Source organism: Conger conger, chromosome 3 (genome assembly GCF_963514075.1).
Source record: "Conger conger chromosome 3, fConCon1.1, whole genome shotgun sequence".
Taxonomy (NCBI): Eukaryota; Metazoa; Chordata; class Actinopteri; order Anguilliformes; family Congridae; genus Conger; species Conger conger.
Genome location: NC_083762.1, coordinates 66,958,310 through 67,030,398, shown reverse-complemented (window position 1 = coordinate 67,030,398; position 72,089 = coordinate 66,958,310). Strand labels below are relative to the sequence as shown.

The 72,089-nt window shown below is 42.8% G+C and overlaps 3 protein-coding genes across 6 annotated transcripts; 2 read left to right on the top strand and 1 right to left on the bottom strand.

Annotated features, from left to right (window-relative positions):
* Positions 1 to 470: 470 nt before the first annotated feature.
* Positions 471 to 2,066, top strand: LOC133125133 (G-protein coupled receptor 183-A-like). The gene is made up of 2 exons (XM_061236870.1): positions 471 to 1,070; positions 1,158 to 2,066. Exons 1-2 carry the CDS (start codon positions 654 to 656, stop codon positions 1,608 to 1,610), a joined length of 870 nt encoding a protein of 289 aa, XP_061092854.1. The 5' UTR covers positions 471 to 653; the 3' UTR covers positions 1,611 to 2,066.
* A 12,262-nt stretch (positions 2,067 to 14,328) lies between these two features.
* LOC133125086 (proline-rich protein 7-like) lies at positions 14,329 to 21,106 on the top strand. The gene is made up of 3 exons (XM_061236803.1): positions 14,329 to 14,543; positions 16,543 to 17,103; positions 19,571 to 21,106. The coding sequence occupies exons 2-3, from the start codon at positions 16,872 to 16,874 to the stop codon at positions 20,008 to 20,010; spliced, it is 672 nt and encodes a 223-aa protein (XP_061092787.1). The 5' UTR covers positions 14,329 to 14,543; positions 16,543 to 16,871; the 3' UTR covers positions 20,011 to 21,106.
* Positions 21,107 to 23,122: 2,016 nt separating this feature from the next.
* On the bottom strand, positions 23,123 to 62,786 carry LOC133124304 (drebrin-like). Of its 4 annotated transcripts, none has more exons than XM_061235390.1 (15): positions 62,480 to 62,783; positions 34,402 to 34,457; positions 33,286 to 33,398; positions 32,770 to 32,844; positions 32,414 to 32,560; positions 32,188 to 32,265; positions 31,478 to 31,629; positions 30,996 to 31,050; positions 30,639 to 30,689; positions 29,783 to 29,897; positions 29,276 to 29,395; positions 27,218 to 27,337; positions 26,303 to 26,667; positions 25,490 to 25,595; positions 23,123 to 24,959 (listed from the first exon to the last, which is right to left on the bottom strand). In XM_061235390.1, exons 1-15 carry the CDS (start codon positions 62,560 to 62,562, stop codon positions 24,892 to 24,894), a joined length of 1,704 nt encoding a protein of 567 aa, XP_061091374.1. In that variant the 5' UTR covers positions 62,563 to 62,783; the 3' UTR covers positions 23,123 to 24,891. The 4 variants fall into 4 exon arrangements, with proteins under 4 accessions (XP_061091374.1, XP_061091373.1, XP_061091376.1 ...); XM_061235389.1 differs by having other exon boundaries at positions 30,621 to 30,689; positions 62,480 to 62,782; XM_061235392.1 differs by lacking the exon at positions 29,276 to 29,395 and having other exon boundaries at positions 62,480 to 62,786.
* Positions 62,787 to 72,089: the final 9,303 nt, after the last annotated feature.

The window sequence follows — 72,089 nt, the reverse complement described above, 5'->3', positions numbered from 1 at the left end:
CAGTCAGCTTGTTTATCAGACTTCTGTTTGATAGCAGAGCAATCAATGTTTTACCAAGCATAACACATATTGAATCAGGCTGTCGATTCAACATCTTATGTTGAGTAAACTTGTCGTAACTGTCTATAACAGTGCTGTTTCTCGGAAGTCTATAAAGCCAGTTCTTTAAATGCACATAACAGAATTTCTTTAAAATAATTAAAAGTAATTTCATCTTCTATCTTGTATCTAATTGTTTGGGTTTAAACTGTAATTTAATTTAATAATGAACAATTTTTGTTGTAAAAATAAAAATACAAAAATTAATTGAAAATCAGTAAGGACAGGTATTTTCAATAAACTACTCTTTATTCACTCGTTATTTCAGTCGGCTACCAACCCGCAGGTGGTGCTGTTGCCCCCTCCACACTGCCATCTTTATATGAAGCAAATGAAAGATGCTCTATGCAGCGCTGGTCAGGCTTCAGGAAGGAAGTATGGTTAACACCGGTTGTTAAGCGATACAGAGTTCAAACAAGATAAAGCAGGTTATCTTCACGCTTGGGCCATACTGTCACTCAACTTTTGAGTTGTGTTTAGGCTACATATAGACAGATTGTACATTGGTTAACAAACTCTTAATTTGCAGTTTCCTGTGTTAAGTGACTCTCAAGATGGGAAATTCATCTGTAGCCGAATGCAGCGTAAACAACCAGACACTGCCGGCCACGAACTCCACGTGTGACCACAGCAGCTTTGGGCTCATTTTTCTGCCAGTCAGTTACAGCATCTTGTTCCTGCTCACCATCGCTGGCAATGTGCGCCTGCTGTACCACTACCTCAGAAGGAATACATCTTCCTCCATGCTCTTTACAGGCAACCTGGCAATCCTGGACCTGTTGATGGCGCTGACTTTACCCCTGACAGTAGACTACCGGTTGCAGGGTAGCGACTGGCGTTTCGGGGACACCCTGTGCAGAGCCAGCATAGCTCTGTTCTATGGAAACCTGTACGGAGGGAGCCTCTTCATGCTCTGCATATCCGTGGACCGTCTTCTCGCCGTGCGCTACCCTCAAATCTATGAGACATGGGTAGGTCTGCCTTTCTGCCGGCTCATCTGCTTGTGTGTGTGGCTTATCATCGCCACTTCGGTCCTGGTGAGCTCATTGTCTCTGCAGGTGCTGAATTGCCAGCCGGATGGCCGCAAAACCTGTGGAGATCATTTTACGGACAAACAGTGGGATGAGCTGCCGCGACACCTGTTGCTGGCGACCGTGTTTGGTTTCCTCCTGCCCTACTCTGCCATCCTGACCTGCTACGCCCTCATAGGGCGGCATCTGGCCACGGCCGAAGCAGGGCGGCAGAGATGGAAATTAAAGACCCGGAGAGCCATCATCACCATTGTGGCCATAATGACCGTCTGCTTCCTACCCTTCCACACCGTTCAGATGGTCACAGTTGTGCGTCGCCTGAACATGGACCCAGCGAAGGTGCGAGATTCTAAAATTTGTTTCTGCCAGCGCTCCTTGGTCTTGATGGCATCTCTGAACAGTGCTTTTGACCCTTTTGTCTACTACTTCATCTCATACAGTCTCAATATTAAACAGCTTTGCCGGTGGAGATGCAATTGACTCTGTGTTCATTTGAAGTGCTTCAATTTTACCATCAAAGCTTTTATGCATATACAGTATGATATGCTAAATATGCTTTATGCTAAAATTAATTCGCTTTGAGATGTAAGAGTATGCCCCAGCTAACACAAGGACTGGAAGGAAAATGTTAGTCAGAAACAAATGCTTGAGTATTACAGTTACAGAAGATATGCATGGACTTGATACCATCTTCCTTAAGGTTTAGAAACAACATAACTACTCCAATTACTCAGATAAGAAATCAGTCATTTCAGGAGAGCTCTGAAGCCTGCTATTGTAACTCTTGTATAGAAGTCTGGAGAATGACAGGAAGTGTGCAACTTTAAACCTGTTAGTATACTTCCTGCCATCTCAAAGGCTGTTAAAGGCTAGTAGCACATCTTGATTCCGAAACTATACTGCACCACATACCAGTTTAGTTTTCAAAGAAAACATTCAATTAAAGTTTAGATGACTATGGTTGTTTGTTGTGAAACACACCTCTTGAAGGATGGTATCTTCTGGAAATGTACCTGCGATAATTCCTTTATTATGTGGATTTGTTCCCATCAACACATGTCATGTCCCCATGCTGATCATGTTCATTAAATTTGCTTTGTCCTTGTTCTTGGAAATTAGGTGACCTCTAAAGGACTCATTTATGTTGTGGTTATAACAGTGCCATTACATAATTTAGACCGTGTCAAAAAGTTAAAACATTTGGATTAGTATGTCATTAGTATGTCATTAGAACTTATGACAGTGAAACTCAATGAGAAGCTTTTGCGGGCATCCATAAATGTTGTTGTCATATGAACTGCTTGACTGTGTCATGACATTATTTAGACATATAAAATAAAGTGATATAATTTTAATGTGTCAATGATATGTCATTTGGAGTTACAAAATTGTGTGGCAGCAGTGCAATACATAGGATCATGCAGATACAGGTCAGGAGCTTCAGTTACATCAACATCAACCATCAGAATGAGGAGAACATGTGATCTCAGTGATTTTGGCATGATTGTTGGTGCTAAACGGGCTGGTTTGAGTATTTCTGTCACAGCTGATCTCCTGGGATTTTCATGCAAACAGTCTCTTGACTTTGCAGAGAAAAACTAAAAAAAGAGAGTTGGTGCAAAAAAAACAAAAAAATATCCAGTGAGCAGCAGTTCTGCAGACAGAAATGCCTTGTTAATGAAAGAGGGCCAGACTGGTCAAAGCTGACAGGAAGGTGACAGTAATGCCAACAACCACACATTAAAACTGTCGTACACAGAAGAGCATCTCGGAACACACAACGCTTCAGACCTCTCAGTTGATAGGCTACAGCAGCTTAATAAGTCTAAAAAATACGTCTAAAGTGCTCACTGAGTGTATATTTGGTGCAAAGACAACACAGCTCATCACCAAAAGACCATCATACCTACTGTGGAGCATGCTGGTAGTGGCATCATGCTTTGAGGCTGCTTTTCTTCAGCTGGGACAGGGGCTCTAACCTGATACACTTATCATTGCATAGGGGTTCTAATCAGAACCTGATACACTTTAACATTGCATAGGGGTTCTAACAAGGTAGGTTCCAACCGGCCCCTTCAAAAATGATTGGAGTACCGCAGGGCTCCATTCTGCAACCTTTGTTATTCAGTCTATACAATTATACAATTATCTCCCACCTGTATGCAATGGCGTGGAGATCCTGCTGTGTGCTGAGTTTTGTTCAATTCTGCTCTGCGCTGATGAGAATTCCAAAACACATATGCTTTTCCATTTAAAGCCATAAAGGAATGGAATAAGCTTCAGACCGATCTACAAATATTTACAGATTTTCATATCTTCTCCCGAGAAGTAGAATAAATTTTAATTTTAAGTAATCAATCTACATCAACTGATACCTTGAATTCCTGTTCACATGATTTCACATACTGTACAGACTGTCTGGGTGTGTGTGTGTGTGTGTGTGTGTATATGTGCCTATATGTGTGCACTTTTGTTTGTGTGCACTGTTTACGGCTCAGGTGAGGCTTGGATGAGGGAAGGTTGTGTTGTTCAGGCTTGGTAATGTGGTGTAAATGTGATCCTGTGATTGTATTATATTGTATTTGTATTTGTACCTTAACCTTTATCTTGTCATTTTTCATATCTACCTGCCCTGGGACTGCAGATGGAAATTTGCTAGTAGCTAAAATCTGGTGCAAAGCATCTCCTCTCATTAATTGAGATGAGTGTTTTTTGTACATGGTCCCTGACAAATAAATGATAGACTATTGCAACTATGACAGATTTAATGTTCATTTTGAGTATGTATTCATCCACCAGAATGAATAAAGTAATAATTGATTTGTATTGTATTCCATCCCAAATAACTTGTACTGTATATAGGGAAGGCGGCACGGATGGTGTAGTGGGTAGCACTGCCGCCTCACAGCAAGGAGGTCCTGGGTTCAAATCCCTGTGCATGTTCTCCCTGTGTTCGCGTGGGTTCCCTCGGGGTACACCGGTTTTCTCCCACAGTCCAAAGACATGCAGGTTAGGCTGATTGGAGAGTCTAAATTGCCCATGGGTATGAGTGTGTAAGCCGGTTAAGATAATGGATGGATGGATGTATATAGGAAACGCACGCACACGCACACGCATGCACACACCTACTCCGAATAAATTCACTTTAACCACACACGGACACAAAGGTCACAGAGCATGTTGTTGAAGGTCCTTTTAATTGCATGTTTTCTGAGTACAGAAGCTAGAGCCAATGTCAGGGATCCCTTAAGTTGAAAAAAATAATTATATTGCACCCATGAACACAATGTTTGGCAAGCTGTTTGGCACGCACATTTAACCTCATGCCACCACCACAAACACACTCACACACATAAAAAAAACAGCAGCTCTGCAGTCGTTCTCATTCCACATCCTGTTCAATTCTTCAGTACGATCTAATTTCTGAGGAATTAAAAATGTCAGCACTATTGTATTGTCTTGGTCATTGGTCATTTGCTGGTTTCTTACTTCGAATGAACCAAACCAAAACCACTGAAAGAAAGGATATCCGGAGTCCTAGTTGCAGTACAAACGATAGCAAAAACATCAACAGAACTGTCACTTCTGATGATAATACTCTCAGTTGCAGAGGTACAGACTTGAGCCACTTGATAAAACTTTCAGATCACTGTTACACTCAGTTGAAACACCTGGTTAAATAAGGGCTAAAATACTATTTAATTGACCGCTAGAAACAACAAAACCACTGTTACTAGGTACACCAGAAAGAATGCCTCTGTTTGAATTTGTCCCACTTCTCCACTCCTCAGATATGCTATGTCATTTGCAATATAGAGGCAGTAAGGTTGGCAGGTCTGGAGATATTAACGCTACCAGTTCTATGAGAAATTAGTTTATTTTTGATTGCTACAGTAAGAGCTGAGTATTGAGGTGCAATCATACTTAAAAGCTGGACATTGAGGAATAATAAAATACTGGCAATTTTCCTTTCAGAGGCACTGTGACTCCTACACAGGCTTATTTAAACAGCAGGAAACTGGCTTACGGTGAATGACACTATGTGTGACCTAAGAAAAGAAACGGGTGGGCTGCACAATCTTTCAGCTAATTCTCTTCTTGACATTTTTTGCTGACATTTTATGTTGTTGGAATGACCTTTCCCACTGCAACAGAGTGAAAATCTGATTTCACTATTATTCAGTTAAAGAACCAATCCACATATACATCATACAGTACTGGGGAAGTGTGGCAGCGGTATCATGTAATTCTTCCGTTGCACAGCAGGTGGCGAAGTGGCACAGAACTCTAGTGCCAGAAAAGCGGCAGTCTTTGAGAGCCATTTGTACAAGCCCTTATGTCTCGGTGCACATACTACATCCATATGCATATACACATTCTTAAATATAGATATATTCATGTATGCAGTATCCATGTACAATAATGCATGCTTTATATACAGTATGTATAAACAGGTATATGGGGGAACCATGCATAAAATATGCATCCCTAAAAGTACCACCCAATATGGATACCCACAAATTAAAGATGACAGCCTGCATTTTAACTTAATTTTCTTTGTTTCATTTCAAATCCAATTGACAGGGAATTGGGTCACTGCCAAAATACTTACAGACTGCACTGTAGGTTTAAGGATTTATTACAGATAAGCATGCAGATGAGATATGAATATAGAGTGTGAAAATGATCAGTGTAAAAATCTGACGGGAAGTGTCACATGAAAGGTGCAGGATAGCGCAATGAGGGTGATGTCTGGCGGGTTATTTCTGCTAGGCACCAAAGCTGCCTTTCTGTTGAGCAGTGAATCATTTACGGTTGTGCTAACCTCGCTGACAAAATCTACCTGAAGTCAATGTACCTGCTTGAAAAAGTCTTCATCAGATTAAAATATCAAAGTTCATGCTTTTTCAAATAAGTGAATGTCAACAGCATACATACTAACCATTGACCCTTGACTTTGCACTTATGAAAATCAGCCAACTGATAATCTTATTACATTAGAAACTTAAAAATGTAATAGTAATAGAGTTTGCTTGTATATGTATACATCTGAGCATAGCAAACATTCTGCCTGCACCCATAATGACAACAACAGCAATGATAACAATTGTCATGAATTAACATAATATAAATTAAAATAGCAGGGACTTTGTCACAGACATCTTTTTAGGAATGCCTTGTATTAAAACTGTTTTGTTGTTGTTGTTGTTGTTGTTTGTGTTTTGTCATTTTTTTCAATAAAATCTCTTGATCTGCTTATCTTGAATATTATATTTTATGTAGCACTTTGAGATTTTTCAGTCAATGAAAGGCGTGTAATAAATTTGATATATTATTATTAGATCTGTGATTACCTCAGATTAACTGTGGGGGAAGTAATAAATAGCTAAAGTAATAAACAGCTGTAATGTCCTCATATGAACTGCATCATAGAAAGTAATATTGAAATTAGTAACGTCATTTGAAATCTAGCAGGGAAAATAGAAAGTCATAGAGACCAATGAGGTCCTGAACTTTAGCAGGTAGGCTACCATGGAGACCAGCGATATCCTCAGATAAACTTATGCTTGGACAGACAGTAGTATCTCCAGTCTAATTTGATATTGTAAATCATTGCCTTTCTTTATGTAAATCAGAATTCTTATTTAAGGTAAATGTTGAATTGAATTATTTCATACAAATATGTTCACACATTTAGAGATAAAAAATAAATAATCAGAAAAAAAATCTTTTTTTTTCATTCATTTGTTTTTTTCATTGTGCATAATTACACACCGGTATGTTTAAGAATCCTTTGATAGATTCTAACAGGGAAATATAAAGAAAGTATTTCCAGTTCCCGGGTTCATGACCCAGAAGGAGAGGAGCAGATCCATTTGTGGCCTAAAACAGACAGACTCCTGAAATCAGCCACTGACACCCATCATTTATGGATTGCAGTCTTCATCCAGAAAATGCTAACCAAGGAAGATAAAGAATTCCACAGGCACAGTGACAAAACATACAGAAAAACAATGTTTACAGGAAGACTACATTTAAAAGTGGGAATTACCCAATTTGAACTCACTGTTGGTTGTAATTAATCACATTCATTCATTCATTCATTCATTATCCGAACCCGCTTATCCTGAACAGGGTCGCAGGAGGGCTGGAGCCTATCCCAGCATACATTTGGCGAAAGGCAGGAATACACCCTGGACAGGTCACCAGTCCATCGCAGGGCACACACACCATTCACTCACACACTCATACCTACGGGCAATTTAGACACTCCAATCAGCCTAACCTGCATGTCTTTGGACTGTGGGAGGAAACCGGAGTACCCGGAGGAAACCCACGCAGACACGGGGAGAACATGCAAACTCTGCACAGAGAGGCCCCGGGCGAAGGGGATTCGAACCCAGGACCTCCTTGCTGTGAGGCGGCAGTGCTACCCACTGCACCATCCGTGCCGCCCCTAATCACATTCATTGATTGTTAAAAATAAATTACATTGCAATTGTAAATGATATGATGCAGTTCTAAACTCTTAGTAGCCAACAGTGTTGCATCAGAAAGACATTGCTTTTTTAAATTTTTTAATTTTAGATTTTTTTAAACAACATTGCTCTGATCAGAGCAGCAGTAGAAATGGACTCTTAGAAGAAATAGAGCCTCGGCATAATTTTTATGTATTACTTGCACTGTGTTGGGTTATACTGTATTGCAACAACCAAACAGATTGCAGTTTTAAATGCTCAATTCAGAGCAAAAACAAGAAAAATTATCATAAAATCAGTCAAATACGGTAGCAACATACATTCAAACATACATATGCAGCATCTGGCATACACTGCAACCTATTTGCTAATACAAATGCAGTAAATATTGAAATGCAGGCTTTAGTTGAAGCTTTTAGGCTGGGTTATGCAAATAAGTAGCCATCATCAAGAGTTTTGCCATGGTGAAATGCAAATGGTAACATCCTGCAAGGTGTAGGGTGGATTTAAGCCAGCCAGGGTTCCCTGTGGTATCCTTATCATTTGCCAGGTGCTCACAAAACACATATTGATTTCACTTATGTGTGAAAACACTCACCAAGCTTCAGACTTCAGATAGCACATCACTGCATGGGTGTGTTTTCTTAGAGTGTTCGTGCCAAAATAGGCATCATTTGGAATGTGGTTAACAGCCACAGCTAGAGAGAGAAACAAAGATAGTGAGAGAAAAAAGGAAAAAGAAAAAGGAGAGAGAGAGCGTTCAGTCTTCTCTCTCTTTTCAGACCCTCGCCGCCACTTTTACACCTCGCTCTGCACAAGCCGCCTCTGTTGCCTGGCAACACAGCTAAAAAGGATTTAGAAGTAAACAGAAAACTGACAGTGAGAATTTCAGAGTTCAGTAACATTAGTAGAAACAAATGAGGTACACCCCCACCTCTTCTCTGCGAATGCAGTTGGAGATTGTCATAAAATTCCAAGCTTGAAGGTGACAAGCAGCGCATTTGTTTTCTGTGATCAACAATTTTTTATTGTAGTTCACAGTGAAACAAAGACATAAACACAACCAAAGAAAAATAAATCTAGAGAAAGCTGTCAAACAAAGCTAAAATTGATATGAGATGGATAATACACAAACATAAGGCAGAAACATTCTTGTGTGCTTTGAGAAGTTCATTGAGTGCCAGCATGGTTCCCTTTGTGTCTGAAGGTCTGCAGCATGTTTAATGGAAGGCACTAAATACTGACATTCACTGGGCATTAGCTCAGAGGCAGCAGGCAAAGGCCATTCCTGTCCCCTTACCTCAGTCTGTGCCACCTGGCAACCTAGCATAACGTCTAATGGAATTCACTACACCTGGCAACCCAACACAAGCTCGAATAGAATTTGCTGTATCACTGCCAGCCTAACACAAAAATCTACCAGATTCTGCAAAACTTGCACAATAGTCTCACAGCTATCATGGAACCTTAAAACCCATTGCAGGGTCTCACAGAAACCACCACACCTGGCAATCTAATAGTAAGTAAACAATGCATGCATTTAGATACAACTGCTGACAGATACAGTCGTGACTTGCTGAGACTGGAGAATCGTTCCTATGTGTTTTGAGAAACTCACTGTATGCAAAAGGCTTCCTCAACGGTCAGCAGCATGTAACCGCAGGTGCTGAGGATACCGCCATTAGCTCTCAGACAACATATCAGAGCAACGGCAGTCTCGTGTCCTCATGCCGTGCCCCTGTTAAACACCAGAAGATTGCTTTCAATTAGCTCACGTCTCTCTCAGTCCTCTCAGCCTGTTTGGTTCTGCCTGAGTGGTCTACATTAGTATTTCAGTCAGACAACTCGCAATGAATTAAGTAATATTTATTGAGGTTTAATGTAAATGCAAACTTTGGTGTCTGCTCTGCCTCTTATCACTCCCTGTTGTAAAGCCTGCTGATGTGTTCTGAATGATCCCCCCTCATGGGGATCGTGAGAAGCAAAGCTCACCGCTGTATGCTGGGGTGGTGGTGGGAGCAAAACAATTATGGAAGGCATGAATTAGGAATAGCAGGATAACTTCAGTTAAAGAAGCTAGTGAAAGTGGCAATAGCATGCAATATGGACAAAGGCATTCCAAAACAAGCAGTGCAGCAGAAAGAGCCAGGCAGCACAATGGCTTTAGCATGAAGAATGAACCAGGCAGCAGGGCAGCTTTGCATGATTGCTTCACGGCAGATGCAAGCAAGCAACAGCTAGCAAGCAGCATAGCATGCCAGAGCATGCCGAATGAGTGAGGGCCTGAACACCTGTAAGGGCCTAAACAGGTACGGTTGGTGCTTATGTAGCCCCTGCCATGAGACGTAAGCACTTGGGCACTTCTGGAGTTGTCCGCCCGAACTAGCTCCACAGGCTTCGCATCATATGCTATCAAATGCAAACTGTGGGCATTTAACTGATGGATTCTTGATCCATGTAAGGCTAACCATGGTTACTATGTACTTGTGCTGCATTTTGTGTTTGTGCTGGTCTTATTATTCATATTCTTATTCTTATTATTCCCCCATACTGGCTGTCTAATTATTTTCCTCACACATTTCCCTCATTATTCATGCAGAATAGCTGCAGTCATAATCCATAGCATTTTTCTTTGAAAGACTGTGACTAAACAGGCATGAAATGAGAAAACACAGTCTTTGACAGATATATGCAAATCAAAAACATACATATGTGTATATTAGGTAATGAATTAGTGTGGTTGCACTGGGTTAGCTTCTCCAATGTGTTTCCACACAATGCATCAGTCTCTTTGGTCTACTGGCACTTGGATTCAGAAGTAAAACTAAGATACTCACAGTAGCAAGCAGAGTCTAACAGCAATTATCACCCCTGCCAATGTAATGTAGGTTGTCACAGCAAACTCCAGGTCTGGCACCTTAATGCAAGGATTTGCAGTAATTTGCATACCTGGCAACGTAATGTAGGATTTCACAGTGATAATATTCCATGGCAACCTAATGTAGGGTCTCACAGCAATGTCCAATAACCACTAAAAGGCCAGAGTAAAACCAAACAGAATATATTGGAAAGAGAGAAGTCTATATCTGTAATGGATTTAGAGCATCATATTATTTGTTCCACAGAAATAAAAAGTAGTGAAAATAAAGAGGAGTATGACATTAACCCTTGTGTAGTCTTAACATTCTGTATATTCCCCTTGTCCTAAGGGTAAAAAATGACCCGCCTTCACTAAACCCCTAAAAAAGCTTTGTTGAACTTTAAATCCCAAATCTATTTTGGATGAAGAAACAACCTGTCACTCATCACAAACTTTGTCATCAAATTTCTAGTTGAAAAAAGATAATTTAGGGGGTTTTCTCTGCTGTTAAACATAGTGGCGGGTCATTTATAACCCTTAAGACAAAACAAGGGTTAACTGAGTGTTATTGGTGTCCATGTTCTGAGCATACCCCACGGGAAAAAGCAAGTCTATACATGTCAGCAGGACCCCACAAACAGACATTCAGTGGTGACAGTTTTCTCGCCTTTTCAGGGATCAAAACAAGCAATGATGCACACATTTATTTTAAGAACATTGCTGATGGAATCCATTATTTAATTTGGCTGTTATATTTAGTAGAGGAATGAGGAATACATACACTATATGTATTTGTATGTCACAGTGAAGTTTCAGCTAAAACAGCCAGCCCAGGAAGATGTATGAGGAAGGTACAATACATTTTCTTTGCATACTCTCCTGACATTTAGATTTTGTCGATTATCATATATCATATCATGCATTACTGTCATATTAATTTACAACATTGCTAACAAATCAGCCTAGAGTGTTACAGATTCATAGACGTAAAATGTTGTTGGTCAATAAAAAATGCAGTATTACTAAAATATTCATACACAATATTTGTACATCAATGTAAAATATTACTGTCACAGTAATGCAAAGTATTACCTCTTTGAGAGACTAGCGTAGTTTTACTGGCACAGTAAATGGGGTTGTAGATAGATTAATGCCCAGTTCCTGATTTATGCACAGAGCAGTTTCTCTGATACATTACTACAGACATAAAGATGAGGCTACAATATATGATAAACGCTCATGAATAAATTCTCAAATGCTGATGATGACTTGCTCGGAAAACACATTCATGACTAAAGTAAAAAAAAACAAAAAAAACATTTGCTCTGGATTACATGGATTAGTACTACTCTGTTTGTTTTCGGTTTCCCTCCGGGTCTAGTAAAAGTGCAGATGAAGGAGATGAAAGGTTTGATGAATCACCGCGGAAACCGCTACCTTTGCCATGAGGCTCTGGAGAACCGAACGACTGAGGAGGGAGATTCTGTCTTTGCGGTCGTCATGGAGACGGACCAGGTGGCTCTTTCCACGTACTGTATGCTGAAGCACAGACAACACGGTTGCATTGCGTTTAGGCGTTTAGCGGATGCCTTTATCCAGAGTGACTTACATAATTGCATACAGAAAAGTTTAGACAAGGCGCTGAGCCAATGTCAAATCTTTAGTGTCACAACCAATAGCAGCAGTCAGTACCTGATCCTGCAACACAAAGCTAAGTGCCAAAGTACATGCAGGGACAATATTGTAATTATAATAATGATAAGGTTACCAGGCAAAAATATATGAACGCAGGTAGGGAATAGAGTAGCATTGCTTGTTGGGTTTCTGTGTCACATAATGTATGAGTCAACGTGACTGTTGTAACTTGCTATCATTTTCATTCCATTTGGTTCTAATAATTGAGCTTGCATATTTTTGCAGGTGATTATGCATAGGTGTATGGAGAGTACATGATATTTATTATCATACATTTCATATTCCATTGTGTTTAGGCATTAAAGGGGTAGGAGTGTTAATCTTAACACTTAAGTGTTCATCTTCCTACACATTTTCGCACAAGTGAATAGGTTTAAGTTTAAGTGCTGGTGGAGGGAATTTATGATGTCTTTTTATATTTTGTCGTTCATCTGTTTTTACCTACTGTTTCTGTTTTGTTACTATTTTACATGTTCGAAATAAAGATATCAAATCAAATCATATCAAGTCAAATCAATAAGTAAACTTGCCTTTTTTTAACATTAGAAATGTTTCTGTTGAGACCTGCTACTCAGCAGGGAGGCAATGAGAGAACTGATTGGCTGATTCAATCTTTGTTGCCACTGATTGCTAATCAAGCACAGATTGGTCACTGATAGAGGACTGATCACAAACAATTACATATTTCACCCAGGTCTGGAAGATATACAGTATGTAGCAAAATAACATGCAAGGGCGTTTTCAGATATAGTTACCTTTAAACAAACCAAACTCTTTGAAGTAAACCAAAAAGTAACCCAGCTGCAAATAAGCATATTCCATTTTGTGTTGATATTGTAGACTCAGCTCTCTTTTCGCATCCAGTTAAGCACTGATGAGGTTTCCATTATTCTCATGTTTGCCCACTACAGATTCTGTATTCTGAAAGAGAGGGTACAACTATCCCTGCCACTTCTGTCTTCCTACGCTCAGAAATGAACCACTTTGGGTATGTCACAAATGAAGTCTTCTAAAGAAATGCCTCGTCTGAACTACTAAAAAAACAAGGTTCGGCTTTTTCCCACAGGGCCATATTCTGCTCTGACCCTCAATATTGGATTTTCAGTGTATGTTTGTTGTGGGGATTTTGTTTGAGGATGATTGCATTCATTTGTCATACACAATCAGGAACCAGAGACAGGCTGCTTGAATCCCTGTAAAGCTGGCCTGATATCTAAGTGTTTGTTTTCATCTATATCAACACGAAATCCAGGCCAGCTCTTATTTGCCTCCGGGAGATTTCTCTGTACTCTGCAGAGAGCTGCAGGCAGCCCAGCTTGTGTTAAATGACCATGCCGACCTGTGGCACACCTGCCAGGCTGACCAACACAGGCTCCTCTGATTGGCTTGTGCTGGGCAAACTTAGGTGGTGCCTGCCATACCCACACTTTTTCCTTCCGTTCTCAGCAAAACCTAACAGATCTCAGCAAAATGGGCTTGTGTCACATTATACAATTTGACAGTATTGTTTTGCATCAGGTGTGTGGTATATTCTTCTTATTATTCATTTATTTATTTATTTATTTATTTATTTATTTATTTCCAATCTGTGAGTTATGAAAAAAAGTTTAATATTCAGTTCCAGCTGGTTTGTTGAATAAAAATAATTGCTGTGATCACAAGCACATTTGATCACAAAAAAATATATCATTATTATTAGTATGTGTTGTTGCTGTTGCCTATTTGTATTTATTTATTAATGTATTTATTTACTTATTTATATGCTGAGGCTCGGGTATGCTGAGGACATTGTCTCTCGAATACCGATTGTGCTATATTGGCGGGCATATTACCATTACCCATGTAACCCGTTAGCGCGGATGTGTGGCACGATTACACACCCTTCTCAAAACGGGACGCTACCATAGTGTATAACATGTAGCCTCCGCTATGAAACTGGCCATTATCCCTAAACCGGGGTGTGTCCGTTTTCACTCTATACAATCGTCATTGTACGCGCATATACTCAACTCATCTCCACTGTTTAAAAAAAGCAGTCTTATACGATGAAGAACATCACATGCCAGTCGATAAGTGCACGATTCTGTACCGTGAACAGATAAAAAGGGAGGCGCCAGATCAAGGTAAGAACATTGTAACCCCTGTTGGAAACAGACGCGCGTCGAGGCGGGACCTGCCCACATTGCTATACTGGCTCGAGTAGGAGGCGAGTTGATAGGACTGACAGAAGGAGCCCACGCTAAGTGAAGTTGTGTGGTGGAGGTGAACACGAGAAACATGTGGGTTTAGTTTATTCGCAGATTCTGCTGATGTAACTATCCAACGGAATTGTCACTGGAGAGCACCAGGAACTGCTGCCAGCGTATTGGACCCAAGCAGGTAAAACGGACAACGGAAGCTGACATTTAAATATTTGACGTGGTAGCCTACTTGTTATCACATCAAAACCATCTATGAGAAGGGTGCATGTTTTCAATTCCTGCACATTTGCAAATACATACGCTGATACAGCTCCATGCAAAATACTTTTTTTAAAGCAGTGTTTTGTACCATGGCTAATTATTATTTGTATTTATTTATTTATTTATTTATTTATTATAAATAGTGCTTTAAACCTATAGTGATGTGGTATAATCTTGTATGTTAAAAGAAACATGTATATGTGCGTTTTCAATATAAAACCAGACGTGAGAATTGTTGCACGACCGCGGTCGTATGAATCTCAGTAACATATTCCAGCCAACAGGAAACACAAGCCACAAAAATGCTATTCGTCACAGCTATCGATCGCATTAAACCGACGTCGATGTGATTGTTCCTCCCTGAATTATCTGTGAGTGATTAGGGGAGCTGTGCGAAGATAATGCTCAGTGTCATTTCCCTATCCATAACCTATATGGTGTTTATGATTATCATGCCCGGTCGGTATCAAGGTGAGCGACATTTATGTGTGCATGTGTGCAAACTGCTTTGTAATAAACGGTCGTCCTTCTCTGAAACGCGTCAGTGGTCATGTTTACTTGTTAATATCGCCACTTTGACCCCAAAGTCCCTGGTCGTCACCACTTTCAAGTGTGTGTGTGTGCTTGTGTGTAAGGTAAGCTTGTATGACGACATTTGTTTGTTTTATGTTAAAATCTCAATGGCAAATATTCTTTAAGCGAGAGCTTTATAATATGCAACTGGTTGACGTATTGCATTTCAATTGTTCCAGTGACCGATTTCTACAAAGTTGGTTAGACTGCGTTTTACGTCAGGCGTTGTTAGGGTCGAATCTGGGGAAGGGTGCTGGCTGTTTCTACTGTTGCTTAACAGGCAGGTCTATCCAGTAATTGTTGCCACTTGGGGCACTTGATCTAGAAGCCAAAACAGGTTGCTTAAAATATACAACACATGTAATTAGTTATATTGCATGCTGAAAAAAAACATGACATCAGCACAATTGTTCTGAGAAAAGTTTTGTCTTTAAAAGCAAGTCATGTAAATACAGTAATATGAAATTTGGAGTTGGCCTTTTGCCATTCTTCCATATAGAATCTTTAAACATCCTTTGGATCCTTTGGTCTGCACTTGACTTGTGGACTACCCTCTCCTATTCAAAACGCTTACTTTCAATCAGGTGGTTTCTTTGAATGGGCTTTGTGTTGAAAACATTTTATGTACAATGTCTTGTGTAATTGCATGACTGAGACTACATCACTGAACTGCATTTTCTTTCACTTTGAGGAGTGGACTTTGGTTAGCAGCTAATCTAATGGCGGAGGTAACAGTGTCACCGCCTTGATAATGAGTAATATTTATGGACCTATTTCTGAAACTGTCAAGGGCATTTAATAATGTAACGAGTGGTTGGGAGAAATATGGCCCACCTCTTTTTAAAATCTAAGCAGATGTCACAGGCATCATCATCTGTTCTTACTTACAAGCCAAGCCAAGCCGGTTCTGCCAAGGCAATGGAGATCTTTGCAAAAGTTGCACTAGTACAAGACACTTATGGGGCTCAATGTGTCAGTTCATCCACAGTTAATCTTATCTGAGAGGTGCAGTAATCACTCAGAATCTCCAATGGAGCCAAATAACCATGGCCAATAGCTAGGTTCATTAAATCATTGCAATTATTGTTTTCAATTCCTGGACTGTGGCTCTCTGGGACTGGGGCAGAATTGTCCTGGTGACAGGAATGATTAAACAAAATGAAATTAGCAATAATACTGGTATTGGAATACCTCAATTGCCTTACTCGGATGAATGAAAAAAGGCAGCAGCAGTTCTGCCTCAGGCTCTGAGATATGAGTCATGTTTTACCTTTTCTGAATATTATTAGTGCAGAGTATCTTACGCATGTCTCACCCTCCACTTTCTTCCCTCTTTCAAACAGGCAGAGGTGGTAGGAGCACTGACCACGCCCGGAGTGGAGAGTGGGGAGCCTGACCAAGCAGAGCGCGGGGTGGATGGGCTGCAGTGTAGTGTTACTCCAGAGGCTAATAATAAGGAGTGAACACGCACACACTTTTACATGGACCCAGAGCTCTGTCTCCTCTCACAGTAACTCTGTGAAACTGAGGCAGTATCCCAGGAGCACGTGCTCTGCGTCCTGGGGGAGGCGACATCGAATGTAACCGCAGCGTGCCGCGCCAGTGGAATGTGGGATAGACCCCCGTCTCATCTCCAGGACGACGGCATCGCCGTGAGGCTAGGGGCGGGGCCATGGTGATGTCACAGGGCACCTATACCTTCCTGACCTGCTTCGCAGGGTTCTGGCTGGTGTGGGCACTCGTGGTGCTTCTCTGCTGCTTCTGTAACTCCCTGCAGCGCAGGCTGAAGCGCCAGAGGGAGAGGAGGCTCCGCCAACACATCCTGGACACGCCCCCTGCTGGGGAGCCCCCGCACGGCACCGCCCCTCCCCCCGCCCAACAGGGGAGCTGGACCGCGGCACCAGGTAACGCTGCCAGGGCACCGTAATGTTAGGGACATGTTCATGTGATGTAAATGAATGTAGTCATGTTTAGTCGCATATTATTTGCATGCAATGACCGGGTGAAGTCTGTGACCAAATGACATCACCAGGTGCTGAGTGTCGTATCTGGTGATGCTCTGCCAGACCTGCACTGCAGCCATCTTCAGCTCCTGCTTGTTTCAGGGGCTAATTGTGTAACGTTTTCTTTTCAGCATGTGAAAGGCATGTTCAATTGGATTCATATTGGGTGAATGACTTGGGCAGTCAAGCATTTTCTTTTAGGCTTTGAAAAACTCCTTTGTTGGTTTATCAGTATATATGGGACCATTATGATAAAGCACTGTCTAGTGTGTTTGGAGGTAATTGCTTGAACTTGAGCCGATGAGATGCTTGTATACACTTCAGAATTCATTCTGCTGCTATCAGCAGTTACATTATCAACAAAGACAAATGAGCCAGTACCTGTGGCAGCCATACATGCCCAAACCAAAACACCCCGACCACCGTGTTTCGCAAATATGGAGGTGTGCTTTGGATATAGGCAGTTCATTTTGGCCCCCACACTTTGCTCTTGCCATTACTCTGATACAAGTGAACCTTTACCTTATCTTATCGGTCCACAAGTCATTTGTCTAGAACTTTGCATGCTCTTTTAGGTACTTCTTAGCAAATTGTCCTGGCCATCCTGTTTTTGTGGCAAGCTGGTGGTTTGCATCTTGGTGTGAGGTTCTGTTCATGAAGTCTTCTGTGGACAGTAGCCACTGACACATCCATGCCTGCCTCTTGAAGAGTGTTTCAGATCCATGGGCCAAGCGTATCTACAATAACTCAGGAGTAATATTTCAGAATAGTATATGTGGAAAATGTTACTGACATGGTAGGTGAGAGGCAATAGTTTGCTGATTCATTCTCATGGCCTGTGTGGACTGCCCCTTATTGTACTGAACCTGGACCTTCAGGCAACCTCGTGCCTTGATATGTGATATCAATGTGACATTTTGCCTTTCTCTACAGCAAGTCCTGCACCTTCTAGTCTCCTGTGATTGTGCTTTGACTCGTTTTCACAGCTATCTGTTCTGCTTGTCCACTGTAGCCACTAACAGAAGTAACTGCACCACCGTCAATCCGTGTTGTCTTAAGGGTCAGAAATTACCAGCCACTATGTTTAACAGCAGAGAGAACCCCCTAAATGATCCTTTTCAACTTGAAATTTGATGACAGAGTTTGTGATGAGTGACAGGTTGTTTCTTCATGCAAAATAGATTTGGGGTTTAAAATTCAATTAAGCTGCTTTATTTTAGGGGTTTAGTGAAAGCGGGTCATTTTTTACCCTTAGGACAAGGGGAGTGTACAGAATGTTGAGACTATACAACGGTTAAATAAAGTTGCCTTCACACCATCAAAACTTTAGTTCTCTGTCCTTACCCAGGGTAGTAATTCCGTATCTGAATCTGTGTCCAAAACATCTGGCCGCAGGTCTGATGAGACAAACCATTTTGGCCCAAGGTTTTCTGGCACCATGTACACTTATGAGCATCCTTGTGTTTGAATATGGTGTTAGTCATGGACAAATCAAGGCCGTCACAGTCCAATAACATAACACTGCTCACGTTCAGATCAGAGAGGCTGTTCCTGCTAATCACGCTCCTCCAAGTTGAACAGTCATTTCCGGCGTTGAGTGTTGAGGGCCTCCAGTAGGACTAAGGAGGTAGTAGGTTGGGGGTTTTGCAGCACCCCTCCCACCTTCTTCCAGAATACTCTGAACTGCTATTAGGCACATAAGAGTTCTCACACCGCAGGAAACCACAGCAGGCTCTCTGTCTTTGGTGGGAGTAATCTGACACAGAACACAGTGTACTGACTGTTTTCTGTGTTCAGTGGAAATTCCTGAACCCTCTTCTACTCTTCCTTGTATAATTTCTCAGGAGGTATTTCCTACCCAAGGCCATATGTGACATCAATGATTTACTTGTCTCAGCTATTAGAAATGGCAAGGTTACGTCAGTACAGGTGCAGTTTTATTTGTTCAGAGTCCAGCGCTCTTATCGTTTCTCGTAAGTGTTTCATGGACCTTGGTTCACCGGCCTCTTGGTTCACCTACCTGTCTCACCCATTTGGGCTCATGTTCCGGCACAAGCTTTTCATTTGCATAGCATATCCTGAATGAACAGTGTACAATGCCTATGACTGACCCACATTTATTTGTGGCATGATACATTTCCTGTATCATGTACCTGTTATCCCTTGTTCCTGTTATCTCAGCCTTTTTAGAGTACTTACTTGGAAGTATGTAACTCATGTGAATGCACTATATAACGAATATGGATGTACGTGTGTCCTTTCACATTGTCGCACTGGGTGAAAGCATTTGCGAAATGCTTTTCCTAAATGCAAAAGTAACCGTTGCCATGGCAACAGAGAACTGAGATCCCAATTTCTGTTTCGCCAGATCTTTCCGGAAAGCCCCCGAGCTACGAGGACGCCGTGCTGATGGAGGACCCCCCACCCCCCTACAGCGCAATCCTGGGTGACGCCCGTGGGGGAACGTGCCCCGATCCCGAGGGAAGGACACCCAGAGAGCCGGAGAGCTCCGAGACCAGTAAGCCGGCCCCTGACAGCAAGCTTTCCAAGCGGGCCGGGCGGGGCTACTCCTCTGTCATACATCTCCCCACGGCTGTACACTGTGAATCCAGAGGCCCACTCCTCTCCACCCTGGAGCTGAACTGCAACAACCTCCCCAACCGCGGTCTCGCACCTGGGACCATGTCCAACCCTGTCCTCGCCCCTGGGACTACGCCCACTGACCTCAGACTGGGCCCACCCCTGCTGGACCGTACCTACGCCCTGCCTACTGCCTTTCCTGTTTTTGGAAGGAGTACGGCAGTGTGACTGACCCTTACTGTGGGACTGACCCAGACATACACTGTCACACACACAAACATACACACACTTACCATTTTTCTCTCTCTCTTACACACACACACACACACACACAGTGGTTTATAGGATCAATATAGCACAATGTCATTACAAACCAAATCACCAAAATATATGAAACAACAAAAGCTGGGTATATTAATAATATAAGCAACAGTATTTTATAACTATTTCTTCCTTGTATTTTATGGGCACAATGGAATGGTTTACAAAGTGGCATCCACAATATACTTTGAACTTATGAAAATATATGTGCAACTGTGAATTGGCTGAAAGCATCAGTTTAGGCAAAAGTTCCTTATCCAAAGGTTAGTAAGCGAGAGAATGTTTTAGTTCTCTCAGGTAAGTGCCAAATGAGACAGGGCTGGGAGCGTATTCCTGTTAATAAGCCTTCAGAACCACCGACAGCTGCTCATAATTTTCTAGACCTCTGGGAGTTGGCTTAAGGATTTTCTTAAATGTGAAAAATTGCTAAACATGGCCCAATATATTTTGCATGGCCATGTTGTTGAGGTTCTTTTGAACCGTTTATTTTATCTTAAGTTCAGGTATTGAAAAGTCTTTCCTGCTTCTCTCCTTTAATCTCTGCCATTGTGAATCAGTCTTACTTCCACAGTATTGATGTACAAGCCTGTTGGCCTATGGCACATATCAAGCGATAGTGTGACACAGTGTTAACCTGTTGGAGGAGAAATCCTCTCTCCTCTGCTCCTGAAGACCCACAGGATTGGATGGTTTTCATTGTTACTCAGCACTTAATTGATCAATTAAAGCACTAATCAGCTTTCTTAATTGGGTGCTGATTTGCTAGCAGATCCTGTGGCTTGCCATGGCTGGATTTAGAGACCCCTGCTATAAAAATGAGTTGTAATTAAGTCAATGAAAAAATGCCACTAGCCCCCTGCACTGCACTTATAAAGATTTAAGCACTCAGCACAGTCTTGATATCAGGTTCTGAAATATGTAGAAATGGCATGTTTAAACTGTGAATTATACAATGTTTTTTATTTCATATTACAGTAATTAAACAGCATATGACTATACTATACTTGAGCTATACTGTGTTTAATGTCACTAGATATTTTCTGCATATTTTCGTGTACATGTTCATGGCCATTATTATATATATTGTTGGAATAATATATAATTCTGTCTGTTACAGCTCCTCAGTAAAATTGCACATTATTCAGTGTTAAAACATCTAAACCCAGAGGCCGCAAAGGTCTGTTCACTTCAGTGCATGAGAGCAGTGATTAAGCTGGTCGTGTGACACCGAGCTGGAATTATTTCTCACTGTTTATGTGAATCTTGCATCTTTTTTCATTCTTCCTTGTCTGAACTGGGGGTATAGTCACTCTCTCTTATTACTGCTTTTTGCTGGGGGGATAGTCACTCTCTCTGATTCCTGCTTTTTGCTGGGGGGATAGTCACTCTCTGATTACTGCTTTGTACTGGGGGGATAGTCACTCTGATTCCTGTTTTGTGTGGGGGGATAGTCACTCTCTCTGATTACTGCTTTGTGCTGGGGGGATAGTCACTCTGATTACTGCTTTGTGTGGGGGGATAGTCACTCTCTCTGATTACTGCTTTGTGCTGGGGGGATAGTCACTCTGATTACTGCTTTGTGCTGGGGGGATAGTCACTCTCTGATTCTTGTTTTGTGCTGGGGGGATAGTCACTCTCTGATTCTTGTTTTGTGCTGGGGAATAGTCACTCTCTCTGATTCCTTTTGAATCATCTCAGATGTCATCCTGAGAGCTATTCTTGCATTATTGCCTGGAAGGGAACTCTCTGTAGGCTAGCACAAGTGCTGGCAATTGAGTTTTTCATGTCAGGGCTGAGATGCATTGTTTTGTCCCATGTGAATAAGCAGCAAGTCTGTGTCTGAAATCAGTATTTTCAGTCATAGAAACAGTCGGCATTAATTAGTGATTGCCTGTATAATAAATAGATAAATTGTCTCATTTATCTATTTATCATACAGGCCCAAGGAATGCAGACTGCTGCTTATGGCTTTTATGGCATAGTGCAGTCCTGGAGGACCTTGGCATTTTCAGTTTCTGTATGATTTCCTTTCAATCAGCAGCCAATGTTAGTCTTGCAATTGGACGCAAAGTGTCTCAATTGCTTGACTAACCAATAACCTAACTGGATCATTGAAGTGCTGTAACAAACCAAAAACCCTCAGACACTACGGCCCTCCAGGACTATAATCTGACACTCCTGCTATAAGGACTAGTCACTGATTGATGAGGCTAGACAACGGGAATGCCTATGCTTGTCTCTGCTTTAAAAGGAAAAGCATGGTCATATTTTCATTTCATTTCAATGTCTTTTTTTTGGGGGGGGGGATGTCCATCAATTAGGATACAGGCAGCCACCTGTCAGCTCCTATTAATTTGTTTAGTGTTCCGCTGCATTCATAGAGCTTACATAACCACCGAGGGGGCAGTCTCACCAACAGGAGGAATCCACTCCATCCGTTTATCTGTGTTGCCTAGCAACCAGCGGAGAGCTGGCTCCTTAGCTGATACCTGGAGGCCAGTGGAGGCAGCTGTGATTCCAAGGCCTCGGGAAATGGAAATAGTACAAGGACAGACTTCATAAGAGCGCATTACTCCAAGAAAGAGCAGTGCAGTTTCAGAACACTCCAGCTCCCCCCTGAGAATAGTCAGAAAAACATGTCACCAAACCGAAACACAATTCACATTCAAAGGGAAGAGTTCTGTTCTGAATGTCGATGAGAATGGATGTTTCTTTCGCGAGTGCTGGGATTTTGCTGGTGTCGTGAGGTTTGAAGCATTTCATATTATTACGTGATGTAGGTCAGATGTAGATGGATTCTAGCCAACCGGTTGATTCTGTTTCTGTATTCCTCCTTATAATTATAAGCAATAGTGACTGTTCAGCCAAACAATGTTGAGCGCATGGTCTTTATAATCCTACTGTCCATCCATTTTCACAAGGACTCTTCAGAGCATATGCAACCCAGTGGTGATAGGTACAGGATTCACAGGTCAAAGAGCAAATGTTGAATTGTGAGAATGAGCCACGTGAGTCAGCATTTGGAAGGTTTGAGAATTCTTTATTAACATACAGCAGCTCTTACAGAACGATCTTACCGAGTCACAGAAAAAGGCTTGTCCTTTTTTTCTTTCTTTTTCAGAAACGAGCATGTGAAAACTGGACAGAAAACAGATGAGCAGTATTAAAAAAAAAAAAAAGGAAGAAAGCAGAAATCTCGGAGGGGGGTTGTATCCAGGGGAAAAGAATGAAATGAACACCATGGGGTTTAAAGGTGAAAGAGAGAAATTCTAAATGATGTTGGGTCACAGGTTAATGTTAAAGAAGCTCATTGGTTGTGAGAGCTTATTGACCCCCCCCCCCACACCTCTCTCAATAAATCCAGGAAGCAATTACAAATTACATCTGCAATATTATTACTACTAAATATGTCATCGTTATTCACACCAAAGCATTGTTTTTTTATTGCTTACTCAGCTCCACTCCATATTTGAAAATATTAAAGTGCCTTTAATGAGAGACCTTCCCCCAAAAACCTACACCACCCAACCAGCTCAATCAGAGGATTTGCATTTCAGACTTCATTTCAAAGTTCCTTTCCATTAAGAAATTTGCATTGTGCTGACATGAAACTGCAGGAAATATTTCTCCTTATAAAAGAAGTAAAACAATGATATTACGTTTTTATTATTATGATTTGGACTAATGTGTGGAGCTTGGTGAGCGAGTGTATTTTATTACAAAATGGAAACTGTGTTAAGTTCCTTCATTCTGCCAGGAGTGCTGAAAACAATTGTTCAGCCTAAAACCTATCAAAATATAGCCCATGCTGATTTCAGAGTGGTAACATGTATCTATACAAATACCTATGTATTGTTATTATTATTCTTTTTTTAATCAAAGTATTTCTCTCTCTCTGGTTCCTTTTGAAAACACTAGTCGCCCTAGTATATTTTACAAAATACATTTACAAATCTGTTTTTAAAACCAATTTAATCTACATTTTTTTTGGCCAGAAATTCTAATGCTGTATGCAAAGATATATGAGGACCATAATCAATAGCACACACTCAATCTTTCCAAATAGACACATGCATAAACGCAACATAAACCTAACGTCTCCCCAAACACCCTCTCATACACACGCACGCACGCACACGCACACACACAATCTAATTTATTGCAGAACTAGATACTGACAGCTATTAAATGAATATCATCTCTCATTAATTGCTGCGTCCAAAACCTGTAAATGAGAATGGGTGTTGGGAAGGGGGAGATTTGGTGACTCTCCGTCCCCCAGTACGACAGACAAAAGCTCTAAAGCAGCTACTGACCATGTGCCGGGCGCCATTAAGACATGTCAGATTTTGTTAATATCCCGCTTTTTGGGATGGGCTCCGTGCCCCTTGTTGACACCTGGACCCGGGCAAATTTGAAAATACTTCAACCTGTTAAGACCTGTAACGTTCCTAGAAATTCTGAAAATATTTCCAAAATTCTTTTTCAGAAGAATTTTAATTAGCTTTCTAATTCTACTGGTGCTAATAAATCCAAGCACTTCTAATGCATATTTGGCCCAGGTCTGGTGGGAACATGTAGCAGTCTGCAGGGTAAGTAAGTCTGTAAGGCTCTCAGCACAGGATACAAAGACAAAAAGAGCTAAGCTGGCATCTTTAACACTAACCTGCTTTACTATATAGTTTACTATTTGTATTGTTTTATAGGTTTTTTTGTATGCAAGACATTATTACATTATTACATTATTACATTTTTGTAACATTTTTGATTGGCAGAAGGTCTGCCCATTCATTCCTCTGCTCCATACTCGTCTTCCTCCATCACTGGGTCTGTGTCCCAGCACGTAATGTCAATCTCTGCAGGGGATATGCCAAAATGCACGACATTAGGCATTAGTGGGTGGATCACAGGGTCACAATTTAAGGAAGAGACATTACAGGACACAGATCTTCAAAGCAAACTTGGAAAAGTTGTTTTTGTGGATTGTATTAATCAATGTTTTGAGGTTATTTTACTTAAAAGATTTCAAATAAAAAAATTCGACATTATCTCTGTATGCACTTTTGACAGCACTATGTGTGTTGAATTTAAGTTCACGGCTACTCTAGCTGACAACCGTGTTATGCTAGTTGATAAGTTGATGTACTTTTCAAGGGTTAAATTCGTATCTGTGTGATCATGCTAGGACTTGGAACTGTACTCTCCTCAAGGGTCCTGAACGTACTTGTTACTGGGATTGATTTGCACTTTATTGTACGTCGCTCTGGATAAGAGCGTCTGCTAAATGCCTTTAATGTCACATAATGTAATGGTTGCATATGATTTCAGTTGTCACCAGTTGCATCCCCATTCAAGCAGAAGGTTGCCTGGCACTCAGTGGCCTCACCTGGAGGTTTGTTGTACAGCACTGGCATTGGAGGCTCTTTTGAAGAGCACTCTTCTGATTGGGCAAACTCCTCCTCCTGTGATTGGCTGAAGTAGCCTTCACTGGCCTGCACACACACATACACACACACATGGAAACTGCAGTTAGTTTCATATGCTCACATCGGGAACTTGGATGTTGTGGGAATCTGTGTTTATACTCCGGTATAGAATGCTAGCATCCAGTATGCGCTGTGAAAATTGTATTAATGGTTCACTGCATTGGAGCGCCATCTAGTGGCAGAGGAAAAAGCCAAGCTGTTGTGATTTTCCTCAGTACTACATTACTCCTATCAGCCAGGAAGAAATCATAATTTTTTTATGAGCTGTTACAGGCAGCAAATGTAGATGATCTCAATGGAATACATGGGGCCAGTTCCACAAAGCAGGATTTTGCTTTGCAGTTACTTTCCAGCAAACACAGTAATCCTGCTTTGTGGAAAAGGTCCCTGGTCAGTCTGACTGTAACAGTTACCAAGCATAGGACTACCAGGTCAGCTTCATTACAGCTCAGTCAATATACACATTTAATTAAAATGTAATCCAAATGTAATTTCAAAATCCATAGAAATCTATCGAAATTTTTGGGTGGAAAATGAAATGAACCCCAGCCTTGAAGGTGATGTACAGTCGGGGTATATTTTTGTATTGGTACAGCATTGTCAACATCTAAACACTCTCTGCTTCTTGTTCCATCTGGGGGATAAAAGCTGTGCCACCAGCGTCACGTTTTGAAATGGTTTTGAAATGGTTTTGAGGCGCTTTTGAAATGAACCTGGGCTCCTTCTTTGAGCAGGCTGTCCCCGTTGGTGAGGAGCAGGTTTCCGTCGTCGAGCTCCTGGCTGTCAGACCCGGAGGCGCTCTGCAGGGCCTGCTGGTAGCTGAGGGTCATCTGGTGGGCCCCGCCGACGTCCACCAGGCTGGAGGGCTCCTCCTCGTCCGCCAGCCCCTCGGGGAACTCGTCGAAGCTGAGGAGCGGCTGCGGGCGGCCGTGGGGGTGGGGCCGCACGTCGTCCATCGTCTCCCATAGGTCCAGAGGCTCGTCCGTCTCCTGGGGCTTGGAGGGTCCTGCAGGGGCGGGACGGTGGGGGGCTCTGGATTGGGGGGCCGTACTCTGGGGGGGCTCCTGCAGGTCGGCGGCTGCGGGAAGCAACGCAGAGTCACCACGGCGACGGGGACACGGCGGGAAACACGCGTCAGAGCGTTGATGAGGAACGTGTGTTCCCCAGTGAGTGCAGCACTGATGAGGTTATGTTATAAATGAATTAGCATCGTATGATTAAATGTTATGATGTCCTTATATATGCACATGACATGCGTGCAGATCTGGGCTCAAGTAGTATTTGTTACGCATTCAAATATTGGAACGAAATAAATAATACCAAAAGTGTAAGCCCTGCAAATATACTCCTCCAAGCAGGCTCAAATGCACCAGGCAAGATCAATAGAGCGCAGAAAAGTATTTGAATCCAAATCAAATATTATTTGAACCCATAACCCAAAAGCTTACAACATTATTTACTTTACTTACTCCCACTTTATTTGAGCATCTCATCCAAAGCAGTGTCACTATGCAGGCAGGTTACCGTACTAGATAGCGTTCCCTATCTCTGCTCTAGAACACAGAGTCCCCCTGCGCCCTGCCCAGGTCAGTGGGGTAACGGGGGGGGGGGGGGGGGCACAGCCTCACCCTGCTCATCCCGAGCGCTGTCCTCGCTCTCCTCCGGGATGGGCGTGGTGACGATTTTGGGGATGGTTGCCGACAGGATGGTCCCCCGGCCACACTCCGATTCCCCGCGAGAATCATCGTCTGGAAAGAACACAGCAGGTCACACACGGCGGGTGCACACAAACACAAACCATTTCCTTTTTTCCCTTCTGTTGCCCTGCGGGGTGTCTTTGAGAAACTGAATTTACATTATGTGTTTTTTTAATATATTTATACTACTGTTTTTTCTGTTTGTATTTTGTCTTTAAAATGTATTTGCTTTGATCTTATACCCGATATTCGATTTCATACTTGTATTTGATCTTCAGTATTTTGTTCATCTTTTGTGGCATTGTGTGTATTTTTATGGTATTTGTTTTTACAAATGTAAAGCACTTTGCGCTGTATGCTCGAAAAGTGCGATACGAATAAAGATATTATTATTATGGACGCGGCGGCACGGATGGTGCAGTGGGTAGCACTGCCGCCTCGAATCCCCGTCGGCCGGGGCCTCTCTGTGTGGAGTTTGCATGTTCTCCCCGTGTCTGCGTGGGTTTCCTCTGGGTACTCCGGTTTCCTCCCACAGTCCAAAGACATGCAGGTTAGGCTGATTAGAGAGTCTAAATTGCCCATGGGTATGAGTGTGTGAGTGAATGGAGTGTGTGCCCTGCGATGGACTGGCGACCTGTCCAGGGTGTATTCCTGCCTTTCGCCCAATGTATGCTGGGATAGGCTCCAGCCCCCCTGCGACCCTGTTCAGGATAAGCAGGTTTGGATAATGGATGGATGGATATTATGGACGCATACACACACAACTATAATCTGACGCACACACTGCTGAAATTATGAAATTACTACCTTCAGACACAGGTGGTGATGTGCAGAGAGATGTCATGACAACCATCCATTACGATACCACCTCTTTCTTAATTTTGGCTTAATCAGCATACTTTATTGAGAGCCTCTGTCCTTCATACTGTATAGAGCATTGTTCAGAAATGCAGTACTGTATGTACATGCTCTGACATAAATTTGTTCTGCCTGAATGGTACAAGCCTCTTCTTGCATTTAAATCATTAACCATGTGAGTGCAGTACATGGTTTTTTTGACACTTTTATAGGACTAGTAAAAAATAAGTGGAAATTGCCCTATTGGAAAGGATTAACCCTGCATTGCTTCAGGTGGTATTGTCCCCTGCATAGTCTAATCAATGTTAAGTCGCTTTGGATAAAAGTATCAGATAAATAATTGTAATGTAAAGCTGTGCATTGTTTGTGTTAAAAAAAAAACATGTCTCCAAGATATGACATTGAAATATATTGTATCTTTAAAATGGCCTCCTTTTTTTGCTTTGTTCCAAGTGTAACGCTCGAGTTCTCATTATGTCTGATAGGCTAGATCTGCCCCTGTTCAGGTACAAAAGAGTTTCATGCAAAGAGGGAAGAGCTTTCCTCTGGGGCTGCCACAGCCAATCACGTCCCATTCCCCAGTCTGAATTAGAGAGAAGGAGCGAACTGGTCTGGGATCAGCTCTGAACACTAAGAGGTTTTATGGGTGCCTCAATTCAAATCTGAACAAACATGAGGCTAAAGCATGTTCAGTTACAGGATTAAATGTGAGATTTCATGTTATATGCTGACAAGTGATGCACATGATCAAGTGATGTGAAATATGCAGAACTTTGACACTTGGCGGTGCATATATGACACCTTATGTTCAATGTGTGAAGGACGGCTGGTGATGAATATTTCAGCAACATGCTCTGATGTCTCATCTTTTGTGCTTCTTTCATTTGGTTGTTCATTTTTTTCCTGCATGTAGATAAGCATGTAGGTAGTCCATGTACCTGGTGGAATTACTCAAAAACTCCTAAACAGATCAACTAGAACAACACGGTTTAGAGAGAGAGAGAGAGAAAGTGAGAGAGTGACAGAGAGAAAGTGTGAGACATGGTCAATAGAGAGCATGTAGCAATACTGTCGCCATGATATGCTTCTATGCAGTTCGGCCATCCAGCCAGAAGGCAGCCCAGTACCTACCAGGTAGACCTGAGTGCAGTCTGATATGGGGCACACTGTATGCCTGTGGGGGTCGGTAGGGGGGCCAGCTGGGCTCAGGAAGACTTTGCTGCGACTTCAAGAAGGGGCTTTCCAACCGGCCTACAGGACCAGCCCAGGAGGGGAAACACCCAGAGCAACACGGGGAGACGTAACATACACCCCCGCCAAGGTACGGAGGTATGAAACACCCACAGCGACGTATGGAGGTGTGATGTACAGAGCAGCCAGGTGGTTGAGGAAGAGAAAGAAGGAAGTGAGACAGAGGTGGAGAGAGGTGTCGTAGAGAAGGTTGGCAAATGAGAAGCCATATTTTCAGAAACGAGAGGGGGGAAAACGAGACAAAATGAAGTGCACAAGACGCAGACAAGGCACATCAGAGAAAAAGAAAAGGGAAGATTGAATTCAGAGAGGCCCTCCGCCATATTATCGATTCAAACATAGATCGACACAGCTCTCTCTCTCTCTCTCTCTCTCTCTCTCTCATACCTGTCCTGTGGAAGTTGACAGAGGAGCTGTCGAAGCTGCAAGCCATCGCTCTCTCTCTCTGTCTGAAGAAGTCCCGTGGATTACTCCTCCTCTGGCCAATGATGAATGCCGCTGCCTAGACACGCACACATGCAAACACGCAGACACATACGTACATACATACATACATACACGCAGACGCATACGTACATACATACATACAGATGCACATGCACAAGCAGATGCATACGTACATGCAAACACACACACACACAAACACATATTAAAATATCTGGTAACACTTTAGAATAAGGTCGGCATTAACTAATGTAGTTGTTAACAAAGTACTGAGAAGTAAATCTGTACAGCTTGTTTATGTATTTGTACATCATTAATTCATGCTAACAACAAAATTAGTTAATGCCAATTTATACTGGAATGGGAAAAAAAAGTGTTAATGTTAATGGTTAACTCATTATAACTTCAAAAAAATCATGTAATGAATAGACTAGTAAGTTGTTAACAAATATAACAACTAATAATGAAAAGCTAATGTCATGCTTAATTAATGTATGTGATAATTATATCAATGACATTACATTATTAATGTAACTTATTGTAAAGTGTGACCAAATATCTGTGTTTCAATGACAAAGGTTTCAATGCACAGTAAAAAAATAATAATATGTAGGGATGCATTAGCTTATCAATAAATGCAGTTTAAATTGTCGATGAAGTATATGATTGGATATAAATAAATACTTAAGTGCATACAGAGTACAGTCCTCTGGGGTTCCCCAATCTATCATAGCACCATGACACGCAAAAACAAAAAGTGGATGTAGAGGCGGGCACTTACAGCAGCTGATTGACCCACCTCCACTTCTGACTCCCTCTTCTCTGGATCGCCTTCTCGGTTCCCCTCTGCCTGTGGGAGAGAGCAGCAGCATGCAGTACCCAGCTCATACAAGAGGGGGCAGCAAAACGCGCTTTCAGTTCCGTCTCATGCCACTCGGGCTTGTACATTACTGCAACACCACACAAAGCAATAAAGATGTCTCGTGTGCTCATAGCCTTTCATCTAATAAAAGTCCACTAATGCACTGTCTACACAGAAATGGAAAAAGCTACCGCTGCAGTTCCCACAAAGGACTTCTGCTAATTTTATTAGGGTGGATTTTCAGCTGAACTGCAAGATGTCACCACATGAACTGTGAAATGGGCTTCCTCTTACATTGGCCTTCAGCCTCCCCTGAGCCTCCTCTTCCTCCTGTGCCAGCAGCTTCCTCCTGTAAAACACAGCCAGGGTCAAACGATGAAGCTGGCTTAGGTCTGGAACAGTTGGACAGGTGAACTCATGGCCCAGTAACATGGGTCAAATACTTGAAAAAGAGTGATTTCATATTTGAGTCCAGAAGGTTATCTCAAATAGCCTCTACTGTATATTTGCAATTATATAAGCAATTACAGGCTGATGGAAGGCCACTTTGGAGAGGGGTTAGAGATACTGAATTGGACAGGCTTGGCCTGTGTCAGAGCTTTAGTATCGGGGGGAATTGAGGTGAGGCTAGGGCTGCCTTGTTCAGTGGGGGGGGGGGGGGGGGGGGTATGAATGGGCAGGGGGGAAAGTTACAGTATAGTGGGTGAGGTGTAACAGGTACACAGATGAGTGGGGTTGCTGTAATGACTATGATGGGGCTCCTGTAGCGGCCTCACCTGTGCTCCTCGATCTGTCGCTCCCTCTCGCGGTACCTCCTCTCCCTCTCCTCCTGCTCCTGCCGCTCCAGTGCCATTCGCTCCTCCTCGAACCTCTGCCTCTCCTCGGCTGCCCTCCTCCTTTCCTCCTCCTTCCGCATCTCCTCCTCGCGCTGTTCACATCACCACAACGGGGCAGGTCACCATTACAGCACACTTGCCTATGTTCTAAGCAGACATGTTCTTACCACTGGCTTTACCTGCAGCTGAACTACAATCTCTCTGATAAACGTCTCATTAGGGTGAGCAGTTTCCTTTGAGGAATGTGAATACAATGCAATGAGAACTTATGATAATGGTAAGTAGAATCAGTAAAACGTATTAAAGTATGTAAAGTATTACTAAAATACCGGAAAATCTATACTTTCTCAGGGCGGCTGAAATAAGGGGCTGTCCCGGGAAAACAATGTTTAGTCACTCTACCCCTCTACCCCTCACTCCTGTCCCTCACTCCATCCACACAGCAGTCTAACACTACCCCACACTGCCCCAAACCCCCCAGCAAAACTGCCCCGCATCGGTCCACATAAAGAAGTCTGCTTTGGACTGTGAAACATCACCACCCACACTGGAGCACACAAGCCTGCCGATGTGGCGTTTCATACACAGCTCCATCAGCAGATGAGCTGAGGTCAGTCCCACACAGAGGCAGAGGTTCGTGGGGTCCGCACCTTGGCCTTTTCCCAGAATTCCTCCCTGTTAAGCTTCTTCAGCTCCATCTCCGCATTGGTCTTCTGGTAGCAGGTGCCCTGCAGGATACAACAATTAACGACACGCATAAAAATGACGAGATGTCACATGATAAATGTCATTTCATGAATACAAAACAACCCAGCAAATACAGCAAAATTCCTCACACACACATTCACACACACACACACACGCACACACACTCACCACAGTCTCCATCCCCTCCTCATCTCGGGTCCGCAGTCGGCTCAGAACAGGGCTGGCCACTGGAACTGTCCCGTTGCTCAGCCTCTGCCCAATAGCCACCGGGTCGATGTCCTCCACACTGCTAGCATTCACCACAACATCCACCCCCTGCAAAGGAAACAGGAAGTAACCCTGAAAATGGCCTGGGCAGAATGGACACACAGGTGTGGCTGAAAGGCAGGAAGAGGAGGAGCTTATGTGGGCACAACGCAGTGCAGTATGGGAGAGGAGATGGGAGGAGAGGAGAGGACAGAGAAGGGAACAACATAATTCCAGGAGAGGTTGGGGACTTGACCTTTCACCTCTGTGAGACTAACCTGGAAGAATTCAGCAATTGTGGCCACATGACTAGCGCAGGTACACTTTCTGGCATCAGGAACATCTTCTCCCACCTAGAGAGAAAGAGAGAGAGAGAGAGAGAGAGAGAGAGAGAGCGAGAGAGAGAGAGAGAGATACAAAAGTATATACAAAAGTATACAGGATAGCTTAAATAGGTCATTGTATTGCAACATAATGAAGCAGGAAACTGTTACAACAACAGTACAACAGATCTATAAATATCTATAATAGATAAATATTGATAATAATCTCTCTCTGTCCACCAATCTTTCCACCAAGTCCTTTTTACTTTTTGTGTGTAGGGTAGCTATACAATCTCATTAAAGATGGGAGCAAAAAAAGCTAAATTTAACATGGGAATGCACAGGCAGGTCCCTCTTTTTTATTGTATTTATAAATGTTCTACTACGACTTCTGGCAACTGCATCCTACTCAATCATCCTCCCCCCTTTCTCTCTCTTTCTCTCCCTCTCTCTCTGTCACTCTGAGCTTACCCAGTTGATGAGGATGTAGTGGGGCAGGATGGTGGATGGCTCCTTCAGGCTACAGAAACCGTACATGATGTGCCCACTGTCAAAGGTGTCTGCAATCTCCTCCAGTCCTCCCCCTTTCCATCAGAGAAAAGACCGAGAGGAACATACACTTCTCTCAATACACTCTCATAACATTCTCAGAACTTATGGCTGATTTTCAGTCTCCAATTCTGTGATTTCAGTCGAGCGACGGACTATAAACCAGCCTTGTAGCCTTCTCATAACCTTCCAGCCACATTCTCACAACATTCTCAATTATGAACATCAGGGTTATGAGATCAGTATGTGTCCGTTTCTCTTGCCTATAAAAACAGCTGGTCTCACCTGGCTAATGAACAATGTCTACGTCATTTCCGCCTGAGAGTATCTAGTTGATCTTTTGATGAATCATGTTAAATGGGGTTTGATTATGCATCGTTATTTTGAGACTAATCTCGTTGACTGAAGACTGAAATGATTTTCTAAAGTTAATTTATTTTAATGCACTGATATTATCACAGGAAGAACTACTTACCTTGTTCCAATAAAACTACCCCAAAATGAAAACAATTTCTCACATAACCATATTAATACAGAATTCATTATGGACATCAGACTTAATTACACTGAACACTTTGACACTAATAATGGCTCAATTTCAATGATTCATGTTTCTATAAATCTGAAAAGCAACATCTTGGAGGAGACTAAAAACTTTATGAAGTCATTACATTTATTCAGCATTAAATCCAGCCAAAGATCTGAGACGAAGATCAGAATGTCTATTCAGAACAAGTTTTCAGATCAAGTGAAAAATAAACAATACCAATACTGGGGCTTTCAATTTCTTGCAAATAAAGCATTTGTGTCATTTGTCCATAATGGAAATGGCATCTTCCTTTTATCATTTTTAAGCCTAATCATACCATGCTCTGTCAATGATATGAATGATTCTGTTTTTATTTCAATAATCAAATAAACACGCGATAATAAACCCTGGCCTACTGCTGAACTGTCCAATGACATTACAGGTAGAATGCATAGGTCATATGTTATAACTTAGTAACAACACAGTAACAACACCATCATTTGTCTCACCTCCTGTTGATGCCAGTGTGATGTCATCACTGTCGTCCTCATACACGTACAAAGCCCTGAAAGAGAACAGAGGTAAGGTGAGCACGGGATTCGAGAACAGCGTTTACACCTCAAAGTGGTACGTGTGCTGTATACTCAGGACAACCCAGTTAGCAGAATATACAAGTGTTTTTTGCTTCACTCAAGACAAAGCAAATTCCCAGGAAAAGTCAGGTAGGACAGGTAGAAGGCAACAGAAGGTTGGGCAAAAACAGAAAAGGTAACAAAAAACAGGTAAATCCTACAACCTCAGGTAATTGCAGGTTACAATAAACCCCATTATCAACTTCACATTATTACATTAAAACCCTCTCATCAGCTTCTATTTATTATAATAAAACCATTATCAGCTTCACAGTATGAAATAAAACCTTTTCATTTTCATTCCGCTTAAGCATATTACATACATTAAACCCCATCAGTGAGCAAAAAATAATTCCTCCTCCCTTATCCAACATACTATACAAAAAGATTGACTCTTGTGACCTGAAAACTCCCTTCTGTGGGACAGAGGTCCCACACAGAGTGTCTGAGGAGCACAGCTTGGAGAATAGGGACTGATGGGATATGTAGTAATCACAGCAATAATTAGCACTGATCCCCTGAGTGCGTGGCAGGGAAGTGCTCTATCCCTACTTTGGGGACCACTCGCCAAGAGGATATGCCCATCGCATAGAATTACACACAGAACAGGGACATGGAGGATGGAGAGATAGAGAGAGAGGGGAGGAGGAAGAGTGAGTAGGAGTACACCTGCCCTACAGAGAAAAAGTAAAAAAAGAAGGTGTAATTGAAATAGGACTCGAAAGAAAGTAATGGGAGAAGTCAGGCGATGTTACATTCAATTTTTTGTTAATTCAGTAGATGCTTAATTCAAAGCGATTTACAGCAGGTGCATAAGTTCATGAAACATTAGCATTAAAATTAGCATTAAATCCATACATCCATACAATCCATACTGAGGAAAAATAACACACAGCCACAAATAATAAAAAAACAGCAAAAAACAGTGATACTAATCCATGAGACAACACTGCAAACACATTACAGCACAAGGGTGTGGGTATGTGTGTATGTACGCTCGTGCGGGTGTGTGTACGTGCCTCTGTGTGTGTATGTGAGAGAGAGAGAGTGTGTGTGAGTGTGTGTATGTGCACTCATGTGAGTATGTGAGCCACTGTGTGTGTATGTTTCCTTGTGTGTGTCCTTGTGTGTGTGTTTGTGTCTGTGTGAGTGTGTGTGAGAGTGTGTGTGTGCCTCTGTATGTGTGTGTGTGTGTGTGTGTATGTGCACTCATGTGAGTGTGTGTGCCACTGTGTGTGTATGTGTGCTTGTGTGTGTCTGTGTGTGTGTGCCTCTGTGTGTGTGAGTGTATGTGCCTCTGTATGTGTGTGTGTGTGTGAGAGAGAGAGAGAGTGTGTGTGTGTGTGTGTGTGTGTCTGTGAAAGGAGCCCTCCTTCAGTGCATCACAGCTTTAGCCCACATGGTCCAGGATTAAGACACACGGATTGCCTGGGTGTAAACCACTAATCTCACTCTGTGAGTGGATACTGTTGTATCCACGGCAACATCCTCTGTTACTACTATGGAATGTTAAGAACACTGCCTTCCATGCAATTATCAAATATAAGCCATTGAACATAAATATGGTTGGACATAATAATAAGCACAGGGACAGTATACAGATTTAAATAATATTACTGTCTCAGATTATGTTGCATGTTCAGTTATTAAATGTCAGTTCTTATGTGATTGGATGCCGAATGGAAGGTGGGTCAGTCCTGTAGGAATACACAAGAAAGGTGAGAGCTGTTTTTCGTTCCAATGGGAAGTAACTTCATAAACAGGGCAAAGCTCCATTACAGAAACCCGGCAGAACAGGGCAGCTCTTTATCTCACTGAGCCAGGATCCCATTCAAGGAATAATCATGGAAAGATCAATTGAGAATAAACGGTGGGCAATCAAGAAATAATCACTGAAAAATCGGGGAATAACAGGAGAACAATAAGGGAAAAATCAGGGGCTATTCAGTGACTAATCAGTACATTAAATTACATTACATTACATTACAGGCATTTAGCAGACACTCTTATCCAGAGCGACATACAATGAATGAAGTGCAGATCGTCAATTAATCAATGATTAATCAGTAAATAATGAGAGGAAAAGGTGGTATCTGGGAGCTGAGTGGAGTCTGCAGTAACAGTGCACTGAAATAAACAAAAAATAAGTCTGTCTTAAAAAGTCTCTTAGTCTCATATACTTTTTTTGCTAAATGAGACAAAAGAGAACTGCCAATGAGGTGAGAAAGTTTGACACATTTCAAGATTTGTGAATTGCTTGACTTGACCTGTCAAGCAAACAGTAACTTAAAACAAGGTAATATTTTCTACTTGAGAGAAAAAAAAAATCTTAAGTCTTATTGCAAGACTGAAAGCACTTGTTAAGACGGCCATTTTCCGCAGTGTGTCCCACAGCAGAGCCACAGCTGCAGGAGGCAGCACACAGGAGCGCATTTCTGCCGCCCGACGTCCCCTCCAGAGAGTGCGTAATTAGAATTGCTAATGCGGTGAATCGGGCACAGGAGACGGAAGTTGCCGGAAAATCTGGAATAGCAATGAGTTTCTCCTCTCATTCTCCTTTCAGGGCTGCATGTTTTGTTTTTTCGAATGTCTTTGTAGGCCGCCGCTGTCAGGTGCTCCATGCGCACGGCGGAGGTGGTAATTGCATAGCATTCTGGGACGGGTTTTTAAAGACTCTGTCATTACAGACGCAGCGGAGACACAGGAGGTGGCTTGGAAGAACACCTGCTCAATTGCTTCAGACTTGTACTCCATCGCCATGGTCACCGCGGTCATCGTGTCACCGCGTCCGTTTCTATACCGCCGGAGCACTAACACGGGCCAATGGGTATTTAAGAAAATGCTTATGCTGTACTTTGAGAATAGGCGTTACATGTTTCATTCAACGCAATTATGTTTCCTTTGAACATCTGCAATCAGGTTTTTTTTGTTCTCTCTTTTTCAAAGGGCGAAATGGAGCGATGGGCCGTATGGTCTCTGTAAATAAAGCAGTGGAATTTTCTCTCTCCCAGATACACTACCCTGCATAAACTATCATTAAACATGTACTTATTAATATTCCTGTCCAAAACCACAGGGGACTGCAGACTACCTGCAGGGAGTTTTGTATTTACACAAAAAGAGCCAGATCTTTATGTATGCACCGGAAAAACAGCGTGCGATCCCCGCTTTCTTATCTTGGAAGCTACATAATATTAAAAATACAAGAGTGGTAATGACGATAAGCATGTGCTTCATTACTGCTGCCATGAGGGAGACTCCAGCAAGCTATCATTTGATTGGACAGCGCTGATAGTGCCTGATTGGGCACAGGTGGCAGGCATTCGGAGGAATAAATAATGAATCAAAGGATCTCCAGGTTTCAGATGTTCAATTCAATTCAATTCAATTGTATATGTATAGCACAGAAGACTGTCCCAAAGACGCTTTCCAGAGTAACAGAAGGGAAGAGAAAACACCAGCCTTAAGCACCTAAATAGCATAAGAGGCAAACAACTACCTAGTGGGGAGAAAGACCCTCAAACAGTGGGTCAGACAAAACTCCCTGATGGGTAGAAATCTGGGGAGGAGCCCAGCCCATTGTCTGCTGGCCTATAGGTGAGGTGTGTCATCCCCGTTTGGGCTGGGATAGCCTGGGATAGCCTGGGATAGCATGGGAAACCCTCCATCTTGCATCTCTGACAGAGACAGAGGAGAAGGGTAGGGGCAGCAGCCCCTCCGATGGGCTAAACTAAAACAGGAAGTGTTGACACAGCTCAGGCCACTCAAAGGAAGTACCCCCACACTCCCACATCCTTTTCCTGTCTGCTAGTTTGGCTACACTCACATGCACAGAGAAACTGACAGCATCATCCAGATACAACCCTGCCTCCATTATAAATGCCCACCCCCCCCTCCCAGAAAAAAAGAAAAAAGAAACTCAGGAAACATATCTATGCAAATAGCTGATGGACCAGCAAGATGAGAAGCCAAAATTCCCAGAATTCCCCCTGAGGAATCGCTGACGCCTCTGGCACCCGCTGCCTTCTGCGCTGTAATCACACCACCACATTTAGAAACCGTTTCCATGGAAAATGATTAAGAGGGAAAGATGTATTATCAGCCAGTTTTATACATGCACTTTTGCGAAGTGTTAAAAGATCTCTCTGACATTAATTGCGTTTACACTTGAAGCTTGCATGAAAACCCGAGAAGAAACATGAAAGCATACAAGTACTGTTTCACATCTGCGTTAGCAAAAAGAACAGTTTGGATCACTAACCTAAGTCAGTGAGCAGGGTAATACATGATGTCTCTGCTAAGCTGTAATAGCAAACAGGAACATTACATTCCTGAATGGTGTAAATCTTTTCAAAACCATAGGCTTGAAAACAGGTGGGAACTGAAATTAGCTCTAAGGGGAGTCACTCTGCCTCAATCTCGGGAGTTCAAACCATCGCCAAAATTCCACACTTGCTGTGAAAACTGTTTGAGTCCCGCCACTTCCTGTGGGAGTTCCGCCCTTTCCTGTTTCTCCAGGTTCGGAGTCTGTGTGGGATGTCTCCATAATGTGCTCAGTGTAGATGCCAAACATTCCACAGAGGGGAAGTGAATAATTGCACTGAAGTCCCTGCAGCTGTGTGCTATACATGCTATCCCAGAAACCCCTCTGTTTCTGAACATCCTTCATCTCTACAGCTGCCGCACTCGAAATCCTTAACTTGTGAAACCTTGGGAGTGCTGGAAAAACACCAAAAGAAGAAAGTCAAGACTTGGCCTGCAGGAATTCAATCACTGTGTGCAGCAGGGAGTCTCACCCAGCAGGCCGTGTCCCATTCAGTACAGAGCCAATCAGCACCTTTTCTGCTGAGCGGACAGCCAATCAGCATCTCAGACGTTGCATTCATTTAAGATTGTGAACCCTTCGCTGCAGCTTCCATGGGTCAAACAATAAGTCATTCAAATGTCTGCACTGGTTAAGCAAAATGTTGTTTATTGCACTTAAGCCATGGCAAAGCACCCATTAATTATTCAAGGAAGGGAAAAGTGGAGAGAGATGCAAAGGAGCAATTTTCATGCTGGTGATGATGAGCGAGGCCATGCACACATACACCAGGAGACTCACAATGGCAACAATGCAACGCCTTAGACACTGCCCCCTCACCTGGCCATATAGCCTATCCCCTGACACAACAACACCACACCTGGCCATATAGCCTATCCCCTGACAACACAGCACCAGACCTGGCCATATAGCCTATCCCCTGACAATACTGCAGTTTACTAAAGGGCGGAACTCCCACAGGAAGTGGTGGGGCTCAAACAGTTTTCACTGCAGGGCGGCCTGTAGCGTAGTGGTTAAGGTAAATGACTGGGACACGCAAGGTAAGTGGTTCTAATCCCGGTCTAGCCACAATAAGATCCGCACAGCCGTTGGGCCCGTGAGCAAGGCCCTTAACCCTGCATTGCTTCCGGGGAGGATTGTCTCCTGCTTAGTCTAATCAACTGTACGTCGCTCTGGATAAGAGCGTCTGCCAATAATGTAATCAAGAAGAAGAATAGCCAATACCCTACCCAAGACTTAGACTAACAGCACCCTCCCCTGGTTGTACAGTGTATTGCATGGCAATAGAGTTAATTACCTGGCTATACACCAAACATTGCTAATTAGAGAGTTAAAAATGTGGCTAAACAATAGGAAATTTAGCAAGGGAATACATAGTCGGGTTTTTAATTAAATTAAAAAAATGTTCTATTACAACAATTTCTGGCAACTGTATCCGATTCACTCACCCTCTCTCCCCCTCTCTCTCTCTCTCTCTCTCTCCCTTCCTCTCTCCCTCTCTCTCTCCCTTCCTCTCTCCCTCTCTCTCTCATGAGATTGCTGACGTCTTGCAAGACACTGCGGTAGAGGAGCAGTTTGCCGTTGCTGTGGCAACCAGCAACCCAAGTATCAAGTTTCTTTTTAATCCCGATTCAGGGGCCAACAGTATAGAAGGTTATAAACTTGAGCTTGATACACTCAGACCTTTAGCACGTACAACAATTTTCAGCACACACAAAACCAATAACTTGACCAATGATTGGTCATGGTAGCCGATGTACACCAGTCATTGGTTGTTTATTAGATTTGCGTGTGTCAAAAAGTTTTGCAGATGCTAAAAGTCTTCATAAATCAGACCTTTCGTGTTTGTTTGTGTGTTAGCATAAATCTTGTCTATTAGAAAAAAAGACAGGTTCTGGTTCTATTTGCTGCTGATTTATCCAATGTGAGAACCTGTTCAGCCTACTCCGTAATTAGCATCTGATAGAAACCCTGGAGGTGTTGCAGTAGAGTTTGAGTGGAGGCTGCTACCGCTGTGAATAAAAGAGATCCAGACATGGTCTAAACATAGGCACAATCTACTGAAGTGTGTGTGCCACCCACTCCACCCATACCTTACTGTCAGCTTCTTACTCCAGAGCATTTCAGCCTGTTCCTTCTGACACTGCTCTAATGAGAACCACACTAGGAAAGGCGCACACAAACACAGATTAAATGAACAACGAGTTACACGCTCACGTAATAACGAAACAAAGAGAAAGACTTTATCTAGCCAGCAGATCAAAGACGGATTGGGGCGAAGGAGCCCTGCATGTAGTTCATTGATAAATGGAGGTTCCACTCAAGAACATTCCTTCTGTCTGAGAAAAGTGCTCTTTTCCTGAAGCAGGAAGTGCGTAGAACAAATAAAAATGGCTCCCATGCACGCACATACTTATTTCATTAAAAAATATTGGCTGCATTACAAAAATAATATACCTGCACGAAGGACTTTAGGATATTTATCTTAATGAAAACGATTCAAATTTTATTACTTGCCACAAATCTTATGAACTGAATGTTTCATCCACTTGCCAGTGGACAAATATCATTACTATATTTGTCCACTGGCTAGTGTGCCATGGGTATTACGAGATCACTAATGAGTATGAATTCTAACGAGTAAGAACAAAAGCCCTGTGGCTCTCCAGGACTAGGGCCTGTCCACACCAAGAACTATAACTATAATGATAACTAAAATGATAACAATGTCAGCATCCACACTGATGAACGATAATGTTCTGTTAATAGTCTCCCGGCTATGTCATGTGCCATGTTACACTTGAAGCCCTGTAAATTTGGTTGGATTTTGATTTATCATTCTTGCAGCTGGACAAATTTTCTCTAAAAGTGATCCCAAAAATATCGTTCGTCACTGTCATTGTAGTTACAGTATACTTGTGGTGTGGACTCTGCGATCCACTTAAAATAAAAATAAAAATGTAATTACATATTTATAGTTATCGTTATAGTTATCATTCTTGGTGTGGATGGGCCTTAAACCACTTATGCCTTCTTATTGTTTAATACAGCCACCGGTAAATGAGTTAATAACAATCCATTGGAAAGAGACCCTGGTACCTCCACCCAACTCAGGAAGGCTGACTCTGGACAGAGGTCAGACCAGCTATGTCTGTACTGTTCTGCTCGCCACCAGAGCCAGGATGCCTGACTTCACACTTTAGGAATTTCACAGTGATTCAGCATACCAACAGCAGTTACCAACTTACCAACTGAGGCCATTTTTGTGGCAATATATTCCACATTAAAAATGCATTAAATGGGGAACCACAAAGCTTCCTTCTGAACTCACAAAACTGGATGATCGCATTATCCACCGAACCAAATCACAGGGCATCAGCAACTGTCAAACAGTACGGTTCTGAAGGTTACCATGACAATGTCAGGTATTTCCCCTCATCCACCCCACGGTACAGTTATCAGATCCTGAGGGGAATTAGTTTGTATTTATTTGTTTCTTAGTTTGTTCAACTCTCCAGAAAATTGATAAATATTTACAATGCCTGCTGGAGGCTAAAACTGCTACCTGTCAGCATATTCTCTGTCCCCATAGCCTAGCACCGGTAAACACATTAGCCCTTCAGAAATTGCCTCCATATGTCAATGATACCCAGGATAGATGATAGCACTTATTACACCGAGTAGGGGGGTATCCAAATGCGTTTGCTCGTGTGTGTGTATTTGTGTGTGCATGTGTGTGTGCATGCCTGTGTGTGTACGTATTTGGGGGTGCGTGTACAGTATGTGTATGTGTGTGCGTGTGCGTATTTGTGTGTGTATGCATGCCTGTGTTTGTGTACGTGTTCGGGTCTGCGTGTGTACAGTATGTGTGTGTGTGTGTGTGTGTGTGTGTGTGTGTGTGTGTGTGCGTGTATGAGCATGTGTGTGATGAACAATGAGAAGCACCACACCGTTCCAGAATAAGAGGCAGCAGTAATAGCCACATGCGTGATAAAAGCTCTTCACACGTCAAACACAAAGAAAACTGCCGCAGCCATTTATAACCTCTCCTGTACAGGGTACGGCAGGTTGAGTTTTCTCAGCCCATTTCAGAGCGTGCCAGCGCTGCTGTATCACTTCATTTCTGCAGAGCCTTTTTTTCCCCACAGGGCATTCAGGGTGAAGCATTAAAAATCCACATTTCAAAACCATACTGAGACACTTAAACAGTTAACATAAAGAAACAGGAAAAATAGTAACAAACAGAACGAAGACTGGGAAGAGTTTGCTGTGAGATAAAGTTATATAGAACACAAAGGAGTAAAATTAGTACACTAAAAAGTACAAAGAATAAAAGTTGGGATATGTGCGTTACCTTCCATTGAGTCACCTGTAGGGGGCAGTGGAGGTCACCCAGATCATTATGCAACATCAATCCCTCTCCCACAGGACAGAGCCTTTGACAGCACATGCCTGACCAGGCCAATGAAGGAAGCTAACCTCAGCCTCCTGATGGTAGTCAGGTATTAGGGAACTGCAAATGTATTTCATGGATCGCAGGTTCAGATCCAGTGATGACACAACTGTTATTCTCGAGTAAGGTGGTTCGCCTGAATTGCTAAAATAAAATAACCAGGTATATGAATAGGTAGCATATAAACAATGTGGGCAAGCCTCTCTCAATAAGCTATAAAGCAAATAAAAAATATTAATACATTTCTGATTCATGCTACTCTTGTCCAAGACCAATATCAACACCCAGCTAAATAACTGCCACTTACTTAAATAAGCAACCATGGAAACAGCTACTGATGAGGGAGATAATCCTGCAAGGCGCAGCTTAAATTACATTTTAGGAATGACACCAGTCCAGAGACCATGTAAAAGCTGGAGAGGCACTACAAGTACTTGTTGAATAGATGACTCTTGGAATGAAGCACGCTTTCAAACATCAGAAAGAGAGAAACCCTTCACCGTTGATGGACGTTTTGAAGTGTGTACAAACAAATGACACTGGTTGCAATTCTTAAAAGAACAGACAACACGCTTTTTCAATAATGCAACATTAACTCCACTTACAAAAAGTCAAAGAACAAAAGGGTCAGACTTATTTATTGTATACATTTATGTATATGAAGAGCATACTTATCAACCATTGTCTTTCCTTTTAACCAGTACTTTCTGTCACAATCGTTCTCTGCTATGTATATCTGGGAAGACTTCAAGTGAAAAAAAAAAAAATTTAAAGACATAAAATAAAATTACAATAGAACCAAAAGAATGAATTAACAATAGAAATTAAGCTATATGGAATAACAGGAGCTCTGCCTGGCAGCAGCCAAGAATAATTAATCTCGGACATTGTGAGAAACTGCTCAGTCAGAGAGATTATTCGCAGATCATACTGGGTGCCACTTCTGAACTTATGTGTGCCAGAACCAGCTGGAATCCCGCACATTTTACATAATCAGAGGCGCCCCACCGTTTATCCTGCAGTAACAACACTCCGTACTGCACAGCGTAGAGGGCCATGACGCACCTCCCCAACGTGTCCCATCTGCTGTTATAACCATGCGCCACATATAAATATCAACAAAATAGACTGTAAAATGTATTTCAGTCATCCTAATGCCCAGAGCATGTGAGGCCGCAGCCCACTGAATGAACCAATACATTTAGTGTAATCCAGCACTAATTACACTGTTGTGTACACTGATATGTGTTCAACTGTGACATTATAATGTTTAAGTGCAGTTTAATTTACATTTTTGTTGCATTGGCAGTAGAGAATGCAGTTTCAGGCCAAAAAAGCTGCTTCCACTGCTGCTAATACAGTGGATATATTTTTTGTAGTGTTGAATTTTTAGTCAGTGGAAAGTTTATTATTACCATAAGTATTTTCTTTTTAAATCTCACAATCCACCTTAAAACCTCCCCTGACTCAAGGGTAGGTCCGGCCTCACAGTTTGGGATGAGCTGGTGTAGAGCTGCAATAAGCTCATCAAAGAGGTCACCCATCTGCTCTTGATGCCATGTCACAACCCAAAGCACTTTGAGGACCGCTCGAAATATGCTCATAAGATATTGAGTCACCTGCTGAATAAAATATGGTAGCTGGCATTTTGCTGCTAGACCTCCTCATCTAATTTACATTACCTGAGAAGAAGCTTGTGATTAAGGCTAAAATTAGTTTATATCAAAGTAATGTGCAACATTTCACCTGGAGCACGTTAGGTGTGATCATCCTTTCAAAGTCAACTTGGGCCAGATCTACTTTGAGCTATTGAGTTAAGAAACGGCAGACATCTGCAAAAATAGAAATTATGATATTATGCGAGTCAGTTTTCCTTTGTGCTTCAAAAGAATCCAATGTTTTTGAGCGCAAATGAGAGCGGAATGCGTGTTGGGGTCTGAGGAGAAGGTTATGGCGGATCTTTACGAGGTTTGCCTCCTCCTCCAGCTCCTCAGAAACAGAAGGAAGTGTGCAGACGGTGTGTTGGAGCGTGAGAGAGCAGAGCGGCTCGCGGAGACAGAATGTTCCGCGCCTTCCCTGGGTGTCAGGAGGGAGCAGGAGGTGAGAATCCTCACTGAACTCGGCACCAGATGCCCAGAGAAGCTCTGTCAGCCCGCCATGTAGCCTAGCGGGGCGCAAACCGGCACAGCGCAGACCTAGCGGGGCGCAAACCTGCTCCCTGATGGGGGCAGGAGATGATGGCGGTGAAAAGTAGACAAATTGAGGACAAATTGCAAGAAAATCCATCCTGGTATAAAAGGAGAGGTTTCCAATTACGCGACTATACATTGGGTTCTTGGTCATCCTTTGGAAAAAGCTGTTAGTCCTGTTCAAACACGGTCAGCATAAACTTTAAAGGATGGAATCAGCCAGGCATGAAAACACTGGCTTTGACTGCCAGGGCTAGTAGCAGAGTGTGTCTATTGACCGCTTTATTGATTGCTGTATTGAATGCCTGGTCGATGTGCATAACCTTTCAGTGCCATTGATTTTACTGAGGTCGCAGTCCGCCATGGTGAGGTCGCAGTCCGTGTGCAGAGACCACCATTTTAACGGTGACTACCGTATCTGCGGTAATCACAGCGGGCTTAGTGACTACCATATGTGCAGCGGTGACGGTGGGTCCAGTGTCTACTGCATACACAGCGATTAGGGCATTCTGTATGCGCGGAGATTACCGCACACACAGTGGTTACCACGCACTGTGGCCGTGACAGCAGGATTAGCGGTTAGCGTATGTGCAGTGATGACCATATGCGCGGTGTTGACAGCACGCACAGCGAAGAGCGTATGTGGCGTGATCACCGTATGCACAGAGATCTGCTCGAGGCATCCATTTTGTTCCCTTGCAGCTGGGAAACACCAGGCTTCGCATGCAGGGACGCCGCCGAATCAGACGCGGGCATGACGTACACGAACGTGTCTTCATTGTGAGGATCAATCGAAAATAAAACACCCACTGTTTCTTACGCTTCGCCGCACCGAGCCGCACACAGAGATGCAGAGAAGAGCGCTCAGTGGGAGAGTAAGATAAAGGTAAAATACAGACGAACAGACGAGGAAAACATTTACTCCTGCGTCTGAAAAATCACAGAAATGCTGCAGAGGGGATTTCTCTGACAAAAATTCGACTCACTCTGAGCACTCTGAGCCCAGACAATATATTCTAACTCCCATTCTAGAAGCACCTCACACCTGTGATTAAACACAAACACCGCACACCTGACAGATTGGACAAGTCTCCCTAAACCCACCCTTGAACCTTTACCTCCTAAAGCACAACCTTGCAGGTTTGGCTACTCAGTCAACCTACCCTGTATAAAAAACGGTTGATAATAAGATGTGCTGCTTCATGAACAGCGGGTAAACTCAGTGAATAGAATAATGGACTGCACTCCATTTTCGACAGCACCCTTCATCTCGTGATCTCAAACCACTTCGCAGTGAGGAGGGAAGCTCACCTCCCCCGCCACAAATGAATACCTTCTCTGGCGCTGTCATGATCATCTCGTGCACGGTTCTCACCCCGACATCAGAAGTCACTGGTGCGCACACATTCGAAGCGCTGAGACAAAATATTGATTTGCCCACGCTACAGACTGGACACAGATGCACTAGAATCCGATGCTGTGCTGCCGCGCCACAGATAGAAAACACAGATGCGCTGGAACAGAACTCCAAGCTGCCGCGCGACGGCTAGGTTGTTTATTGTCAGCTCAGTATGCTGAAGCATAATGCATGTCTACAAGAACGACTGATGCAATCTCCCACTTTTTCCTAATCTCATTCTTTATTGGATGGATTCATATCAGACTGTTTGGATAAACACGCTGCCTGTCCGGCATGCCTGGAGCGGGCTGATACAGGGCTGCCTCTTCAGCGTCTAAAAGGACAGCACTGTTGCAATTGAACAGGAGTGGTTTTCTCAACAAGATTTCTGCAATGGGCTCTTGACAAGGCTGATTCATTTCTGAATTCCCTGCAATTCCAACTCAATCACAGAAGGAGCCAGAGCCAGACTAGAAAACATGGCTGAAGAGTCATGCTAGGGAGCAATGCTAAAGAGCAACACGCTAATGAGCACGAAGCAGAAATGCTTCACTCCACTTAATGACTCATACATATGCTTTTCATTGGTGCCAGGAAAAGGCCCAGAAATGTTAGAAGCCAAAATACCAGGGAATTGTTGCTTTCTGTGTGTGTGTGTGTGTGTGTGTGTGTGAGTGTGTGCACATGCGTGCAAGCATGTGTGTGCGTGTGTAGGCACATGCAGGTGTCAGCATGCTTGTGAGCGTGTGCACATTTTTTGGGGGTGCTAATTCAGTTTACAACATTGAATCACTCACTGAATTTAAAATGCCCTGCACGACCATATTGCATAACTAAATGAGTAAAATAGTCCCACGTAATTCCACTGCTTGTGGATACACTAGGTTACTGTTGCCAGCATGTCTACCTAGAGGCCAGTTTGCACCAAGAAATCATGAGTCATACGTCAACGCAAAGTCACAGGTTGAAAGGTCAGGGGGGTAGATCTGTGAGGGAGCAGGCCACTGGAGGGATCCTGCTTACAGAGATAGCAAACAAACATCAGAACCAGTACACAGACACAACTGACAGACTCCAGAACGAGCACATAGACCCCAGAATCAGCTCACAGGCTCCAGAACAAGCACATGGAATCCACAATCCAATCATAGACTACAGAACCAGCACACAAACTCCAGAATCTGCTCACAGACTCCAGAACCAGCACACAGACTCCAGAATCAGACTCCATAGATTTACCTCCATAATGCACCATGATACCACAGACGGTAGGGCTGCAGCAGTCAGAAATAGACACACTAGACAAATTCACATTTTTTATGTACTGTGCTGCACTGTGCCATCAATGGACAAAATGATACTGAAATGAAATGAAAAGTACCACCACAGGCGGATTCCAAAAGCAGACCCTTAAGCTGGGTGTAACAGGGCACTGTGAAACGAGCACTGACCTACATTCAGAGCTGCGATTTAGCCTCCATTTCGCTCCGCGCTCAATCAGCGCTGCGCGTGCTCTTTTATACTGTGACAACCTGCGAATGCGCCGAGCTCGACTCAGAGGAGAGGCGGCGCGGGCGGCCCACAAGCGGGAGAGAGTCTTCGTCTATATTTAGGAGCTTCAGCAGCACTGTGGATGCAGAGGCTGCAACAGTAGGAGGATGTACCAGCGCTCCTACATATACACACATTTATGTACACTCACGGAGCACTTTATGAGGTACACCAGCTTGTAAATGCAAATATATAATCAGTCAAACATGTGGCAGCAACTAAACATGTGAAAGCATGCAGACATGGTCAAGGGGTTCAGTTGTTTTTCAGACCAAATATCAGAATAGGGAAGAAATGTGATCTAAGTGAATTTAACCGTGGAATGATTGCTGTTGCCAGACAATCAAAGGATTTCACACACAAGTCTCTAGAGTTTGCAGAGAATGGTGCGAAAAACTAAAAACACCCAGTGAGCAGCTGTTCTCCGGGCCAAAACGCCTTGTTAATGATAGAGGTCAGTGGAGAGGGGCCAGACTGGTCAAAGCTGACAGGAAGTTGACAGTAACGCAAATAACCACTCATTACAATAGTGCTACGCAGAAGAGCATCTCGGAACACACAACACATCAAACGTCTCAGTGGACAGGCTACAGCAGCAAAAGACCAATAAGTCTAAAAGATAAAACTAATAAATACCTAATAAAGTGCTCAATTAATGTATACGTGCATGATGACATAGAACAGGTTATTATTATCATTACACAGAGAACCCCCCCTGACACTGACCTCAAACATAGAATCTGTAAGTCTCAGATACAATCGGTAGCCAGACCATACACAGCTTTAAATGACAGCTGTGTGGCTGGGTTTATACGCATACCTTTACCAACCAAGGACTATCAAAAATACATGTGCAATTCGGTCACATAGATACACATAAATATTGGTTTCAAAATCAAGCAACCATACATAATTCAAAAGGTTGTAATTACATCTAATGTCAGCCAAAACACTTACAAACTCAATTACACAAAATGCACTATGATTACACATTAAGTATCATAGTATTTCAACAAAAATATCATAACAGCAAGATACGGTCTATGTGGACTTACAGAGGCACTATACTACTGCTGTCCTTGTTTATTATCATTAGAGAGAATCCCGCCAGGCTCATAACCTCACAGGACTGAGCGCCTGCCTCCCTGGAGTGAGGAAACCTCCCTTAACAGAGGGGGTGTGCAGCGTTAATAAACTAACAACCGGTTACGTCTCCTAATCGTGATCCAGTGTAGGATGGGCTCTGAACGGAGGCAGCAATACAGAGAGATATGAGAGAGAGAGAGAGAGAGAGAGAGAGAGAGAGAGAGAGAGAGACAGAGAGAGTAAGAGAGAGAGAGAGGGAGAGAGAGAGAGCATAATGAGGTTCATACAGATGCTGTCCTTCTAAACCCTCACCCATCAGATATACTCCCCCGGAAAAAATAGCTTTCTGCAAAGACAGGCTCCCAGAACGCTGTCATACAGAAGGCAACTTTCCCTCGATAACTTTCTCACTGCAAATAGTTTTTTTTAAAGTGCTGACATGCTATGAGCACGTTACTGAGCTTGCTAATATGGGGATAAATCAAATAGTAACACTATATGGTCAATACAATCTGAATTTAGGTATTATTATCAGAACAAGAATTTAGCATTTAGCTTTCATAATTTCAACCAGTAGACTATCTACCATCTTGCAAAGATATTTCATGCCTCTCAATTCAGCAGTGATTATATAATTACAGTTCCATGTAATCATGCGCATCAATGAAAATTAAAATAATTTTGGCATTTCAGAGTGCTGGCAGATTGGAGCGGTGTGCATAATGCCTGTGCACAAACTCAGTGTCAGAGACATGCAGAGGGCCCACATGTGGGCTGAAAAGAAAGAAAAAGAAAGAGAGAGAAAATAACAGAGAAAGAAAGTGAGAGAGAGACAGAGAGAGAGAGAGCGAGAGATCCAGATCTTGATTAATGCAGAATGGAGCATTGCAGAGGGAGAGGGCATTCAGAGAAAGTGCTTCAAGCCTAATTGGCACGGAGCTGTTCCCTGCATGAACAGCACAACCTCAGCTACTTTTCCACCATGTGGGAAGCCATGGGGTCATGAAGGGTCATAACACTGACTCATACTGGACTCTGGATAATCTGCTGAGACTCCACCTCCCTGTCAGTCACACAGTGCGAAGACTCCGCCCCCTCATGCTGAGACTCCACCCACTTCACTGTCATAGACTACTGAGACTCCACCCGCCAGTCACAGGCACACAGGGCCGAGACTCCACCCACTTCTCTGTCACACACTGCTGAGACTCCACCCGCCAGTCACACAGGGCCGAGACTCCACCCACTTCTCTGTCACACACTGCTGAAACTCCACCCCCCAGTCACAGACACACAAGACTCCACCCACTTCTCTGTCACACACTGCTGAAACTCCACCCCCCAGTCACAGACACACAAGACTCCACCCACTTCTCTGTCACATCCAGAAACATGTCGCTCCTCTCATTACGTGGCATTTCTTTTTGAAAAAAATGGACCTCTCCAGCCCATTAGTGCATCTGAAGCACTCTCCACACCAGCAGATTTTCTGCCACCCCCATGCCTATATTAAGCAAGCAGGGATATCTATAGTCCTACAGGACTATTAATCATGAGTCGTGCAAAAAAAAAAAAATGCTTTTATGCCTCTGCAATAATTAGTTACCATGGAAAAGATGAACTTTAGGTTTCAGAAGTCCAGAGGGAGGGGAGTGTGTTTTAAATATTCATCAGGACGGTGAGTGATAGAACTTGAGGGGAGTGTGGAAAATTTGCCAAGCTACAAGCGTGATTCAGTATAAAATAACTGCGGGGGTCGAGTACAAATTTACGCCACATAAAAAATAATTATCTGCCGGACAGTCTATCAAAACACATCAGGGAGACCTCCGAGGACAGTAGTGAATGCCAAAGCGTTATCCACAGTACCTAACACAACTCATGTCTTCTTCTCTCTTGGTCATCTCACTGCAGTAGTGACCTGGGACCTGCCCCTCTGGTGCTGCTGACTCTAAACAGCCAATTTTTACAGTGATAGTAAAAGATGGCATTCAGCCACCTCACTCAGTAGAGCGTTCAGCACTTACATGCCAACACAAAGGCACAGTAGAGCTGTGGGCAAACAGGCTGCAGTCTGGTAAATATCTGCAGGAATGCCAGACCCCCAATCCCCAAACCAGAAACAGGACCCTCTGCCAAATGCGATGTAGAACATCGACTCATGCAGACTTGAGGCCTTCTGGTTATAAGGCTGACATGAAGCCCACTCTAGCCCGCTGTGAGGACTCTGTATATTTACGGTACATGACAGTCATTTAGCAGACGCTCCAACCCAGAATACATTTCAGTGAGAAAGTACATCCACATGAGTTAAATTAATTATATAGGCCAGCCTAACAACCCTTTTAAATCAGAGACAGTGCATAAGCACCATCATTGAAACATTTATGTAGGTTAACTACACAAACATAGGATGAGGTTCTAGCCTTTCTAGGGCCTTAAATGGGATTTTGTTTGGGGATGGGAATAGGGGTGGGGCCAGCCTGAACAGGTGGGTCTTCAGGCTGTGCTGGAAGAGGGCCAGAGACTCTCCTGTCCTGACTACCATGGGAAGCTCATTTAACAGCATTTTAACAGCAGGTTTAGTGGCGGTATAGCCCAGAGATAGAGTGGTCTCACAGGGAAGGAAGATGTCCGCTGTCTCACAGAGGGGTAAAGCTGGCACACGGGCTGCGGTGGGTTGGGAGCAGGGCCGGGGAGCGCCCTGGCAGGGGAGCGAGGGGGAGAGGGAGGGGGGGGGGAGAGGGATTGTCTGTATCTGGGCAGGAGGAGCAGGAGTGTGATGTGATTACCCAGCTTGGCTCTGTGCTCTGTCTCCTCATTTTCTGTACTATATGCTTACCTCAGCAACCTACAGAACAGAACAGCTCCCCTGGCCACCCTTCCACACACAGGCTCTGGGTTTCTCAGACACACACACAAACACAAGTCACATTCCCTGACTTTTTCTATCACACACCTGCAGAAATAATCACCCATGTTTTGATAGACTGCTGGCCCTCACTGCTTTCCAGAGGTAAATGGGTCCACACACCCACACACACACATACACACGTACACAGAGATACACATCTTATTATTATCCACATTCCTGTAAGCTCTAAAGATTTTTCATTCTCCAAGTCCTGAAGTGACACTCACATGAGCAGCATTATAATATATTTCACAGCATAACAGTACTCTATGAACCAAATGCATGGTTACGTTGCTGTGATGTTGAAGCAGCGTTTTCTCACTGTTGTTTTCATACTAGGTCGACAAGGCATGGCAGACCAGCCAATCAGCATGCTGCTTTCAGATGACACCCGTTTGATTGGCCGGAGAAGTGCATACGTATGTGTTTCTGCAGACACATTCATCGCCCAGGATCTCAGTATTATTTCTGAAAGCTGTTGTGCTGGAAGAAATTTGGGTGGAGAAAATCCCTGTGAAAAAAAGAGTCATCTGAGAACACTAACTCTATAGTCCTGATGACATTAGGAAGCAGCTATAGAGGCATTCATGACCCGTGCTCACCAAATGACTGGTCCACAAAATCCCTTCACTGTCATATTTCACCAGTCCATCCCTGCTCCATGTCTAATGGGAGTAACACAGACCTGGCTTCTTTAAACCTCTGAAACAGATTTTCCACCAGTCCCTGATTTGCTCTCATACCAGAGCCATTCACGGACAAATTTGCAGGAAGGCTTCCAGACAGTTCTCCTCATGAGCAAACCATTGGTTCCTCTCTCCGGGAAAGCTAAGAGGCCACATATCACAAATAAGCTCAGCTTTCACATAAATCTGACAGTGGGGTGATTATACTGCGAATGTAGGCCTGACACAGAACTTGGCAGTAGGGACATTTCCTGAATGTGTTTGAGTTCACAGAGACGTGGGCTTACATTACATTCATCAATCAGGTGCTCTTAACCTGGACAGCTAACAATGTGCGAGCATATGTAAGGGTGTCCACACAATGTAATATGATATGGACCAGGGTAACAGCACTCCTAGAACAGAGACTGTATGCTACATAAGTACCAAACTTATGTATGGCAGCATATCTATGTTGTTTTACGTTTTCCCAAGGTTGAATAAAGGCTGAATATAGTGAATCTTTTTGTTTCAGTTCAGGCAAAAAATGAATTGCATACATCCATAAATGTTCATGTACATACAGTCAGGTCCATAAATATTGGGACATCAACACAATTCTCCTCTTTTTGGCTCTATACACCACCACAATGGATTTGAAATGAAATGAATAAGATATGCTTTAACTGCAGACGTTCAGCTTTAATTTGAGGGTATTTACATCCAAATCAGGTGAACGGTGTAGGAATTACAACAGTTTCTAATGGGACAACTGGCTGCTCAGCTGTTCCATGGCCAGGTGTGTGTTATTCCCTCATTATTTCATTTACAAGGAGCAGATAAAAGGTCTAGAGTTCATTTCAAGTGTGTTATTTGCATTTGGAATCTGTTGCTGTCAACTCTCAATATGAGATCCAAAGAGCTGTCATTATCAGTGAAGCAAGCCATCATTAGGCTGAAAAATCAAAACAAACCCATCAGAGAGATAGCAAAAACATTAGGTGTGGCCAAATCAACTGTTTGGAACATTCTTAAAAAGAAAGAACGCACCGGTGAGCTCAGCAACACCAAAAGACCCGGAAGACCACAGAAAACAACTGTGGTGGATGACAGAAGAATTATTTCCCTGGTGAAGAAAAACCCCTTCACAACAGTTGGCCAGATCAAGAACACTCTCCAGGAGGTAGGTGTATGTGTGTCAAAGTCAACAATCAAGAGAAGACTTCACCAGAGTGAATACAGAGGGTTCACCACAAGATGTAAACCATTGGTGAGCCTCAAAAACAGGAAGACCAGATTCGAGTTTGCCAAACAACATCTAACATCTGTGTGTGCTTGTGGGTGTAAGTGTGTGTGAGGGTGTGTGTGCGTGTGGGTGTAAGTGTGTGTGAGGGTGTGTGTGTGCGTGTGGGTGTGAGTGTGTGTGAGGGTGTGTGTGCATGCGTGTGTGTGTGAGTGTGTGTGAGGGTGTGTGTGTGTGTGCGTGTGTGTGTGCGTGTGGGTGTAAGTGTGTGTGAGGGTGTGTGTGGACACAGACACATTTACCTCCGGAAAGCAGTTAGGGCCGGTAGAAAATTCCATTGTGAAGAGTCATGCAGACAGAGGCACAGACTCTCTCCAACATTCCCTTATATGCAGAAGGCTAGAGCTGTGTGCACAGGGACACATGACCACAAATTTCTCCACTACCGCTGTGTGGAGTGTGAGTCCCCATAGGATCTGCAGCACTACAGAGTTATACGCTCATTGACTATAGCTGGACTTGTACCCAGATAAAGCAGGTAAATCATCACTCTCAGCTGATTGAGTGTTAGAGCACTTCTAATTTACATGAGTTATTTGCTTAATTGATGCAGTTATCCAGAGCTGCGAACAAGGCTTACATTATGACAGGGTGTCCATTTATACGGCCAGGCGTTTACTGAATCAATTCAGCTTAAGTACACTGTTCAGGGGCAAAATGGCAGCGGCTCGCCTGGGATTTGAGCCTGAAACCCCGGAGATAGGATCGCGGCTCCTTAATCACTGTACTAAGCCGGACTGCCGTACTAAGCCCGGGCAGTGAAAAGGCAGAGAGCTGAGGGGGGGGGGGACCGAGGGCTGAGCGGCCGCTGAACTGAAGAGCTCCTTCCTGATCCTGCTTAATGCTGACAAAGCAGCTGTCCTCCGCTGCCCACGCACCTGCTTCAGCGCGGCCTTCACAAATCTCCATCGCATCTCTAACAGGTTCGAGTGTGGGTAATAGCATCCTTTGAAGGAGATGAATGCAGGCACAAAAGGGGAAGGGAAAACGGAGTTATATTTAAACAAGCAGTCTGTAGTGGAGCGTGTGCGTGTGTGTGTGTGTGTGTGTGTGTGTGTGTGTATATCATGTCTCTGTGAGTAGGTGTGAGTCAGTGCGTGCATATCATATCTGTGTGTGTATGAGCATGTATGTTTTTGCGGGTGTGTGTGTGTATATCATGTCTGTGTATGTGCACGTGTGTGTGTGTCTGTGCGTGTGTGTATGTGCATGTATATGTGTGCATGTGTGCGTGTGTGTGTGTGTGTATGCGAGTGTTTGTCTGCAGGTCTTGCTACACCGATATCTCTATGACGGTGCCAGTCTCTCCATACCAGCACTGGTCTCCCTATACTGGTGCAGGCCTCTCTATATGGGTGTCTCCACACGACTGCCAGACTATGTAAGCACCGGACTCTATACACAGCTGCTGGTTTCTCTGTGTGAGTGTCAGTACCTCTACATTTCGGTATATGCAGGCAGTGGTCTCTGTGACTACGTCCTACGACTACTGTTAGCTACGTCCTCCCTTCCTGAGGGGGGCTGTGGGCCGGGCCCGACGCCAGCACAGCAGGCTGCGTCTGGTCTCCATGGAAACCCACAGGAAACGGCAGCGAGGGGGACACCGGGCTTATACAACGCGCACCAGCCCGGAGATCTCAGATATAAAGCAGAGCCAAAAGAGGGGCCTCAGAAGTGCCTGCTTTCATCACAACCATGCGCAGTCAGGCAAGCAAAAGCGGGTTTGAAGAAAGCGGTTTTCAGAAATGAAAAAGAATCCAGAGATAGATATTACTCTATTTCTAGGTCAGTAGAGTGAGTTTTTTTCACTGGTCCAGCTTTTGAGCTTCGCACATGGTCCGCACCATTTCAGCATACATTTATTGTATAATTCCGATGATGAATCATGGCGTTTACTCACTAACTGTGTGTACATGCCCTGCAGTGCGTCCCAGCTATTATATGGAGTGTGAAATGGGAAACCTGTAGAAGGTTACTCATCAACATGTCCACAACCATTAGCTGTGACACGCTGAGGCCTTTCATTTACTATAAGAGTCCCTCCAACCCCCCCCCCCCCCCCCACAGACATGCACACATACCTATGCATACAGACACACACAGACATGCACACACACACTTCTGAGCATGATATGAGATGAGTCATCAAATGAAATTGGACCGAGATATGGTTTTAAACAGGTGATTTAACCAATAAACAAATTATATTCTGTCTAGTGGCCGCGTGACTACGGCTTGTCATTATTATTATTATGTGCCAGTTGTGTGATTAACCACTGTCTTTCTCCTGGATGATTCATTATCTTCAGATTCCTCATCTTCACATGCGTGTACAGTAGGCTGCATATGATAAACAATACAGATAATAATCTATATGTTATGTTAAAAAATACAGTATATACTTTTATTTCAATACATTTCTTCTCATGTTTCAATGTTTTTTATGAAGTAATCAAATTTTTCTGAAAACCTAAATGAACTATATTGTGTCATTCCATCACTTCCTGTTTCACTAGCACTAAAATGAGGTAACAATGATGCAATATCCCATCATCCATCAGCATGGTAAAAGCCAAAGAACAATCAATTCAGAAGAGGTAATAGGTAATAGGTCACAAGCCTGGTAATAGGTACAAAATATACATAAATGGTTGAACATACCACGTAGCACTGTAAGGGCAATAACATCTGTAATGGTTGCAGATGTAATTGGTTTGCAATGAGATTGGTTGCATCTTGGGGTCATCAAGTTGTGAACCATAAAATGGCTCCTCCATACAAACAACCTCTTTGGTAGGGTAGCAGGAAGATAGCCCGTACTGAGACAATAAACAAAACCAAGCATCTGGAGTTTGCCCAACATCATTGGAATTAAGAATTATGAGAGTGCTATGGTCTGATGAGACAATATTGAATGTTATGGCCACACATAACATTGATATGCTTGGTTAAAAAAGTGGAACGCATACAAGGAGAGACATCTCATTACTACTGTCCGATTATGGAGTTAGGTAATTCATGTTTTTTGCAGATATTTTGCTGTCAGTGGTCCAGTGGCATAATGAATTCAACAAAATTACCAGGAAATTTGGGCAGACTGAAATCCCATCAAAAACCTGTCGTCTGATCTGAAGAGCGGGGGAGGGGGAGGGGGGTTAAGCGCAAACCCAAGGATATAAATTATTCTGAATGGTTCTGCATGGAGGAATGGCCAAAAATCCTTCCAAATATGTTCTCTAACCTTATCACAAATTATAGAAATGGCTGTCATTTTGCCATGGGTGTTTGCACAAAGTATTAAATCAGGGGTGGCAATAATTGCTAAACCTGTTTTTTGAGGAAATATATTCTTTTCTATTTGAATGATGTAAGCCTTTGGTTGATTCCATTGAATCATTAATAAAGCACAGTACTCCACACATGTTAATTAGCTAACAGTATTTTTACACATATTTATCAAGGGTGCCTATAATCTTGGATCTCACTGTGTATGGATAGAGATCCCATCACAGCCAGCTATGAGAGGCCAATTTATTTTAGGCATTTAGCAGATGCATTTGTCCCCGACCTGGGTCAAATGCATAATTGTTTTGGATTCAAATACTTGTCTATGCTTTACTTGGCTTGTCTGATGTATTGGAACCATTCAAATACTCTCAAGTGCAAACTCTGCCTTCTGGTCCTTCTGGTCTTATTCAATTGGACCAAGCATGATCAGTTGAGCACAGAAAAGTATATAAAAGACATATTTGACCCAGGACTGATTTGTCCAGAGCGATTTACATACAACCCATTTGTACAGCTTGGTATTTTCTGGAGCAGTTCAAGAGTACAACACCAGGGCCCCGGCAGGCAATCAAACCTATAACTATGAGGAACAAGTTCCCCCACTACTATGCTACACAGGCTATACTGTCTGCACAAAGTGTGCAGCTTTGGATAAAGGCCCTATATAAATGACAACCATTTTGTGTGGAACATATCGAACTGCGTTTAACCTACAGTAAGATATTGCATCCCTCATAGCCTGGAATTCAGCTGCATTCTACATTTTATTAGTTTGCATTACTGTTCAACATAAACCTCAGGCAAAAGGTATGCCAGTAGGCTTAAGCAAATTCCTCTGAATTTGAACTAATTCAGCCTGGAAGACTCTCGGTAAGGGAATTCTTCAGTAAAAGTGTCTTTATAATTAAGACGGAGATAATAAAGTTAATTAAGTTCTATGAGCCAGTCAATGCTCTGCACATACAGCTTTGTCAGACCTGGCACAGCTCTTGCTGCTGACTGGCTCTGGAAGTGTATCTGGGGAAGGGGCCAGAGCTGAGTAGCTACTGATTGGCTCATTACAAACTGTGGTAGACCAATAGAAGACATTGTAAGGATTGGTCCAACACTCCCACACACCTAAGCACACTCTACATGGCTACTGTACATAAATACTTAGAGGTTTGACGTGTTGTGTGTTCAGAGATGCTCTTCTGCATACCACTGTTGTAATGTGTGGTTATTTGCGTTATTGTCACCTTCCTGTCAGCTTCGACCAGTCTGGCCATTCTCCTTTGACCTCTCTCATTAACAACGTGTTTCTGCCCACAAAACTGCTGCTCACTGGATGTTTTTTGTTTTTCGCAAACTCTAGTAACTGTTGTGCATCAAAATCCCAAGAGATCAGCAGTTTCTGAGATACTCAATCCACCCTGTCTAGCACCAACGATCAGTTTCAACAATTAATTAGATCATGTTTCTTCCCTATTCTGACATTTGGTTTGAAAAACGGACCTTTTGACCACGTCTACATGCTTTTATGCATTTAGATTGCCACATGATTGGCTGGTTTTGTCATTGCATTAACAAGCTGGTGCACAGGTCTACCTAATAAAGTGACCACTGAGTGTACACACTCACCAATACTCCAACAATCTCACACAAACACACACACAAATTCCGACACACCTACAGTACATACATACACCTCCACACCCATCCGTACACCAGCATGGCTGTTCAAGCACTCTCCCACCCACACATCCACTTATACAATCTATACTAAACTACACATTTGCACAACATCAGCATCGCCGTCAGTCAAGTGCCGTTTGGGAATGGACGGAGACAGAGATATGGTCATTACTGTACCAATCCATCCTGTCATGCTACACTCCACCGCATCCATTACCACCATTAACATCCCATTAACGGCTGCAGGAGAGAGGAGCCGAGCGCCAGTGCTCTCTGAACCCAAAGCCTGTTTTCTGGGAATCAGATACACTCAGCAGCCATCGTGCAGCTCTCCTTGCCAGAAGAACAGAGAGAAACCGATTACTTTTTTTAAAAAACGCTTCACGACACACAATTTTAGGCTTTTTTTAGCATCATAATCCACAAATGAAACAAACACAGTGAATGTGAGCCAGGCTGCATGTTCCAAGAACATTCACAGAAGGCATAGGTAGCCAAGCGTTTATGAATGCATATGTTGGCCAGTGCAGTCATATTAATGGCATAGTTCTATGTGTGTGTGTGCGTGTGTGTGTGTGTGTGTGTGTGTGTGGTTTAACACAGAATAGCGCTGAAATGGTGAGAACCCTCTTCTCTGTGGAACGAACGGCTCGGAAGCTAGATGTCGGTAATTCTGCTCCTGCCTGAAAGTCTATCGACCCAAAACTGTCTCAAAAACAGCTGCACTCAAGGGAGGGCAACCTTTTCCTGCAGAGAGACACAGCACAGTACACCGCTAAGCAGCACAATGCAGCACACTCATACAAACAGGTATGTAAGAGACTGCGATATAGAATGAGGTGTCACGGATGCCAGCGCCGATACGAGAACAGCAATTGGAGTATCAAGGAAATGGGGCCTCGTTTGAAGAAATAGAAGAAATAGATAGAAAGAACAGCGCAGCACAGGAGTCTTTGATGGAGGATGATTCCACAACATGTCATCCCATCCCACCAGCTGCTCTGGGTGTTTCCCCCGAAAGCCCCCAAGTCTGTGTGTCTATCTCCGGGGGGCTGGCGTACCCTCCCACACACTCCCCCCCACTCCCACACCAAGGATATTAAGGTTCCGCCTTACATAAAAACAAACCTAGAAGGCAGGAAGACCCTTCCTTACATGGCTTTATTTGGCCAAAAACAGAAGAATTTCTGAAAATTCAGAAATGTTAATGAGGGAAGAACACATCTCATGTAGCATCTATGAAGAACAGGTTGCGCTAAATATGACTTCAGTTTTAACACTGCAGATTTATCAGCCTGAAAAGATAAATAAAGATAATCAATGTGTTACATTTTCATACATGGTGTTTATGACACCTCAGTGGCGGATTGCAGCTTACACTGGGTCTCTGAAGTAAAGCGGAATGGTGGTTCCTCGATCTCCGCCATTCTAAACCACACATGCAGAGAAAAAAGGAGAGATAATGACCAAATATGCTCCTGTGCGCATAGAGGAGAGAGGGAGAGTGTAACCAAATCTGTTCCACTGTGGACAAATGGGAGCGAGAATAATCTAACTAAATCTGTCCCATTGTGCCGAAACAGAATGCGGAGTGAGTAATTTAATGAGACCTGATTCACTTTGCAGAAGCAGGAGAGAAGGTGCATAGTCTAACCAAATCTGTTCCACTTTGTGCAAACTGGGGAGTGCGAGAGAGAGAGAGAGAGAGAGAGAGAGAGAGAGAGAGAGAGAGAGAGAGAGACCTGACTAAATCTGTTCCACTGTGCAGAAACAGAACACAAAGAGAATAATCTAATGAGATCTGATTCACTGCGCAGAAGCAGGAGAGAGGTCGAGTGCGTAATTGAACTAAATCGGTTCCACTGTGAGCAAACGGAACAGTGAGAGTGTAAGCAGATCTGTGCCATAGCTACCTGGGGCGTAATCTAACGTAATCTAACCAAAACAGTTCTATTGTGTACAATGTGAAGCTTGGTCAAGCCATCATTTTGCAGGCAGTCAATGTGCCAGTTAATTCATTCAAACAGATAGCCTTTATAAGACCACAACTGCAATCAGTGTCCACATCCCTATCGGAAATGCTAATTTAGCTCAGAGTCCACACATCTGGATGCCTATGAATAAGTATATCAGAATGGGAAGTGCATTTGGATGATGAAGCATTACTGAGGCCAGAAACACTCTTTATAGATTAATAGGGTCAGACAGACATTTTGTGAGGTACGGGTATCATGCCTTCAAATAAAAAAAAATGGGGCGGACAATAACTTGTTTTAAAAAGTCACTGCTTTGCCTACTGATGTACAGTGCCGAAAATATGAAAGACTACTGGATCCAGGCGCCGAATTTGCACGTTGTTAACGGGTACAAGATTTGCGTCAGAGCAAATTGGGTACGCGGACACGATGCGACACGAAAGGGGGCGAGTGTAAGGAAGGACCAGCAGTCTTTGAGAGAGAGCCGTCAATTTTCGTCTTACCCACCTCTATACTGAGAAGAGTTGGCCCTCGAGCTAACTGCCACAGCGCTATTCTTAGCTGCCTGTGAAAATGACATGTTTGTTTCTTATTGTCAGAATCACTTGTTGGAGCAAAATACCTATAACTTTGCAAAATAATATATTTTAAAGTATTATTAAAATAACTATTATTTATCATAATAATTATTAGCAAAATTAAGCTGAAGCGATATATCATTTCTAGTGTCATGTAATGGCAATTATATATAACAACGACAATGGAAAATATTAAATATCTGATCAGTTATTTCATAACTTTCAGACAAAAGTTAATGTACATGTTTTCTAAATAATATTTTATTTGTTTCTATTTTCACTTCACTGCACGATAACTGCAATGCAATTAGAAGCGTAAATGAGGAATTAGGCTATATTGTATTGAATTAGGCTGCATTGTATGTCAAAACGGTCCAGCCATTGATAGTAAATAATTACGCACGTGCGTGTTTGAATTACAGTAATTGTCTGTGTTCTGCACCTCGAATGCGTGCACGTGCCAGAAAGTATGTTTCTGCATCTGAATCGCAATGCCCGCTGGTGCCCCTATCCCAATGATCTGTGACAGCAAAACCCAATGAGCAGTTTACTCACCAATCTGTGGACGATGTTTCGTCGATAACATCCTGGTACGCTGTCAGAATCGCCAGTCTGTTCTTACTGAGGTTCAGAGCCATCCTGGTGCAATCATCCAGACCTGTACGACACCGTGATGGAGCGGCAGAGAGAGTGAGACTGCAGGAGATGCCGAGTTGAAATGGGACAGATACAGGCTGAAACAAAGACACGGAGCTTCACCGCGATACCCCTGCCAACTGCGCGGTCCTAGTGCCGATGGCGAATCCGCAGCGAGGAACGACGACAAGATCCTAAAACGCCACAACGAGATACAACGCTCAGGGTTGACGTCATTATGAAGAAATCCCCTGGACCAAAAGCGCCATTAAGTGCAACGCTCGCGCATTCTCTATAAACACACTGCTAATATCGTTAGACTGATTTGATTGTTTATTGAGCACAGCAGACTATTCATTGAATCTAGACTCCTCAATTTGATAACAACCCACATGCTTTCTAATTTTGGCAATGATGCCTTTGTGAACTTCAGACATAGCCTATCTGGTTGCACTACATATTCTACTTAATTTTCTAAGTCCTTGTGAATCTTGCAATCTCAATCAATAACAAGCATTTGGAAATATTCCAGTGTCAGTGTAAGAATGTAGGCTACCTTTAATTAATTTCAACCACGTTCTCACAGATTCCCTGGAATATGGAATATGTTCTCACAGATTTCCTGGAATATATTTTATGTGTTTTCCGCTTTCATTTGTCTGTAAGGTATTGCATAGCAGTTAAAAGGGTGACTAATATTGAATGACAGAATGTAAAACATGTCTGATGGTGTATGATAAATTTATGATGATGTTTATCAATGCTCTTTGAGGGTGAAGTCCAACCCAGCGTATAACCGCAGCATGGCACAGCTCATTACAGCACGACGGGAAGACTCACAGCAGTGGCTCGTCCCTGTGGAGAGCTATGTGTTGGAGGAACTGTCAGTCTCCTCTTTGAGGCTGAAGGCACTATAATTAGAGAGAATTCACAGGCAAAACGCCACAAGGCACCCTGCTGCCTGCAGACAGTTTACCAAGCATGACCCAGACCAGTTCACACGCACACTACACACATCACCATTTGCAAACATGCTAACCCCAGTGCTTTAAATCAAATTGAGCATGCACCAGGGCTAGCTTTGGTCAGGGGTCCAGCAGGAGAGCTTTTCCCAGGGAGAGAGGGTGTAAACAGTGGGACTGTGCTATCATTGGGCAGGAGCATCTCCTCTGTTAGAATCATTGGCTGCAGTCTCTCTGCAGAAGAAGTGTGCTTCTCTAATGAATTGTCTGAGGAGCATTTCAGCTGGGAAGCTGCAGTGTGAAAAATAGCAGTAGTCCATACGTTCCTGAGCTCACTTCAGTGGTAAGTGTAGTAATGGTTCAGTAAACAGTGTGTAGTAGCTTAATCGACCTGTTGTGTATGTTCTACTGACCTTGATATGCACTTCTTTGTATGGTGTTTTAGATAAAAGCGTCTGCTGAATAAAATGTCATGTAATGGAATTAGGCTCAGAGGTTGGGGGCTTGTTTCCAAGTGGGGCACTGCTGTTGTACTCTTGAGAAAAGTACCTAACCTGAATTGCTTCAGGAACATATCTAACTGTGTAAATGCTAGATACGTGATTGTTTTGGATTAAAATACATTTCTGTGCTCAATTGATCTTGTCTGGTGTATTGGAACTTATGACATACTCTCAAAATGTGAAAATTCTTGGTTGGCACAATTACACCAGGCAAGATCAATCGAGCACAGAAAAGTATTTGAAACTAGTTCTGCCTCCTGGTTGAAGAATTGCTTATGCTAATTAGAAAATCCAGGTGATCGGAACGAAACGCTGGTCTGGAACTTTCCTATCTGAACCTGGAGTTTCCGCATCTGAAAAGAAGCAATTGATCGGTAGAAGCTGAGTGAGAGGAGACAGCAGGGGGCAGAGCAGTATGCTGCAGTGAAGCGTATCCCTCAAGCACAAATCAAAGCTCTTTTCTCTCAGGAAACAGTGAGCAGCACACCTGTTCAACCTGCGGGGGTCCCTCACTGGCTGGGCAGATGCATGAGAGGAGGAGAGGGGACAAGTTCATCCGACAGCTCATCCATAACGCTTGACAAAACTCTCTTTTATCCACCACATTACTGTGTAAATGCATCTCTGAACACATTCATGTTTCCACCGGGGAAAATGATATACCACGCATACTTGATATACATTTTCATTGTACTTCAAGTATTCTTAAATGTAAAATAGTATACTTCAAACATACGTCGGTATACTATTTCTTTTTACATTGGTTAGTTTGAAGACAAATTATTGGAATGGATGGATAGACACTGAAAATGAAACACATTTGATTGTATTAAGTGTTCAAACAAAAGCAGATACACACAAACACCCCCCACCACACACACACATGCACACACACACACACACACACACACCCACATACACACACACAAACAGAAAACATCCACTACATAGGCACACAAACACATAGCTGTAAAGCATGCAGGAACGTACATACACACACGCACGCACACACACACACACATAAGAAATGACGCATACATATGTACTTAGAGTGGGCCAGATGGTCAGTGATGGATCACTTTCATATTGTTTGTTCCCTGTGAACAAGGATGAGAAACCCTGTGCCTCTGTTCTCCACACAAAAGCACACAACTGCTTAACAGCAGAACATTGACATCATTCCTTGTCTCAGTCTATATTAATCTGAAGGCACCATGGGCAATGAAGGCAATCCCTGCTGTAAAATTCAACTATACCAACTTGATCATCTTGAAAATTGGTGGGATTGGTGAGCTGCTCAACCAGCTAGTGCTGGTAGCTTGTCTGAGCAGGTAACTGTTTGAAAACATAGCTTGAGCTGATCAAACCATGTCAAGCTGGGAGCTGGTCAGAACTAGCTAAAGCTGTTTCAAAACCTAGCTTGAGCTGCTATTTTCAGCAGGGATAGCAAACATAACAACTGATTGTAATCACTTTAGTAAAAGGGTTCCTTTTCTGTAAAATCCCATCAACCCCAAGAGAGTTAATACAGCTTACCTCCAATCTGCCATTTTCTGCCTACTGTGAAGAAAAGTCAGAGATAATTATATCAGAGGTATAAAATGTAGCCCAGGGAAGCTCTCTGACCCCAAAAATAATTTCATGCCGCAACCTAGTGGTGGTAACTGGTGACTACATCTGACGGCATCCAGCTTTTCTCATCATCAGACAGAAAAGACAATAAAACAGCATAGTATAGAGAGCAATGTATATGTTTATGCTATGCTACGGTAATATACATCACCAACTAAAACTCACAATTAATAGCATTTTTGCATAAATCAAATACAAACATGATTTATATTCACAGTGTTAATACAAATAGTGCCTTAAATAGTGATAGTTCAATTACAAATAAGCAGTGTTCCTTCCAACTGTTTATGTAACCAAGGTTATAGTTATTACAGTTATCAACTTCAGTAAATAAAGGGTTATAATGCAAAGACTTAAAGAAAGGAACCATGACCACCTCAGAAATACTTCAGGGTCAAAGAGATAATCAGAGATAATCAAAGATAAATCTAAAATAAAGTCCATATTCACAAAATGCAAAATACATAGCTTCCTGGTATGGCAAAGTTCTCCTGGCTTAAATAATGTAATATCTATGTTCCACAAATATCACTAATATTATATGCAGGAATAAAAGTCACTTTTTGCTACTGAAAAGCAATTAAGGCAATGTGAATTCACTCACTGTGGTTTGAACAATAAAATTTCACATTGGCAGGATAGTAGTGCAGTCATGCTCATAATGACATAATAGTGGTTATTGCTAACACTTCCTCTGCAATCAATAAGTCTGGTCTGTATTTAACTTACTCTGTTGGATCTCCATACTGCTCATTTCTTTTTCAGTTATCAAGGATTAACATGTGTTATTGTACTGTGCTGTAATTAATGCATGCATCGTTGTTGTGTAAAAATTGAGGGAAACAGCTGGTGAAGGTTTACCATTTGGTGTGGTAATGTGTGGGTGTATGATAGACCATTCCACTGACAACACCATATCCTCATCCCAGATCGTAATTTTGGCATGACATGTTGGAAAGTTCTAGAAACAGATTGGTTTCAATGTTAATTGCAAACTGACTGCTGTCCTTGGCTTCAAGTATTGATATGTTTCCTTTCATTTGCAACGAGATCATAGTGCACACAATGTATGCCTTATTTCCAAAATTGTTCTGCTCTTCCTTCTTGTTCTCCTCCAAAAGCAACCTATTAATGAAGTTCACCACATTGCATAGTACTTTGCTGAACAGTTTATTAATTCCCAACATTCCATTTGCTCAGATATTAAAATATGAAGAAGGATTATTAATGTCTAATGAATGCTGGCTGTATGAATAAAGGGTGCATGGGGAATTGATTACTGCTTCCAGCGTTTGTACTTTCCAGTGCTGTTTCACTAGCACAGGGCAGCATGCGGTGAGAGAATTATTCCAGCAGGTGGCGAACATCTTCTTCTTATGCTGTATCGCTTACCTGGGGCACGTTCAATTGGAAAATGTTTTGCTACATTTTGCTACGGTTTCCAGGTTGATATGTTTTGCGACAGCCTTTGTGGTATGTTTGCTCCCGTTTGGTTTGTGTGTCGGGGGTATAGCCCGAATCAAGTATAATGTATGCCTATGCTTTAAAGCCCAGAGAACGCACAGAATGGCCTTCTCAGACGCCATAGCAGCAAACTGTACCTACGTCAGTCAGGTTTGCAGCAGAATGTTCAACCGTTTTAATAAGGTTACACTTTGCTTTGTCTGGGCTAAACGTGACCCTGATTAACACTGGAAAAAAATAATAAATCATATTGCTAAATCACATGTCACTTAGAAGTCACTTTTTTTTTCTTCTTCTTTTTTTTTACATAATACAATTGTCTTTGTTTCAGCATAGTATAATATGGTTCTTGAGATTAAGAAACTTGTGTCTAGAGACTTGCATTGTCTTTTTTTCTGCAGCCCAAATATGGAGCCTGAAATGTGGTTAAAATCTACTGGATGCAAGAAAGTGCTTTGCCAAGTGCTTTGCCAAGAGTTTAATTGTCATAGTTCAACAAAGCCACCTAACCTTTTAACCTTGGTATGCTATTATTTTAAATCATTGGGTTAAAGCAGTATGTCTGTATTTACTCCACTGAAAGGCAATTAACTTTAAGTGGGGAATCTGCATGTCACGGTTCATTTAAACAAGAGAGAGAAAACATAATGAGTTTGGCACAAATCAAGTGACTGTTACAACAATGGAAGATGCAAAGGAATAGGATCCACCATCTATGTTGTCCAGGCAGTCTAAAACGCTTAAATGTGTATAATGACTCCTTAATAGGGATCTCATGAGGAGGCCATATCACTATCTATCAGGAGGATTGAATTACACTGTAAAACTTTAAAACTGAGCAAAAAAAATGACTGGCCTTATTAATATGATGACATGGTAAATACAAAAAAAAACTAACCCTTTAACTTAATCTGTGTTGATAATACTATTCCTGTGGCAGAAACTTAATACAGCTCACAAGCAAACTTTTTTCAGTTTATTTAGGCTAATTTGAGCAATATGGCTTTTGATTACATGAAAGTATCTTTTATAAAATTATATTGATTGCGATTTTTTGAAAATGGAATATATTTTAAATGTAATGACAGTAGATGGTAATTTGTGTTTTTTATTTTCCCCCTCATAACTAAACCATCCTCAACATGATGTGTTATGCCTGCAAATTAAAATCATGGAGATTACAGGGATTCATTCTGATTACAAGGGTATTGATGAAGACAAGCAACAGAACAGCCACAATGTTATAAACAGCGCCATCCCCATGGAAACATCACAGCCAGACATCTCCGAGGGCATATGAGACCAGTTTGTTTGTTTTCTTTTGTTGGAGATTTCTTCTGTGAACATTTGCATGCAATTTAGTAAGGTGCCAACTGCCATGTTCTGGTGAAGCTACATCAGTCTGGGGTTGCAAAATGAATGCAGGAGTTTTCCACGTGAAGCTGAACATCCCCAACAATGAAAGTCCTATTGCAGAGCTTTGCTGTTGTCAAGTCCGCTGTGTGCCAGGAAACACTTAAAGCCACAGGAATTCTGTTTTCTTTGTTTTCTCTCATTATCATGCTTTGCGATCTGATAGAAACACGCTTCTAGTCTAGCACCCTTGCATTGCTGCTGCTAGTCCCAACGGAAGCTGCTTTTTAAAAAGCACAACGTGCAGAGAATCAATGGAACGGTGGAGGAAGTTAAGCGTTTTTTTCATGGTGTTCCGCATCATGAACATTGTAGTATTGTCCTTCTGTCCTTTGGAGGTGCACACACATCCGTGAGATGTGCACACAAAAAATAAAACGGACAATGACAAAATAATCTAAATTTAAAATTCTGTTGCTGTTTGGTAGAGAACAAATTAACGCTCGCGTACACGCACAACACAGTCACGCTTGCCTTATTCTAATTGAGGAGTTGTTACAGTTGGCCAAGACTCCAGGTCTGAGAATCGCATTGTGATTAGCTTGTGAAGATGTCACCCGCTGTAAAAGATACTCTAAAAGCTCTTATCTTAAGAGAGGGAGGCATGTGTCTCCCATTCAGCCTTTTCATGTGGATGATTGGATTGGAATTTCAGGCCAAGTTGATTAAATTAGATAGTTTACAGAGGGTGGGGCTATGGGCGGGTAGAGTATGTTTATATATAAAGTAGGGGATTGTGGGGGTATGTTACTGACAGGGGGTCAAAGGTCAAAGTGAAAGGCAGCTTTCTTTTTACCAATGGGGCTGATGACCTCGTAACATAATGAAGTGTTGGGGCACATGGGGTCGAGCTGGGGCCAGTGAATTAACCCAAACCTTATTCTGAAAACCTGGACAAGAAGCTCAGCTCGGAGCAATTCCCCCACAAACCCCAGGAAAACTATCGGCTCATGGGGGGAGGCTATGCTTTTTGTTTAGGCGCGGGTTGTGGAAGGGACCGAGGAGGCCTTCACAAAGAAAGATGTGTATGCGTGTCCCTGTGTGAGTGTATGCAGGGCTCTGTGTGTGTGTGTTTGCATCCATGCATGTGCGTGCTTGTGTGGTTTTAAGATGTTACTGTAAAAGGAAAATGATGTGTATAAATCCATGGATGTCAACCCAAATTACAGGAAACCAAATGAGAAAAGCAGGGTTTAACAGCAGCCATGTACAGTACATTCACATCCTGTGCTCTGGTATTTTACAGAATAAAATGCCCTGCTGTACACATCTCTAACTATAAAGATGTCAGCGCAGTCATTATTTCATAGAAAACTGTTTTTGGTACTGTATAAACTTTTCAATGGTGCTGTGGACTTTCAGTGGCCTGGATCATATAACCACAATTTTGTTTTGTGCAAAAGAGGGGAAAAGGAGGTTTCTTTTTCATAATCGGTCGACTGCTTCCGTTGCGGAGCTGTGGTTCTGGCTCTTTCTGTCTGCTGCTGGCAAGACTACATGTTGTTTATATCCAGAGACGCAAAGTTTAATCCTGCTTTGTTTTCTCTGAAAACAGGCTCTGTGACAAAGTCATGGGGAAAAACCATGTGAATAAATTTACTGCAGGAGAACACTGAGGACTGCACCTCATTGAGTGTGTGTGTGTTTTGTTTATTGTCATCTGTGAATCTTGACTGTTTTTGACTGTGTTTTGTAAAACTGCAAAGAAAATTAATATTTGCTAAAAAAAATATATATTAAGAGTATGTGTATGTGTGTGCGTGTGTGTGTGTGTGTGTGTGTGTGTGTGTGTGTGTGAGTGAATGTGCATGCATGCATGTGTGTGTGTACAGCTATTGTAACTGTATTACTCACACAATAATAACACTCAATATTATATAAGAGAAAATACACTGTTCTACACAATACACTTAAATACACTCACCACGGTAACTGTACTCACATTCCACACAATGACACATATGTCTGTGCGTGTGTGCTTGCGTTTGTGTGTATGTGTGTGCGTCTGTATGTTTGAACCAACAAAAGGCTCAAAGAACTTACAACAACAACAAAGCCTGGAAGAAAAATATGTTAACAAGGACTGAAATACCCTCCCTGACTGTGCCAGAACATTCTGTGGTTGGGGGGGGTTGGGTGGCAAGCTGTCCAGGGTACGCTGGGTGGAGTTGAGCAGAACCTGAAGAGGGGTGGGCGAGGGGGTAAGAGCAGGGCAGGCCGGGCCTGCGCAGGGCAGGGTGGGGCAGGTTGTTTTGGGTGGTGGTTGGAATAGAGGAGCTCATACTGTGACATTGACGGACTCGCCTGTCACTCACACTTCTCAGGGTGGTTTCTGCCCTACCTGGGCTGTGCTCCCGTGTCCTGGAACTCGAGACAACTCTGTATGTGCGGGGTGGGAGGAAGGGGGAGCAGTATCCTAATCTCAGGATTTGATTGCGGGTATTTTTCTGTGTGGACATATAAGGCCTGATTGGCTTTAGTCCGATAGAGATGCAGGTTAATGTTGCTTAGCCAGGTGTTGTTTTGGAAAGTGCAGGTGAGTATTCTGGTGCTGGTTTAGAGAGCGGAGGTAGAGAGCAAGGTTGGGTTGCCAGATCAGAGGACGCTGGTGAGAGTGCAGGTCAGGACTGGGGTGTCTTTAAGTCACTTTGCGCTGTTTATGCTGAACTGCAGCTGTGTTGGCAGTTTTCTGTGAGCGATGTAGGCTGACTATGGGCTTCACTTCCTCAACCCTCACAAATATGACCCAAACTTTCCAAGATATTTTTGAGTAAAAAGTACAGCCCTGTGGTATATAAGCCATGGGTACGTTTTAATTTCTAAGCCTAGAATTTTCCGGGGGGTTTTTTCTTTCTTTTTTTCTTTTGACCAAACCATGAGATTTGTTTGTGTCTTTCTGTGGTCCAATGAGTAACCTTGACAAAAAAAAAAGCAAACAATGCTTATTTTGTTTTTGCTGATGATGATCTGCTGAAGAATATCTTAGCATTTCCACAGCAATGTCGTTCCCAGAGAAATTTATTCCCAAACACTTTTGGCAATTCTTGAAAGGGAATAAAATGTTTGGCACTAAGGTGCTGTCACAGCTCTCTGCTGAGCATGTTAAAGCATAAAGCCGGTGTGCAGGTGTGTCATGGAGATAGTTTGCGCATGATGACTGCAGACCTGGATCAAATACGTCATTGTTTTGGATTCAGACATTTTTCAATGCTCTACTGGGCTTGTCTAGTGTACTGGAACCTATGAAATACTCTCAAAAAGTGCAAACTCCACCTTCTGGTCCTCTTGGTTGGTTCAATTACACCAGACAAGATCAGAAAAAACAGTTTTGAGTGACAGAGCAGGCTCTTGTTAAACAGGTGTAAGTCTTTTGTTTCAGCACAAAGAAAAATAAGTTGTTTCAACTGCTTCCAGTACACGGCCTTCAGCAATTATCCTTCCCCCTGGCCAATCTATAGATTATTTTTAACCGTTTACCAAAGAAATGTGGTCTTCTTGATTGAAGTGGAATTGTAGGAATCTTATGTAAATAACAGAAAGCCAAAGAGGACCAGG

What these genes read in the sequence shown, in the direction of transcription:
- LOC133125133 (XM_061236870.1), top strand. Translation starts at nt 654, where the DNA reads ATGGGAAATTCATCTGTAGCCGAATGCAGCGTAAACAACCAGACACTG. An exon ending in CTCAAATCTATGAGACATGG is followed by an intron (nt 1,071 to 1,157) that starts GTAGGTCTGCCT and finishes TTGTCTCTGCAG; the next exon opens with GTGCTGAATTGCCAGCCGGA.
- LOC133125086 (XM_061236803.1), top strand. Translation starts at nt 16,872, where the DNA reads ATGGTGATGTCACAGGGCACCTATACCTTCCTGACCTGCTTCGCAGGG. An exon ending in GAGCTGGACCGCGGCACCAG is followed by an intron (nt 17,104 to 19,570) that starts GTAACGCTGCCA and finishes CTGTTTCGCCAG; the next exon opens with ATCTTTCCGGAAAGCCCCCG.
- LOC133124304 (XM_061235389.1), bottom strand. Translation starts at nt 62,562, where the DNA reads ATGGCTCTGAACCTCAGTAAGAACAGACTGGCGATTCTGACAGCGTAC. An exon ending in AATTCTGGGAAAAGGCCAAG is followed by an intron (nt 31,630 to 32,187) that starts GTGCGGACCCCA and finishes TGATGTGAACAG; the next exon opens with CGCGAGGAGGAGATGCGGAA. An exon ending in CAGCGCTCGGGATGAGCAGG is followed by an intron (nt 26,668 to 27,217) that starts GTGAGGCTGTGC and finishes TGCTTCCCGCAG; the next exon opens with CCGCCGACCTGCAGGAGCCC.